Genomic DNA, 66056 nt, shown 5'->3' on the forward strand with positions numbered 1-66056 from the left:
CACACACTTATATGTTTAAAAATGAGTCAGACAAGTGGTTGTTATAGTCATAAGCCAAAAAAAAGAAAGTGTTAGTTAAGTATGTAGTTCCTAATTCCAAATGCGTCATTGTAGTAGGCTTAACTACAAATAATACACCTCACACTATGTCTAGGTCATTATTGCAATTTGTCTCTTTCTTTAGTGATTAGGTAATCACCTCCTCTATACCCTCCGTACTTTTTTCTATACTAGAGCAATAGAAATCTGTCATCACACCATTTAAGAAATCACTTTAATTTTGAAATGTGAAGGATACTCTTGTGTGGCAAATTAAAATTTTCTATATTAAACAAAAGAGAAGACGTGAACTCATTCACTAAAGGCTAGGTTTTACTTATTTTTTACAATTATGAACCAATTAAAGCTTTAAACGTCCAAAGTAAACCTCTTCATGGGCCGGGTTGGGATTTGACTCTTTATTAACAGAAAAATGTTAGGCCCGAGCCCGAGTCTGGCCCGACCAACGGCTTTATAACTTGGGCCTGAGCCCGGCCCTGATAAAAAGCCCGAAGCCCGAGCCCGAGCCCGAGCCTGAAGCCCGATCTAATAAAAGAAATTCAAAATTTTCCCTATTCAAATGGATATTTTTATTTTAATTTAGATGTTTTTTCCTCTATTTAAATGAACAATGAGCCTACAAGTGAATCAATGACCTTCTCAAATAAAAAAAAAAAATTATTCAAATAGACATCACATAGGGTTTTTACTTAGGTTTAACTATAGGACGGGCCGGGTTTACTTAGGTTTAACTATAGGTCAGGTCAGGCTGGGCTCGGGCTGGGCTATTTTGGCAAAGCCCGAGCCCGGCTCAAATTTTATGCGGGCCGGGATTTTTGGCCCGAGGTTAAGCCCACAGGCCAAAAAGCCTATTCAAGCCCGTCCAGGGGTCGGGCCTGGCCGGGCCAGCCCGTCGGGCCACCCGGCCCATGAACAGGTCTAGTCCAAAGCAAGGAAAATCATTTTACTTTACATGGATAGTTTTGTTTACTAAGACTAAAAAATCACAAGCATCAACGATGAAAATCTCATATTTCACATAACTTTCAAGCATAATGCATTCAAAGGTTTTAAAAATTGATTCGGAAATGGAATTGTTCTGGCCACCAGTTTCCGGGTCAGCGGTTTGACCGTTTGGGTCAAATGGTTCAAACGGTTTGAACATCTTATCCATTAGATTGGAATATTATGGTAAGATATATACTATATAAGAGAAAATGAGGGTCGAAAGTTGAAACTTTGAATGAGAGAGATTTGAGAAAACTGTCAGTTGAATTGAAAGAGTTTAGAAGAAGAAGAAGAAGAAGAAGAGGACTTGTAGGTTGCAGGCTTGCAGCGGTGACGACGACGGCGACAATGAACTACAACAGCGGCGATGGTGACAAATCTGAGATTTCTCAGTCTCAAATCTCACTCTCTCTTACCGTCTCGCACAAATCTGTCTCACACATCTCAGATCTCTCTCGTATATGAGATTTTTCAATTTTTAAAACTTTATAGCAAATCATTCTCCGGGTCGAACGGTTTAACGGTCAAACCGTCTGGGTCAATGGTTCATTGACTAATTCAACGGTTTTTGACCAAATGCCAGGTTTAGAGTAAAACGGAACTGATCGCCTGAACGGTTTCTGGTCCAAACAGTCCAACCATTTGGGTCAACGACCGTTTGAAAACATTGATGCATTCTACCCTAATTGAATCGTTAAAAACCCCTACAATTCTCATTCTCATTGACTATTGGCTAAATTTTACTTATTTTTTACAATTATGAACCAATTAAAGCATTAAACGTCCAAAGCAAGGAAAAGCATTTTAGTTTACATGCATAGTTTTCTTTACTAAGACTAAAAAATAACAAGCATCAATCCTAAAAATCTCATATTTCACATAACTTTCAAGCATATTGCATTTTGCCCTAATTGAATCGTTAAAAACCCCTATAACTCTCTCTCTCTCTCTCTCTATCTCATACATTTCACATATTAATTGGTAAAATCCCCTAAAAACCTCTCTCACATTTCACTTATCAATCAGCAAAATCCTCTCTCTCTCTCTCTCTCTCACGTTTAGCATATATCAATAGTAAACTTAAGCTTCTCATTTGGAATCCAACTCGTATCTAAGTCCTAACATAGAAAACTAAACTTGCATTGTCATACTTATCAACCCAAGATTTTAACAATGTTATAAGAAATTTTGCCTTCTATGACCTACGATCTCACATTAAATGGATGGTATATGTAAAAGGCTTCTCAAGTTTCTTTTTCTTACATTTTTTTTATTTTTCCTTCATTTATTACACTACCCAATCAGTATACACCAAGTATTGGATGCTTGATAACATGTAAGAGTAATTGGCTTTTACACAATTAACATTGCAACAAAGGCAAATGAAAAAGGAAAGGGTTAAAGTAAATAGTATGATTGTAAATCATTTACACATGACAACATGCGACTTACAAACACACTAAATGGAATAATGAACTACGCAACTTAGGATAGAATCCTTTTGCTTAAGGGTACAAATATAAAATGAAACATTTTCTTACACCAAAAAATATTGTTAATATTATAAATTTAGATAAGGTTCGTATTTCAATGAAAAGCAAATAGTTTTCTATTCGAAACTTAGAAGAAATGAAAAAAAAAAATATATATATATATATATAATGCTGATTTAAATAATCCAATAATATTGTCACTAGTTCTCATTGTTGGTAGTTAAAAAGTAGGTGCGAAAATTTGGGATAATTTAGGTGTAATTCACACTCATTCTTAGCATTAAATGGGTGAGACAAGTTATATCACAACCACACACAACTAAACGTGTGTGTATGTCAGAGAGAGAGAGATGAACTTGCAATCCAATATAAAACCATTATCTTGCGTTTTATTTTTAAACCAAGCTTCACCAATCGAAATAAACATAATGTGTGACTTGCCAAAACCCATTTCCTAAAGGACTTTGGACCAGGTTAGCCCAAACTTAATTTTAAGGGGGTATTGTTTTTTTCGGATTTTGAGAGGGGCTATAAGAATTCCATGTTCTTTTTTCAAATTTGTGTAGGGATAAGAGAAAGTTTATTTTCTTGAGTATCACTTATTTGGATAAATAACTTTCCCACCTAGGGGGAAAGTTGGTAACACTTGAATAGGACAAAAGTGTCATTTTTAATAATAGATTTTTATGGCTAAAATGGTCATTACCTTATTTACATGAAAAATAAAAGAACATGGGTAAATGCACTTACCCGAGTAACTGTTTCCTAGGAAAAGCTTATCCAAGTAATTAACTGCATTTACCCGGATAAATAATTTACCGAAAAGCAAACGGGGCCAAAAGAAAGATTTCATGTCTTATTACTCTATAAAAATACAACAACCAAAATGATGACATTAGATCATCAATCACCTAGACTATGTTTAATTTAATAGAAAATTTAAGTTCTTTTACCATATTTATGAAATTCCCAAAGAACTTTCCCTCCACTTTTGTTTTTGTTTTTTTTTTTTTTTTATATCAAACCAAACAAAACCTCATTGTTCTCATAATGTATTAAAAATACACACAAACCATGTCTTGCTGATTTTAAGGAATAAATCGAGAACTTGAAAAAAAAAAACCCAGCATTTGTTCACTTAATTGGTAATCTGACTCCACCTACCTTTTCAAAGGTTAGCCATTTCCAGTAATCATTCAGACCTTGCAGTTGAATTTCAAGCTTAATTGAATTCAAGACCGGACCTTGGATCGGGTTTCGGATTCTGTTAGCCACTATCAATGGAACCGACTTTCTTCGACTGACCAATGAAAGGTAGTATTCCTCAACGCGCTATAACCTTTTGATTCCATTGGGAGAGACTGACGGAGAGCAAGCGAAGCTCCTCTCACAGTCTCACTTCTACAGCCACAACCAAGAGTCTCTCTCTCTCTCTCTCTCTCTCTCTCGTTTGAAAGGGTGAGAATGGCTGGAATTAGAGCAGCTGCATCTGGTTTGGTATTATCGCGTCCAGTGACTTTCGTCACAGGAAATGCAAAGAAGCTTGAAGAAGTTCGGGCTATCTTGGGCCAATCCATTCCCTTCCACTCTCTGAAGCTCGACAGTAACTCTCTCCCCTTTCTCTATCTGTGTCTGTGCATACACACTTTTACCAAGTGATTTGCTTCGTTATGTGTTTACAGTTCCTGAATTACAAGGAGAGCCTGAAGAAATCTCCAAAGAAAAAGCTCGATTAGCTGCAAAGGAGGTCGTTCTTTTAGTTTTTTTTTTTATCAATACCGATTTGCTTATTGTTGATTTGAGTTTCTAGTTAAGTTTCTTTCTGATTCTTCTATGCTTTCAAGGTTAATGGGCCTGTTCTAGTTGAGGACACTTGCCTCTGTTTTAATGCCCTAAAGGGTCTCCCAGGTAAATGGGCCTGTGCTCTTTTTGTATTATTAGATATCTTTTAGTCATTTCTTTCTTCCTTTTACTATATTATAACACCATTTGGATCTTTTAATCTATTGCAGGACCTTACATGTAAGTTTCTAACTTTTCAATCATGTTCTTCAATCAAGGTGAACTTCTGTTTTCTCTATATTTATATCCCAGAAACAATTTTGGGGCGACTAGTTCCATGTCTTTTTTTTTTTTTCTTCTATTTTTCATCTTCATCTTTTTTTTTTTTTTTTTTTTTTTGTCATAGATGAATTGACTAAACATATTCAAGAGGCTGCTGATGGCAGAGTATTAAATATTAATTGATTAAATCATTAAAATGATTAAGTGCAAAATTAGGTTTATTGACAACTACATTAGAAAAAAGAGGTTTTAACTTTTAAAATAAGTAGGACTAAAATAGGATATATGTAATGTACATTTAATAGTAATAGGAGTGCATAGTCTTCAAGGCGCCTAGGCGATGGATTTTTTTTTTTTTCTGTAGAAAACATAGATCATAGGGTAGTTCCACAGGTACCATAACCATATTTCCTTAATAATTATTCATAATTTTCATAAGAAAAGTATAGACTTCATGTTAAAGTATAGAAAATCAACATATTCCTGAAAAGAAAAAGAAGGAAAAGAAAATTCAAAAAATATAGGGGCTGAACCCTTATTTTTGTTATAGGAAAAGAAGAAAAGAAAAAGTTAAAACCCTTGATTAGACAAAATTTTAAGTTCTTCCTTATTGGTTCAGGTTTTAAAGTCTTTGGGGGTTCAATACAGCATTTAGCAATGTTTATATTGATTAAACCCTAACAAATAAGAAAAATAATAAAAAGAAATTAGTATGTAAACACACAAAATGAATATTTTAGTTTAATAGTGCCTATTTTATAATTATAGTGTAAAAAAATAAAGAATAAAAAATATTTTATAATACATAGTACAAAACTACTTGGTGATTAGGTGAGGCGAGCCTCAAAGGGTGCCTTGTCACCTAGGCGTCGCCTTGACAACTATGTAGGAGTGTAAATCAGGGTACACTTAGGATTGGCGACCAAGATATAACTAAATGTGATCTCTTCTGTTGCCTTAGTTTAATAATTCATTGCAAAGGAGAATGGTTGTAAAGTGTAAGGAAACAATGCAATAACTATAAAAAAATAAAGGAAATAATATGATGTTTACAGAATATCCAAGAAAAACCAAAATAGGGAATTGAAAAGGACAATAAGTGGATATTAATAAACATAGGGGAAGAAATGGATTACGTAGCGTAGAACTGAACCCTTAGGCCTTATGGTCTCTCCTTGAGCTTGAAATTCAATAGCAAGGTCTGGATGATTACTGGAAATGCCTCACCTTTGAAAAGGTAGGTGGAGTCAGACTACCAATGAAGTCAACAAATGCTGGGTTTTCTTCAAATTCTCAATTTATTCCTTAAAATCAGCAAGACATGGTTTTGTATGGCGAGGTGATACCTACTGATGAAGTAAATTTGTAATTAATAGCTAGTCTAGAAATCAGCTTACTGCCCATGCAATATGTATAAAATTCTTATTTTCCTATATAATCATTTCACTTTCCTACATCATTAACCTCAATTTCATATGCCACCTTTTATTTTGGGAAATAACCTCATAAGCGTGCTCCTCTTACTCTTAAGTCCTAATAGAACAGTTCATATAATTCTGAGATTCCCCATGTCACACTGACCGCCTTCTTTTAATGATAAGTTCCGGGAACATGAACCAACAATTTTTATGGACCAATGTTTTAAAAGGCATGGGAGGTGTGCCTTCAGGTGAGGCACCACCAAAATGCCTTGAGGCATATGTCAGAAGTATTGATGCCTCTGAAGCGTGCACCTCATGTGTTTCATGTACGCCAGAATACAAAAAGACAAAAAAAAAGAAAAAAAGAAAAAGGAAAATAAAGGAAAGAAAGAGAAGAAAGGGAAGGGAAATAAAAAGAAAGAAAGGAAGAGATCATTAAAAAAAAAAAAGAAATTACCCCCAAACAATCAGCGAGAACAGGGAATAGAGAAAGTAAGATAGGAAGATACTGTGAAGGTGAACACAAAGGCAATAGAGAAGGGCATAACGGAAAAGGACAGTGATGCAACCAAAGATGTTGTTTTTCCCAGCCCCATTGTATAGAGGCCTAGTTCAGGGAACAGACCTACTGGTTTGATCTCTGACTTGGATTTCCCTACTTCTTCAGTTCCCGCTCTATCTCCCATGGTTCCAGCCTTCCAGGTACATGTGTCCATTCAGTTTTGGTTACTGATTTGTGTGCTCTGCCTGAAACAGATGCACCAGCTACCCAGCCCGAGGGAATGGGAAAGGAAGTTGAAGGTGGGACTGGAATGTTAGAAGGGAGGCATGTAGAGGAAAGGAAAAGGTTGGAAGAGGAAGTTGAGAGGATATGGGGCTTAATAAGCAACTTTTTTTAGGATATCAAATTAAAGGAAAAATAACTGAGGTGGGAATTCAAGAACCTTGTATGGAAGGAGATGACAAAGAAGATAAAGAAGGAAAAGAAGGCCAACTCATCTTTAAAGGATAACAAATCTCAAGGGAATTAAAAGCCAAAAGTGTATTTTAGGAAGAGTGAAGAGAAAAGAAAAAAAGGAAGAAAGATAGAAGTAGAAAGGCTAATTTCTGATGTAGAGGATGATATCGAGTTTAGTGGGAGGGGAGGCCGAAGGAGACAGTCCAAGTAGGGAAGGAAGAGGAGGGGTTAACATAAAGGTGAAAGAATGAAAATTATCAATTGGAATGTGAGAGGGATGGGGAATGTAAGGAAAGGGAGGGTAATAAAAGATCTAATAAAAAGAGAGAATCATGAAGTCGTGATATTGCAAGAGACTAAATTAGCAGAGCTGGATAGGAAGCTAATCAGAAGTTTGTGGGGATCAAGAGGCATAAGATGGATGAGGCTCCTTCTTGAGGGCTTCGGGGGGTATGGTGATTCTTTGGAAAGATGAGGTGTTGGAACCAATGGAGGAGCTGATTGACAGATACATTGTATCAATAAAGTTTAAGAATGTGGATGATGGGTTTTCCTGGGTATTAATTGATATTTATGGACCAAATAGGCACGGGGAAAGAAATGAGCTTTGGGAGGAACTGTATGCAATATGGGGTTTGTGGAAAGGTGTTTGGTGTCTGGGAGGGGATGTCAATGTCATAAGGTTCTCTAATGATACTTCTAACCTCTATCAGTCAATAACCACTAGTATGAGGAGATTTAATGAGTTTATAGACAGGCGTGTTCTAAAGGAGATCCCTCTTATGCATACCAGATTTACTTGGTCCAACTTTCAGGAAAATCCACTGTGTTCAAAGCTGGATAGATTTTTGTTTAACGTGGTTTGGAGAACCATTGAGAAGATTTGGTGTCTAGAGCGTTACCAGAGTCACTTTGGATCACCATCCCATTAGAATAGGATGAGAAAATTTTCTAAATGGTCTCACTCCCTTTAGATTTGAAAATATGTGGTTGACGTATCTAGATTTTGTTCACAGAGTTTAGTGGTGGAAGGAGGACCAAAGGGGGGTAAGGTGGGAGGGAATCAAATTTCATAAGAAGCTACAAAGGTTGAGGAAAGATAAAGGAGTGGAATAGGGACCATTTTGAAGGACTTGAAGAAAGGAAGCTTACTCTCACTGTCTCACATCTCAGATTGAGGAATTGGACAAGTTGGAGAATGAGAGAGCTCTTAACGAGGAAGAGACGGAATCAATATTGGAAATTGAAGAAAGATTTGGAGGAAGTTCTTAGTAGAGAGGAAATTTGTTGGAGATAAAAGTCAAGACATAAGTGGATAAAAGAGGGGGATGGAAATACAAAATTCTTCCATGCGATGGCCAATGGTAGAAGGCATAAGAACTTCGTGGCTAGATTCAAAATTAATGGGAAGGTGATATCTAATCAGGATGAAATAGCTAGAACCTTTGTGGATCATTTTAAATCCCTTTATAGAAGACCTTTGGAGGAGAGATTGAGTTTAGAAGGACTAGAGTGGCCCCTACTGGAAGAGGAGGTAGCAGGATGGTTGGAAAGAGACTTTGAGGGGGGGGGGAAATAAAAAAAGGCGGTGTTTTCCATGAATAGATCTAAAGCATCGGGTCTGGAGGGCTTCACAATGGATTTCTATCAGGATTGTTGGGAAGTTTTGAAAGATGACCTACTTGAAGTATTGAAGGAATTCTCAAATACACATATTGTTAGCCGTGGAGTCAATGCAACCTTCTTGACTTTGATTCCCAAAAAACCTGAGGCCAGTGAACCTAAGGATTCCCGAGTCCGACCCATTTGTTTGGTGACCAATACCTACAAAATAATTGCCAAAGTCTTGTCTTTGAGGATTAAAGTAATACTCCCCTCTTTCATTGTAAAGATGAAGACAGGGACATCTAGTCGTTTTTTATATGTTGATAGTTGCAGGAATTTGCTCCCCACATTTATTTGTTTTATTTCAAACTGGTGTACTTGTATTTTCTCTGTCACAGTCAACAGGGGTATTTTTGTTTTTGTACTCCTTCTTTTATCAAGTAATATAAAAGGCAATGAGGGGGCAGCAGAACCTGATTCATTCTGCTCTCTCTTCCTCTCATTCTCTTCTTTCTTCTTCTTCTTGAACAGGTTTCGAACTAAACCAAGGACTGCTATATCTGTTTTCTAGTTGGTATCAGAGCAGGTTTAGGTTTAGTTTCTTGGTCTCATGTAGGCATTGCCCATCCGGCTGCATGAGACTTTATTAGGGCTGGAATTTTAAATTTTTTCTTGCCTGATTCTTGGAGGTCAATGGAGTTCGGTGCACTGTCATTGCGCCTCTTTGTTCTCAGTTCTGCCTAGTGACAAGGAAGAATCAGAGAAACCTTTTTTGATTGAGATTTAGGGATTAAAACTTAAGTTGAAGGTGGCACTCAGTGTTTTCTGGGCAGTTTTTTGACTTGTTTAGAGGCCAACTGCAAGTAGAGGACTGTCAGTAGTCTTTGGAGGTTGCGACTGAAACTTCTCTGTTTTCTAGGGTTTTTTTCCTTTGCTGGAACAACCAGGTGTGTTACAGTCAATTTGTTTCAGCCTGACTCTTTTTTTAAATAAGAAAATCATTCCTTCCATCAGAAAATTGCTGGGAAGTGTGACACCTTTCTCAGTTCAGAATGGAGAATATTGGAAATGAGTCTAATCAATTGGGGAAGGGCTTGTAGGGGCTGGTAGTGTGACAGACAACAGCACCTTCCAGATTATGACCATCAAGTTTGATGGAGCAACCTATCTTAAATGGGCTCAATCGGCAATGATGGCCATTGGAGGAAGGGGTAACCTAGGGTATGTAAATGGTGACACTAAGATGCCAGCCAAGGAAGACCCCTCCTATGCGAAGTGGGTTCAAGAAAATTATTTGATAATGACTTGGCTTTGCAACTCAATGCAGCCTCATATCGGTAGAAACTATCTTTGGGCAAAGACTACAAAGGAAATATGGGATAATATGATGGAAAATTATTCTCAGCCTCTTGATGTAGCAAGGGCTTATGAGCTGAAAGTTGAAGTGACAAATCTGAAATGGGGGGAGAAACCCGTGTCAATTTATTTATCAACATTGAAGTCTCTATGGCATGAATTTGATCACTTGGAGACGATTGAATGGGAAAGTCAGAAGCATAGTTTTCAAGGTGACTAGGCAAGGCTGTGCCCAGGCGCCTAGGCGACCATGGGGTGCCCAGGCGCCTAGGCGATGGAATCTATAAATATAAAATCTATAGATTTCTATATACTTCCTAAAGGACCTAAACTATTTTATAACTTATATATTTACTTACTAGCTACACATTACACTAAGCATACTGAATTCAGCATAGCATACAATCAAGTTTCAGAGTTAAGATTTTCAAAATAAAGCACAATGCAAATCAGCAAATTCAATATTGCAATATTCACATATTTCCTAAATCCTAAGTAAGCAAGCAACCATAATGCATTTAAGCAAAGGCAATATTGCAATATACTTGTATACAAATAGAAATAAAAAAAAAAATATCCATACAATCAAAACAAAACTGATAAAAAAATAAAAGAGCACTAGAGTAGTTCAGCCATGTAAAAAAAACATTAATGAAACAAAATAAAAATTAAAACATTTCAAATCTCAGATTTTATTCAGCATGGCATACAATCAAGTTTCAGTTCAGATTTTCAAAATAAAACATTTCAAACATTTCAAATCTCAAATTTTCAAAAAAAAAAAAAGAATGGACTCAGCTCAAGGAGTCAAGGGGATGACTGTTGGACTCATTGCTTCATGGGGTGGGATGAATTGAAGAAGTGACTATAGAAGGGAGGACTAGCGACTGGCGCCTGGCTTGGTGGACTGTTTATTTTTTTTAAAAAAAGGAAAAAAATGTTGAAGAAGAAAAACTTACTTGCTGCTGCTGGAGCTGAGGTGCGACAACAACCAATAAATTAAAAAATAATAATAATTTTATATATGTATATAGGCGCTCGCCTAGTATGTAAAACCTGGGGCATTTGGGCGAGGCAGCCATAAAAAAACACCTAGTCGCCTTGACAACTATGGTCAAAAGGATGCAACAACATATAACAAATTGTTGGAAAGGAACGGGGTTTTTGAGTTCCTTGTAGGGCTGAATTCTGAAATAATATGACATAGTGAGATAACAACTTCTTACTAGGGAAGGTGTTACCATGTCTCAAGCATACTCTTTAGTACATAGTGAGGAGAGTAGAAGGAAAGTTATGCTACAAAACTTCCAGATTGAAACAACTTTAGCAACCCTGACGCTGAAGCATTATGGTGACAAGGAGAGAGAGGTAAGGAAGGAAAAAAAAAAGGAGATCATATGTGACTATTGCAAGAAACCTAGACACACCAAAGAGATCTGTTGGAAGCTTCATCCTTAGTTGGCACCTTCAATAATTAAGAATAAGAAGGGAAATGCAAATGTCGCTACTACTACAGATGTCTCATCCTCCACCGGATCTAGGTCTACCTCCTTGGATGCCTTGGCTGCTATTAGGGCAGTCCTGACACAACTGGAAAATGAGGTCGTCATTACTGGACCATCTCAGTCTACCTCAGGTTCCTTTATCTCCACTTCAGCTTTTGCTCACTTAGGTACAGGGGCTACTACCTATCATGCCTCAACTTCAGGTAACATTGATCTTGTTTGGGTTGTAGATTCGGGTGCCTTTGATCATATGACTAGTTGGCCTCTCTATTTTCTTCTTACCATTTGTCCTCTATTAGAGATAAGGTCTCTATTGCTGATGGCTCCCTTGTCTCCATCTTTGGCAAGGGGGGCATTAGAACGTCTGAAACACTTTCCTTATCATCAACTTTACATGCGCCCAAACTTAGTACTAATCTTCTTTCCGTTGGTAGCATTACTACAAGCCAGAATTGTTCAATGACTTTTTCCCTGATCATTGTGTTTTTTAGGATCTAGTGACAAAGAAGGTGATTGGGACTGGCCATGAGGCGAATGGGATCTACTTGCTTGAGCATCCACTAGGAAGAAATAAAGGAGTTGGAAAGTCTTTTGTGTCTCAGTCTATAAGTCAAATTATGCTCTGGCATAATTGGTTAGGTCACTTATCTTTTAGGTCTTTAAAGAGTCTTTTTCCTACTTTGTTTGAATGAGTCCAAGTGTCCAATTTAAAGTGTGAAAGTTGTGACAAAACATTGTAGATCAATCTATACTTTGAGTAATAAAAGAAGCACGTTCTTTTTGAAATTGTGCATATTAATGTTTGGGGACCATATCATATCACTGCTATGGGGGGATACAATTATTTCCTATTATTTGTTGATGATTATTTTCACTTCTCTTAGGTTTATCTCATGTGTTCTCGTGATGAGGTCCCCATTTTGACCCATGCCTTCCATCAAATAGTTCTCACTTAATTTGGGGCGAGGATCAAAATTTTCAGATTTGTTAATGCCAATGAATGCTTCTCCAAACCATTGAGCTCGTACTTTGAGCATGGAGTTATTCATCAGAGCATTTGTTCTTATACCCCTCAGCAAAATGGGGTAGCTGAGAGGAAGAACAGATACATCCTTGAGGTTGCAAGAAGCATTATGGCCAATTCAAATGTCCCAATACGTTTTTGGGGGGATGCAATTCATATGACTGTATATCATTAACTGAGTTCCTTCTCGTGTCCTAGGCTTGAAGACTCCTTTCACCTTATTGTATCTCGAGAAAGCCTTGTTTTTTGTTCCTCTTAGAGTTTTTGGGTGCATATGTTTTGTTCAGATTTTGGGACCGAATCATTCTAAATTTGATCCAAAAGCTTCCAATTGCATTTTTCTCAGGTATGCACAAAATCAAAAGGGAACATGACCTAGTTTTTGGCTCTCGGTTTGTGTCTATGGATATTACCTTTTTTGAGGATGTTCCATTTTATCCAAGAGTTTCATCTTAGGGGGAGAGAGAAGAGAAGGGTGTGTCTGTTCCCGAAGTTCCTCTTCCTATCCCTATTCTTGAAAAGGAATTGTGTCAGGAGGATCATTGTCAAAAATGTAAGGAGTTGAAGGTTTATCGTAGGATGTGGAGGTGAGTTGATTCTGGTGCTTTTAATAAGCCTAGGTCAGTTCCGGTTTCTTCTACAACACCTAATTTAGATACTATTGCTTCCAATCCTGAGACTACCATCATAGAGCCATTGTTTCCTACTAATGATATTGACCTTCCCATTGTAGTTCGTAAAGGGAAACGGAGATGCACCACATCCACTGCTCATTGCATATCTCAATTTCTCTCATACGATCACCTTTCTGAATCCTATAAATCCTATATGGCATCCATTTCTGTTATATCCATTCCTAAAATTGTACAGGAAGCTCTCTCTGTGCCTGAGTGGAAGGATGCAATGAAAGAGGAAATGAATGCACTCATTAAAAATGGGACATGTGAGCTGGTTGGTCGACCGAATGGAAAGAAACCAGTTGGATGCAGATGGGTGTTCACTGTGAAGCATAATGCAAATGGATCAGTTGAAAGATATAAAGCTTGTCTTGTTGCAAAGGGCTACACACAGACCTATAGCATTGACTACTCAAAGACCTTTGCTATAGTTGCCAAGATGAATACCATTCGAGTTTTATTATCTCTGGTTACAAACTTTTCATGGCCTATGTTCCAAATGGATGTCAAGAACGCTTTCCTCAATGGTGATTTACAGGAGGAAGTGTATATGGAGTTACCACCTGGTTTTTATGATACAGATGCTGGCAAGAAAGTTTGCAGGTTAAGATTTGCTCTGGAAAAATTTGAGGGAATTAATCTCATCAACCTCACTACCTATGACCACAATGTCATCTACATACACAGCAAGAAGTGTCAAAGAGGAAACACCCCTCTTGATGAAAAGTGTGTGGTCTAAATGAGCCTCTCCGATATTTTTTGGACATTGAGGTGGTTAGATCTAAACATGGCATTTTCATTTCTCAAAGAAAATATGCCCTTGACCTTTTGAAAGAAACAGGAAAGTTGGGGGGGTTAAACCTGCAAATACTCCCATTGAATTGAATCATAAGTGTAGAAGATGGTGAACCTCTTGATGACAAGACCATGTATCAACGTCTGGTGGGAAACTCCTATGTCTTTGTCTGAGTATGCTGTTAGTGTCAAAAGTCAGTATATGCATTCCCCGAGAACCACTCATTTGTTGGCTGTTGAGAGGATTCTAGCATACCTCAAGAGGTGTCCCGGTCATGGAATACTCTTCAAGAATAATGGTCGTATGAAGATTGAGGTGTACATTGATGTAGATTGGGCTAGATGTGTATACGACAGGAGGTCTACATCTAGGTATTGTGCCTTTGTTGAGGATATCTGGTTTCATGGCGAAGTAAGAAACAAAATGTAGTTGCTTGTTCAAGTATTGAATTCGAATACAGATCTATGGCTCATGGAGTGGCAGAAGTTCTATGGCTGAGATCTTTACTTGAAGAACTTGGCATTGAGCATGAGAAACCCTTAATGCCGTACTGTGACAATTAGGCTGCTATTAATATTGCCCATAACCCAATACAACATAACATGACAAAACACATTGAGGTGGATCGATATTTCATTATGGAGAGAGTAGCTTCCCAAGAAGTGTGCTTGATTTTATAATGCCTCTGATATGCAGCTTCCTGATCTTTTCACCATGGCAATCACTAAAGTCAAAATGGAAACAGATTTACGCAAGTTGTGAATGCTCAATATGACAATATCTATTCCCAACTTGAGGGGGAGTGTAAAGATGAAGACAATGACATCTTGTCGTTTTTTATATGTTGATAGTTGCACGAAGTTGCTCCCCACATTTATTTGTTTTATTTCAAACTGTTGTACTTGTGTTTTCTCTCTGTCATAGTTGACAGGAGTATTTTTGTCTTTGTACTCCTTTTTTATCAAGTAATATAAAAGCCAATGAGGGGGTGGCAGAACCTGACTCATTCTGCTCTCTCTTCCTCTCATTCTCTTCTTTCTTCTTCTTCTTCTTCTTCTTGAATAGGTTTCAAACTAAACCTAGGACTGCTATATCTGTTTTCAAGTCTCATAAGTCAGTTCCAAAGAGCCTTTGTTCAAGGGAGACAAATTTTTGATCAAATCCTAATTGCCAATGACTGTGTAGAAGAAATGAAGGGATCTAGGAAGGAAGGATTTGTATGCAAATTGGATTTAGAAAAGGCTTATGACTTGGTGAACTTGAACTTCTTACTAGAAGTAATGCAACAATGGGGGTTTGGGGAGAGGTGGTGCATTTGGTTAATGGAGTGGTGAAAGATTTCTTTCCAACCTGTAGAGGTTTAAGGCAAGGAGACCCCCTCTCTCCTTTTCTTTTTACTTTAATGGTGGATGGTTTTAGTAGACTCCTCTCTAAGGCAGATAGGGAAGATGAAGTTAAGGGGTGGAGAATGGGTAGAAACAGGGTCCCAGTTACTCACCTCTAATTTGCAGATGATATCATAATTTTTTGTAAAGCAGAGACCTTAGGAGTGTGAGGAAACTAAAAGAACTGATTCAAAGGTTCGAAAAGGTGTCCAATCTGAAAATCAATTTGGACAAAAGTTATGTAGCATGGATTAATATGGAGGAGAGTGTCCTAAGTTTGGTCACGGAGTGCCTAGAGTGTCAAATTACCCCTTGGCCTCTGACCTACTTAGGACTTCCCTAGGAGCCAACCCTAAGGAAAGCTGATTCTAGAACCCAGTTGTAGAAAGATGTGGGAAGAGACTGGCTGCTTTGAAGAGGAGCTAGAAAAAATTATGAGGGATCTCCTTTGGGAGCCAGGAGAGACAAGAAAAGACCACTTAATCAATTGGGGTATTGTGTGCAAGTAAGGAAGAGGGTGGATTAGGTCTTGGGAATTTGAGAAAGAAAAACACAACTCTTTTAGGATAATGGTTATTTTGGTGGTTACTTGAGTGGGAAAATTTGTGGGCTGAAGTAGTGGATAGTATTCATTGGAGATTGGAGAGTGGCTGGGGTGTTGGTGTATCTCATTGGGGGAAAGAAATCCACAACATGCTTTCTCAGTTCCTCAGTTTTATCAGGCATGATGCTTGTTCAGGGAACCTAATCTGCTTTTGGGAAGACATTTGGCTTGAGGGCTGACCCCTAAAGGACTTGTTTCCTTCCATGTACTCCATTTCCTTGTACAAAAAATAAGGTGATTTCGAGCTTTTTAGACCTTTCTACTTCACCTTTGAATCTTAATTGGGATTAGAGTTCTCAGTAAAATCCTTTTACGGCTTTATAGTGGGAGAAAATTAAGTCCCCTTTTCTAGCCGGGACATTTGGGGGACAGTGGCACCCTCAAAGTTAAGTTTTTTGTATGGGTGGCAACTTTAGAGAAATGCCTCTCCAAAGAATTGTTGCTAAAGAGATGCTTTATTTGCAATGACCTGAGATGCAGCCTTTGTAGTGTGGAGACAGAATCAGTTAATCACCTATTTTTACACTACAAGTTTGTCTCAGAGATTTGGAGCTACTTTATAAAGATCCTGAAGTTAAGTTGGTACATGCCTGCCTCAGTTAAAGCATGCTTGGAGGCATGGCATATACCAGGGATGACAAAGAAAGGAAAAGTCAAAAGAAAATTATAGCCTATTTTGAGCTAGGGAACATTTTCCTTGAAAAGTTACTAAATCCCATTAAATCCCAACTTCCCCCCACCCCCCTTCTCTCCCTCCCCCACTCCCCTCCAACGGTATACACTTGGTAAAATGTCTTAGTGTATGATTTAATTTCACTTAAATGTATTTTTAAGACTTTATTAATTACTTTAAAGTTATTAATTGTAATTGTAAAGTTATTGTTTTAAAATTTGAGTAATTACTGTAATTTAAGTATTTGATTAGTTTAATTAAATTAATAATTAATTAATTTACCATATTTAATCAATTAATTTAAGTTAACTAAATTAACTAATTAAGTTACACTAAATTTGCTTCACTTATCTAATTGAAATATCTAATTTTTTTTTCAAAGTTATAGTTAGGCAAGATCTATAATACATTCTATGAAAATTGATGGAACATGGATTTTGCCTTGTAAATATTACAATTGAAATCACATCACTTCTCTCTCTCTCTCTCAATCTTTGAAACGCCAATGTTTTTTTTATGAATGAATCTTTGAAATGCCAATTGGCCACACATTTACTCCATTTTATTCTTCCTGATCACAAAAAAAAATCTGACCATCAATTGAAATCATGGATTTTTGTTTTATTTTATTTTACTCAAATGTAAGCCAAAAAGGAGAAAATTCAAAAAAAAATTATTTTTTAAAACAAAGGCCCGAGCCTAGGACAATACTAGGCTTGCAAATTTTTAGTCCAAGCTTTGGCCCAATACTTTAGGTCTAACTTGAGACCTAGTTGACCAAAAAATTCCAAGGTTGGGATAGGTATTGTGTTTAGGCCCAGCCCAAGACTGCAAATTTTCAAGTTGAGCTTGGGCCAATACTTTAGGCCCGACCCAATAGAGGGAGTGGTTCAATTCTTGGAGAAAGAAAGAAAGTTAAAGGAGAGAGAATGGTTTAAAATATTAGTTTGTTTTTGTTCTATGGAATTCGATTAAGAGATGTTAGAGAGAGGTAGATGAAAAGGCTCAACTTGGCCCAAAAATTCTAGGCTTGGTCCTAAGTTTTGTGTTTAGACTTGGTTTTGGCCTGGCCCTACATTAGGCTCGCAAATTCTTAGGCCAAGCTTTGGCTCAATACTTTAGCCCAGCTGGAGCTCACATTAGGCTCTCAAATTTCCAAGTCAAGCTTGGGCCCAACCAGCCCAAGCCAGGCCTAACTCAAAAATTCAAGGCTTGGTCCTAGGCTTTTTGTTTAGGCCTGGCCCCAGGCTTGAATGTGCATTAGACCCACAAGTTTACAAGTTGAGTTTGTTCCCAATACTTTAATCCTAACTTGGGGCTTGCCTAGATGAAACGTAATTAGAAGACTTAATTAATTAATTATATTGATTAATTGAAAAAATTATTAAAAACATTTATTATCTTGTAAATAATATTAAAAGGTCATCTGATACTTTAATCCCAAATTGGGGTTTGCCTAGATGATACATGAGTAGAAGACAATTAATTAATTATATTGATTAATTGAAAAAATATATTAAAAACATTTATTATCTTGTAAATAATATTAAAGGTTCATGGAGAAAGTAGTTGAAGATAAATGAAAACTGGAAAATAGAGATAAATGAAAAATTAAAAATAGTGTTATAGTGGAAGTGGTTGAATTCTTTGGGGAGAATTACATGAAACTCGATGTTATATGCATAACTAAGAAGGAGGCAATGATTGATTTTCAATGACACTATTGTAATTAGTAAAATACTCAAAGGTGATAAATAACATAGTTCATGCACAGATTCCGTTTAGTGAGCAAAGAGAGCTTTGAAGATTCCATTTGCCAAACATATAGGGTGGTGACCGTACACCATTTTGTTGTCGGTATATATATATATATATATGATACCTCTGTATAAATATACTTCAGTATCAATAAAAAATATTAATTTACCAATAAAAAATAATTTTTTGGAACACTCATCAAACATAATGGTAATCTCAATATTAGGGATGTCAACAATCACTAATACTGAAATCTGTACCTAGCTTATTGATCCAAAAAAAAGGTTCCAAGCTTCCTTCCCCTTGGTAGGCTTGCAGAAAGTGTAGAAGAGATTGGAAACACCAAGACTACCACTTCCTATGGATCAGAACTCAATTCAGAGGATCAAAATAGACCACCATAACTCCATTCAAGCCATTGGGATCACCACAAGACCCAAAATAGCAGTTTTTTAAAGGAAAGACCCAAAAAAAAAAAATCTGATTTAAGTTGGTGGCAAAAGAGAGAAGTTTGTTGACACTTACTCACTATACCCTTCAAAACTTATTCAAATTGAGTGAGATTAGTTTCATTGGATTCCAAAAGGTTATCTGAATCAAGATCTTCCAACCCCAATTGCAGCAATTGCATATGGTCAATACCTCAATCAGAATACTCTAATATGATTTTTCCTAAATTTTCACTAGAAAATCATGTAGAAACATCGAACTGATTCAATTTCTTTTTAGATTTCTACATCAAAATAACCCACAAATGGAGCTTAATCCAATTCTAGGTTTCTATCTTTTATGTTCTGTTGGCTTACCATATGCCTGCTGATAAAATCATCAGGGCTCATGTTCAAGAGATGAGCAGGTATGAGATGTAGAACCTTCCCTTCTTGCTCTAATGCCAACTAGTTTATTTAATTCAAGAAGATGTAAGCTTCTGTTGTGTTAGAAGGAAAGAGAAAGAAGATAAGGAAGATAAGAAAAGTTGAGTGAATTGACCAGAGTAAGGCAGTTAACCCTCAAACTAATGTTTTATATTAAGGTACAGTTACATTAATACCCCTTTAATGGATCCATTTTATGGTATAGAACAGAGAAATCTTGCCTGAAGTTCTGAAAGGAACTAGTAAAGTTTTATACCATCTACTATACTAGATTCACTGAAATTCTTCTTTATTTTTTTTTTAATTCTAATTATTCATAAGTGCTTCATACTTGTTAAAATTCTGGTTCTAATGGTCCTTGTGTTTTGCTGTCTGTAATGGCCCTAATTCAATTGGAAATACGGAATTGACCAGCAAGTGGTTTCTGCAGAAGATTGGTCATGAAGGTTTTAGTTTGCACGTACTGTTTCTTATATTTTCTTTCTTATAATTCTTTTGTTTTCCAAATAATGTAACCATTTTTTCTTCATTTGATGCTTCTGCCATTCTGCAGGTTTGAACAAGTTATTGCTGGGTTATGAGGATAAATCTGCTTATGCTTTGTGTGTTTTCTCCCTTGCACTTGGGCCAAATGTGGAACCAGTGACTTTTGTTGGAAAAACTATGGTATGGTTTTAGCTTTATTTCTGGCAAAAACAGCGAACATCTGATTCGAACTGTCATAAATCAGAATATGCAAATAATCGGTGATATTTGATACAATGAGCAATATTAAGCTTCTAAAACTTTCAAGACTTGTGAAATGAGATTGACAAGTTTCAACTTTCATGTTAGCTTATTTTGGAAACTTCATATCTATGGGAAACACTCGTCAGTTTTCATTTATGCAAACTTTCTCTTTTCAAGTGTCATTTACTTGTTACTATTAGATAATCTCAAAGAGCAACTGATCCTTTTATATGCACAATTTGCACTAGACCTTAATTCAGTTAATTGTTTTATTGTTGAGGGCACTAGTGTTTATAGATATATGAGATAGTGCCTGCCTAGGCATCGCCTAGGTGACTAGGCCCCTCGCCTGGACACCTTGACTTACAACCACAAGGCACCAGTCTAGGTGACTATGTGCATGCCCGGGTGGCAAAAATAACTAGGCAGGCACATTATTAAAATATCATTAATATTTCCATATCTTATCAATATGTGTTATTACATTCTATTATATACTATATTATATTATTTTTACTTTGTTTTAAAGTTTTACCATTGAAATTTAAAAGATCCAAGGGCTTTGAGAAGAGAAAAAGAAGGATTAGAAGTATAAGGAGTTTTTTTTTTTCTTGTTTTTGGTATGCACTCTCTTATATTAAATAAAACAGTGGCTTTATCCTTCTTTTTGTCTTTTACTTTATCTTAATTTATGCAGCGTTTTGTTTTAGATTTAGATCATATACGGATAGAACTATAATGAAAAAGAGCTCATTTTTATATATGTTTTAAAGAAAAGAGTGGCTTAAATTTAATAAAGTGGTACTTATATGTGGCTTGCTGTGGACAATGTAGGGGAAAATAGTGCCTGCAAGGGGGCCAAACGATTTTGGATGGGATCCCATCTTTCAACCTGATGGCTATGAACAAACGTAAACCTATCCTGCTGCTTTGATGGATTACCTCCCCTTTTGTGTGAATTATACTTTGATGATATCATTCCAGCACTGTTACATGAGGTTGTTGTCTCTTGCAGTTACGCAGAAATGCCAAAGGCAGAGAAGAACAAGATCTCTCATCGATCCAAGGCTCTAGCCTTGGTAAAAGCTCACTTTGCTGAAGCAGGATATATTTTCCAGATAGAGCCATCCACCCAAGGAGACTAGGCGATACCTTCCTATATAAAAGGGTAAAATTTTAGCCATCTATTTTGCAATGGATAATTCAGATTGTCAATTAAAAAGGAGACAGATTGCATGCAATATTGTTAAATAAGTCATTTGTTTTGACAATAGTTGTTTTTTGTATTTTTCTTTTTGGGTTCTACATGCTAAGAGTAAAATGAGAATTAGAATAAGAGCATCTGTGTGTAGTTGATAATGGAGTTTAAGGATCAATTGCATGCGGGTAAAAAAAATTAATTAGAATAATTAGTAGAAGGTGATGCAGGATTTAGCTCTGATACCAAATTGGTAACGAACGGGTAGGAAACTCTTTCCAAGCTTAGAATAAGTTACGGCCTTATGGGGTTGATTGTAGGATTGGGAATTTGGTTATGGAGGCTGTAGGTATAAAAGCAAATTCTGAGATCTGCCACAGATCAGCAAGAGGTTGTCATGTTCTCATGTCAAAACAGAGAAAACGAAAAGGGGAAATTTTGCATAATTAGTAGCACAATGTGAAAAGTGTTTATGCTTAAGGGACTACTTATGAAGAGGGCTGTAATGAAGAACGGAGCCGTAAATGGATCAGATTTAATCTAATTTGAATTCGAGTCTACTTTAAGTCAAATTCAGAGATCCGTTTAATCATATTATTAGACTGAACCATATTTGAAATCTGAACCATTTAAGGGGTGGTCGATAACATAGTTGATTTTGTTTTTTAAAATAAAAATAAGTGCCACGTCAGCAAAATTATATTGTTTTAGCTGACATGAAACTTGTTTTTGTTTTCGAAAACAAAACCAACCATATTGTCAAACACCTCCTTATTCATTGGGTAGAATTTGGCTATTGCTGGAAGGATACAACTTGGACCTCGAGCTTTGGCCTGTCTCAACCCAAGGTTAAGCCTAAGTTTATCAACCTAAGCCCAACCTGAGATTAAGTCAAGTCAGTGCAACTTGGGTTGGGTTCAGGCTTGGGTGGGCTTTTTGGGTTTGAAAGGTTTCTCAAATGTATTTTCGTCCACCTTTTATTGGGCTTTATAGTCCAATTTAGTAGAATAGATTGAAAACATGCACAAATGCTATTTTTTTTTTTCCTGAAGCTTGATTGAGGCCATTTCATTGAGTATATGCTCTGAGTACAGTCGTCAATAGTCAATACATGAGTGAAGAAATGAAGGACAAAGAGTCAGGTCTGAGTTTGAGAGACAGATAAAACATACTTTGCTATACAATGAGCTGCAGAATTATGGGAGCAAAATGTATTGAGCAAAGAGGGGTTTTATCTAAGTAAGCTTTGCAATCGGCAATCAAGTTTTGTAACCACCACGGAGGAGAAATTATCAGCCTCCACAGCTTTAATAATCACTAATCAGTAGCGAATCTCCCACAATCTGAACCACATTTATCCCATTCTCTAAGACGAAGTTTAGAGATTGGTTTGGGTCAGGTTGGGCTTTTAGCTACCTGAGGCGTCAACCCAACTCCAACCCTAGTATAGGTTAGGCCTAAATTTGAATCTATGTTTCATATATTCATGGGATATTAATTCGAATTCAGATCTCTATGAGTCCTATCAGATTGAATTTGGATTAATGGATACTAGCGGACGGGCCCTACTTCGCAAGGGCTGGAATGGAATCATCAATTTGTTGACCCGTTGACTCAGTCCCCAGTAAAAAATTATTGAATCGGTCAATGATCTATTGACTTGAGCGGTCGAACTATTGACCCATTGACCCATAAAATGGTTTTTGGCCGTTTTTATTTTTTAATTGGGAATCATCCAGACAACCAGTTTCGTTTTGTCTTAATCTTGGTCCTTGGCCAAAAATCATTGAATCGGTCAATGATCCATTGACCCGAGTGGTTGAATTATTGACCCGTTCAATGGTTTTTTATCGTTTTTTCATTTTTTTTTAATTTTATTGTCAGAATGGGTCATCCATTTGAATTGAACAATCAAATCGTCGACCCAAAAATCGGTGGCCAAAACGATTCCGTTTTTAGGTCATATGAGTCACACACTCAAATGACATAACACGCATGGTGCTACTTAATGGACCTCATGCACTCAATTTTTTGCTTATAATTTTTATTGTTAAAACAGGTTGTCCGGTTTTTTTTTTATTTTTTAATTGGGAACCATTTAGGCAACCAATTTCGTTTTACCCCAATCCTGGTCCCTAGCCAAAAACCATTGAATCGGTCAACGACCCATTGACTCGAGTGGTTGAACCATCAACCCGTTGACCCGTTCAATGGTTTTTGTTTTTTTTTTTAATTTTTGTTGTCAAAATAGGTTATCCATTCGAATCGGACGGTCGAACCATTGACCCAAAAACCGATGGCCAGAATTGTTCCATTTTCGGGCCATATGAGTCACACGCTTGAATGACATAACATCATGGTTTTTAAAATCGACCCAGAGACCAAATTGGTCAGGGGCCCAGTTATCGAGTCAAATGGTCTTTCAAACAGTTGGCCCGTTCTAACAAAAAAAAAGTCAAAACTGTTAACCAACCTAGAGATCAAACCAGTCAAGGGTTTGGTTATCGGGTTGAACGATCAACCCGTTCCGACAAAAAATTAAAAAATATAAAAAATAAAAAATAGTCAAAACCGTTCGAACGGTTCAATATCTAGTTATTAACAATTTTTATAATAACTATTATATATCTAATTATATTAATAGAAAATGGGTTGCTCTCACGTGGGAATCTACTCGCACGATTAGATTCCATTCTCTACATGAAGAGAGCACATGTTTTCTATATATATATATATATATATTGTGTGTGTGTGTGTGTGTGTGTGTGTGTGTGTGTGTGTGTGTAAGATATCTCTATTTGAATCAAGGTTTTAAAATGTTAAAGGATAAACTGAGACATAAGCTTCAAAGTATTTGTCTATCTATCTATATATTCCACTCTATTTTTATTCAATTTACTTATATTCTACTCTATGTTTTAATATAAAGTATAAACTATTTTAGATATTAGTGAACTACATGGCTTGTGAGACTGAGAATCCGTAGAAGTGATTTGAAAACCTAAGGTCCTAGTCATTCTTTTGAGTTTTGACATTTCTTGTTAACCAGTGGTTTTCTTCAACTTCTCAACTCAAAATCAGAAGCTTTTGTTGTCCTCATTATTATTTATTTGTATTGTTATTACGTAACTATTCCTATTTCAAAAACTAGCTAATTAATTGATAATGTTTATATTAGAGACGACGATGAGATGTCTTAGAAATTGCCTGAAAAACCCACAAGGTTTTAAGGGAAAACAAATGCATAAACCGTTTGATTAATTTTTGAATAAGTATACATTTTTGTCTTAGAATTTTCCTGAAACCTCGTTACTACTTTAGCCTTGTTTGTTTTTTAGAAACACATTTATTTTTTAGATAAATACATTTAGATAGTGTATGCCCTTAGCTCCAATCAACATGATGTACATTATGACATTTATTGTAAATGAATAAAGTAATATTTGATTCATGTTATTATGGTGTGTTTCTGTGTAATAACCTTAAACTGGACACATATGATACTCATGTTAGTTTAGAATCTTCACAACCGTTGGATAGATTTGGGGAGATTTATCTTGCCAAGGCTAACATTGGTGTATTGCCAAGTAGTATGGGTTTTCTTGAAACCCTGAAGATTGGCAAAACTAAAATGTTACACCTGACCCCTACAATCGATTATAATACTGCACTAGGTGTTGGATTTGGCTGTCTTTGATTTGCCAATTAGTGAGATCCTTAGAGGGGGTCAAAACCTGGGTATGTTTGGACAATTTGAAAATTCATCTAAATAGGTGATCATAGTGACAGAATCAGCCCCTTTATTGGACAAAGTGAATGATCGGTCATGCACTCTCTCTTATAGAAACCTAAACTGTCGGTAGTTGATTTTAACCGTTAAAATTTATTTTGGAAAATATATATATATATATATATATATATATATATATATATATATATATATATTATGGTTTTAAAATGTTTGCAAAAAGTTTTAATTCCCAGAATCCATGTGAGTAGAGACTGCAGCACTGCACCTTGCAGCCGAGGGAGAGGTCATCTCTTGTCGGACAATGTTTGATCATTATGGGCTAAGAGGTTAAGTTTAAGACCATTGAGGATTATACCTAATGGGCTAATCTAGCATCTGCCTATAGTCCTTGGGCGTTCATAAGATGGCTGGACCCAATGACCATTTAGTGTAAATGTTGGGCCCATTAAGAGCCCTTAGTGATGGACTCGGGGGTTCACTGTGTTTAGTAGTGAATTTGATTAGGCCTTGTAACAGAGGCTAGGCTGAACCCATGTGACTGATGTGTAGATCAATGATAGGGTCCCACGTCATACAAAGAGAGCTAAACTAGACAACATTAAAGTGTAAGTGAGTTTGAAAGCTTAATGGGCCTAAAAGCCCATTTCGAACTGGGTTAATTAGATTAATTAAATATGGGTGAATCTGGGATTTGGATTAGCAGATAAGATAATGGATTATCTTTATCCACTTAAAGAGTCCAAATCCAAATAAAGATTTGGATCAAATGAACTCCTAGTTTGATTAGAAAGGCTGATCTTTATCTGTAGAAAAGATAAGGGATTATCCTTATCACTTAAAGAGTCAAGATCCAAATAAAAAATTTGGATTAGGAAACTCCTAATGAGATTATGAAAATTTTTCTTTAAAGCTATAAATAAGGGGGCAAGGTGAACCTCCAATGACACATTCGCTGAATACAGAGAGAAGACAACACAATTAGACTGCTTTTGTCTTCTGTTCTTTTTCTTTATACTCTTGCCGCACCATCCTGTTTGATTTCCAGTTCTTGGATTGGATCAAGATTTGATCTTGATATTGTTTCTTGCCAGAAGAAACAATTTAGAAGTTGTGCTCACTGTCCCATTCGATTCTTGCTAAAGAATCACTAGTTCTTGGTGAAGAACTACCTGTCGATCTTGCCTCATCCTAAACTGTGTCATCTTTAGTGGATGGAGGATTTGGTATTCTCTTTGGGCATGAACACCTACGTTGGGAGGATCATTTTTGTGTGGGTTCCGTATCAGGTATATCCCTCCCTTATTTTGGTTTCAGATTTGGCTTGGTTTGGTTACAAGAACGAACCTTGGAAATGTAGTTTTCTAAATTGGGAATAGGATTCCCAGATAGGAGTAAAAATTTTTTGAAATTTCGCCCAACTTTCTTGCAAGGTTCAGCCATCCATATGATGAATCTCCCATACCTTTAATTTATCCATGTTCATTTTATTTTTCAGATAAATACTACAGTGATCATTTAAGCAATAAAAAAGTCATTATTATAAGGGGCAATTTTGTCCCATAGTATTGACAAATTTCCCATGGGTGGAAAAGCTATTTACCCACTAATATCCAAGAAAAATGAATTTTCCATAGACCCCGCATAAATATGAGAAAAGAACATAAGTATCTCAGTCAGTAAAACTAAAATCCCATTGGACCTTCCCCCTTCCAAAATAAAAAAAAATGAATGGGCCTTTTGTTTGGGCTTTTGAACTAGTCTCCAATCTGTACATAAATCCATGATTTCATAGGGTCTACAAGGACAAGATTTCAAGGTGAAAGATGACAATAGTGTCATGGAGTAACCGTTTCACATCTAAACAAGGGGCAAAATTGTATTTTTTGTTCAACTGTTAAAAAAAAAAAAAAACTATCCTATTAGAAAGGCATGATATTGGAAGGGTTTTGTCCAATCAAACCCTATGAATTTTGATAAATCCAACCTGTTTGGTTGTCGCTTTTATGATACCAGTTGATTGGTCACAAGTTTTTGTGGTGTCATGTCTTTTAATGTTATATAGTCAAACTCCAAAACTAATGGTGAGAAGGTATATTTAAGTTTAACTACAAAACTCATACATGTTTGTCTTTTTACCCTAATAATGATAATTAGGGGCAAAGTGTTGGAATTCAATAGTATAGGGGTAGGGGATTGGAGTTCTTGATCACTCCAAATCTCCTACTCACAAACTCTTCACAGTTCCCACTCCCCATCAATGACAATGGAGATATTCCTAATGAGTGCTTGTAGTGTTGGTACATAGGGATGTGGGAAAAGTTTGTGGGTAGGAGATTTGAGTTCAAACTGAAACAACCCTTCCTCCATTGTCACCTAGGGCTGCATAGGGTATCTAATTAAAATTCGATATCAATCCTATTAAGGCTTATCCAAATTCTATCCATTTATAAATGGATGGATCTTCCCCTATCTAATCCCATATAGTTAGATTCCATTCGATTTAAATATATACTAGCGGAGGGGCCCTGCTTTGTGGGGGTTGGAATGGAATTGTCAACCCATTGACATGGTCCCTGGCTAAAATAGTTGAATCAGTCAATGACCCATTGACTCGAACAGTTGTACCATGACCCGTTTAATGGTTTTTTGGCCTTTTTTTTTTTTTAAATTGGGAACCATCCAAGCAATCGGTTCCGTTTTATCCTAATCTCGGTCCCTAGCCAAAAATCAGTCAATGACCCATTGACCTGTTCAATGGGTTTTGTTTGTTTTTTTAATTTTTAATTTTTGTTGTCAAAATTAGCCATCTGTTCGAACTGAACAATCAAATTGTCGACTCGAAAACTAGTGGCTAGAACGGTTCCGTTTTCAGGTTGTATGAGTCACACGCTTGAATGACATATCACGTATGGTACTGCTTAATGGACCTCATGCACTCAATTTTTTGCTTGTAATTTTTGTTGTCAGAATGGGTCATCCATTTTTTTTTTATTTTTTTAGTTGAGAACCGTTCAAGCAACCAGTTCCGTTTTACCCCAATCCCGATCCCTGGCCAAAAATTGTTGAATCGATCAACGACCCATTGACCTGAGTGGTCGAACCATCAACCTGTTAACTAGTTCAGTGGTTTTTGGCCGTTTATTATTATTATTATTATTATTTTAATTTTGTTGTTAAAACGGGCCATTCATTCGAACTGGACGGTTGAATCGATGACCCAAAAACCAATGGCTAGAACGGTTCCATTTTCAGGTCATATTAGTCACACGCTCGAATGACATAACATCATGGTTTTTAAAACGGACCTGGAGACCAAACCAACCAGGGGTCTCATTACCGGATCGAATGGTCTGACTGTTCGAACCAAAAGGTTGGCCCATTCCGATAAAAAAAAGCTGTCAAAATCGTTCAAACGGTTCAATATCTAGTTATTAACAAGATTTATAATAACTATTATATATTTATATAGTTAGATAATTATATATATCTAATTATCTAACAATATTTATATAATTATATATCTAATAGTATTTATATAATTAGATAACTATATATATAATAGGAAATGAGTTGCTTTCACATGAGAATGTACTCGCACGAATAGATTCCATTTCGTGTACACAAAGAGCGCCCCTATCCCATATATCTATATATATAAAATGTTTATATATGCTTAAAATTTACATTTTATGTATTATTAAAGTTTGGCCTAAAGTTGTAATTTCAATAATATTCAATATTTTGGTCATATTTAGTATTATATATTTATACTATTTAATATCCAATATTCCAATATTCCAATTATAATCCGAGTTCGATTTAAACCCGCTAGATATTCGATGGACATGATCCGATTCGAACCCAATATAAACGAAATCAAATTTGAATAAAACCCATATGCGATTCGATTGGATCCGTTTGCAGCCCCACCTACACCCATTTAGCACAACCACTAGTTACTCTCTTCTTCTCACTATTCCAGCGTTTGTTAGGAGCCTCAAACTGCTGCTTTCAATGCTAAGCAAAACATGTGAATGATACAGAGTTCAGAGTTCTGACAATTCTATATTGTAAATGATCTTCTAATCCAAAGGCCCACATGAATATAATGGTGGGCCATATCATACTGCACAGTGAGACTGCATTGGTTTTAATATCTCTGTGATGCACTATATCGTTGGACGAATATCTGACTCTTCCTTCGGCCTGGTCTGACAATTCAGAATCCAGATTCCATCTTCTTAACAACGAGATCAAATCAGCCCCACAAGATTATCGCCAACAACGTCTTACAGCATATCTCCGCGTGTATTGAGAATATCTCTTGATGATATTTCAAAAATGATGATGATCGGGAGATGTTTTCAATGAGAATGTGCCATGGGACGTTGTGGGGGCTGATTTGAATTTCTTTCCAACCTTTCAAGTTCTGTTTTTTTAAGAAGTGGGATCTGCTGCTCACTAGTGGGCGCCTCACATACACGTCCACCGTGCATTGAAAAACATCTCCCGTGAATAATAAACTAATAAATTCGGGAGATGCTCCAGTATGTGCGTGTGAGGCGCGAGCAGATTCGGTCTCGTTTTTTAGCGCCACTGGCCCAAGGTTGCCCACAGTTTGAGCGCTTTATCATCTTGAATTCCACTCACCGTCTCATTCTCCCTCGACTTCTTAATGTTCATGGATCCATTTCCGCTGCAACTCAACTCATCTTTGACGAAAACAAATCGTTCCTGAAACTCTTCTCTGTTAGTCTTCTTCACTGAAGCCTTCATGGCTGCCAACCTTTCGCTACTGCAAGTTGCATCTGTCTCGACAAAATCTTTTCAAACCAAATTGCACGCAAAAAGATTGAGACCCACCACAACCACCTCAACTTATCCTACCAGACTGAATGGTATCATGAACTTTCCTTCTTGCTCTGTTACTTGGATCTTAGAATTTAATACGTCTTTCCTCGTTTTTATATGGATAGTGCCTGTTGCAGGGACCTCTTGCTACTCTACCATTACTTGCTCCTCTTCAAATGGGCGGAAACCTAATTCAGGTGGCGATGGAGTCAAGAGCGTTGAGCGGCTTCTCGAGGAGAAGAAGCGGGCAGATTTGTATGCCCGAATTGCTTCCGGTGAATTCACAGTACAGAAATCTGGGTATGCTTGATTAAGAACAGAACCTGCATATAGTAGCACACCCATGACTTTTCTTTCTGTAATTTCGATTTAATAAGTATAACACCATTTGGGTATTCTTATTTATGCTGTTTTGTAGTTTAGCATTCACTTTCTCGCGCTTTTTTTTTTTTTTAAAATATCGATGAAACTTTGTTTTCCCTCTTTGTTTATTCCATTTCTATTTGATTTTGGGCAAAGTTTTCTGTCCCTGTTGAGGAATGGTCTGTCGAAATTGGGCGTTCCGCGAGAATTTCTTGGTTTCTTATCGAAGTGGACCGATGACCCTGAAGAGAATCCGAAGATTCCAGAGGCCAAAGGAGCTATCAAGGCCATACGGGGTCAGGCCTTTTTCATCCCCTTGTATGAGCTTTACCTCACTTATGGTGGAATATTCAGGTTGACATTTGGTCCTAAGGTTTGGCTTTTTCATACTTTCGTTCCCGCTTTTGTTCAAAGAGAAGTCAAATCATGAAGTCTTGTATGCTAAAGTCTCCATGCGTCATTGATCGATCGGTGATCATTTTTTTTTCAGTCCTTTTTGATAGTTTCTGATCCTTCTATAGCAAAGCATATACTGAGGGACAACTCTAAGGCTTACTCAAAGGTAGACAATTACTGAATTTGCTACCGTTTTCTTTTATTGATAGAGTGAATTGCTTTTACGTTGTGGCATAATTTCATCAAACGTCTTGATATGTAGGGTATCTTGGCAGAAATTTTAGATTTTGTCATGGGGAAGGGACTGATTCCAGTCGATGGGGAGATTTGGCGTGTTAGACGGCGGGCTATTGTCCCTGCATTACATCAGAAGGTAATTCAATGGCCTTGAGGATTCTATCCTCTTCTGCAAAGTAGAATTTAGCTTGGATTGGAGTCACTTTTTGTTGACCTGTTCTAATGATTATGTGCTTTTAGTTTATATACTTTGATTTTTGATTTGTAGTATGTAGCAGCTATGATCAGCCTCTTTGGACAAGCTGCAGATAGGCTTTGCAAGAAGCTAGATGCTGCTGCATCTGATGGGGAGGATGTAGAGATGGAGTCACTTTTTTCACGGCTGACATTGGACATAATTGGCAAGGCTGTCTTTAATTATGATTTTGATTCTTTAACAAATGATACTGGAATAGTTGAGGTACTTTGTTGACTCATTTTTCAATTTTCCTGTTTAGTGGGTGATGCCCTTTTATAACATTTACATTTTCCTTCTTTCTTTTCTTTCAGTTTGAACTTAGAACTTTCTATTTGCTCCAATTATTTTTCATTTTCTTCCCTTGATTGCTATACTGAACTTCATACATGCAATTGGCATGTCCAGGCTGTCTATACGGTCTTGCGAGAAGCAGAAGACCGCAGTGTTTCACCTATTCCATTCTGGGATATCCCTATATGGAAGGATTTGTCACCACGTCAAAAGAAAGTTCGAGTGGCTCTCAAGTTGATAAATAATACACTTGACGATCTGATTGCGATATGCAAGGTAAAGCTAGAAACTTTGCATGAAGAGGGGAAGGAAATTGTTGATAACTTTAAGCTGGAAATTGATCAAAATAAGTAAGTCGAGGCCATGATTTGAAAAACCAGACTGGTCATGGCTCCGGGTCCAGTTTTGGACCCCAAAACCTACTGACTGGGGTTTGGATTGGACAATTGGACCATTTGACCTAGGAACCGGTGGTCAAAGCAGTTCTGTTTCTGGGTTGGTTTTTAAAACCATGGTTGAGGCTAGAAGTCTATACCTAATTTTTTTTTTTAACTTTTTTTGTGGAGAAAATGAGTATGAAATAACATTTTTTTAAATAATTATGGTAGGATATTTTTTTTTAATGAGGCCTTTGGGAATGGTGATACAATATGACTATGTGTGTTTGGATTTTGGAGTTCTCTACCATGGAGCTTTGGTCTCAAATTAGTGCTTCACATGCAGTGGGGCAAGTGAGGTTGCAACCTCTCTAAAGGCTGCTAGATCTTTCATAGTTTCAAGTAGTGGCCTCTGATGGATCGTGATAATACAGATCAGAAAAGAGCAGTGGCCTCTGATGGATGTTTCATAATTTCGTACGCAATGGGGCAATTCTAGTTGTAAGCTGTTGTAGGAATGGTGTATCATTCATATTCTAAGTCCAGTTCCAAGCTCATGAAAAGATTATCATTCCAAGGTGTATTCTCTTTCAGTTTCTAGGGCTTTAGAATATAGTGGTTCTTCAAAGTTTCAGGATCCTGGGAAGTGAAAAAGCTAAAGGATATTATTTGTTGTACACAGGTGAGGAGGGCACATGCATTGCACATGGTATTAATAGTAGATAAGAAACAATAGGATGTCTGCTAGTAATAGATCTTCTGTATGTGATAAGTGGGGTATCTTCTTAATATATAGATGAAAGTGTGAAGCTAAATAGCAAAACTGTGTTTCCCATCCCTCAAAAGGAGGTATAGGTGTGGTTTTATTGTTGTTAACATTGGATGTTATTGATATTGACTATATTACATCCATCTTTAATCAGCCATCCTACCATCACCTCTGAGTCCCCTCAATTATTATTGAGATTATTTAATGAATTGTGTTATTGATAAAAAAACCATCTTTAAAAAAAGTGTCTACCACAGAACCAGTTCAGTGGAAGAAATTCATAACAGACAATTGGCCAGATAAGGCAAGGGGATGGCCGGATGGCATAGACTATGTCTCCAACACAGAAATGGAACCTATTTGCAACTTGTGGTAACATAATGTCAGATATTAGAAGGTTATTGATCTCAAGAACCATAGATTCCTTGCATATTGATGAGAAACTAAGAATGCTTTAATCTGGACCACATTGTTTATGGAAGTATTAGATACAGCTTTTTCCTCAATAGTTTCTCATTGAGAATAACTCTGCTATTCTGGTGTATTTGGCCTATGGTCCCTGACACTTCTGAATTTGATCTAGCCATTTTCCATATTCTATTTTGTGTAATAAGAACACAATGAATAGGATAAAGTATAAACAGATATCCAGACATCAGTAAATCAATACCATCTAATCCATATTTTGCATGAAATAGCATAAAGTACCTCTTTTTTCCCTTCCGTTCTCATGGTCCCCTTTCATCAACCTTATTTTAGGGTTATCTTTTCATTCCACGAATTATAGGTATCATGAACCCTATACATACAATACCTTGGAAAACCTTGGTACTTGCAGGTTTCAACAACCAAATAGAGATATTATATCTAGATTGTAGCAATACAATTTTCAATACTAAATTCTTAAATAAATTCCTTCCAAAATTACATCTGAATTTTCAAATTGACAAAATAAACTGATAATGAAGTATTTCTTGGAAACTGATAATACACTTCATGTGCAGCATTTATCATCTGTTGGAAGCAACAAAATATTTTGTCTTTTTTTATTGTTAAAATATTTTGTTATTTATTATATTTTATTTTTGAGTTAAAATATTTCTTTTGATTGCAAAAGTATTTTATTGTGTTCATCCTTGATGTTGAATCTTCAGAAATCAATTATATCATCATGATTTCTTCAGCTTTAGGTGGAAAATTTTCTAAAATAAAAAATAAGCTGGCACTCCCTGTTTACTTTTAATTAATATGGATGAAATCATATGCACTTTGACCTTCTGAGCCATTAGACATCGTCATAATGCCGTCATGTTTCCTTTCATGATTTTCTTCTTTGGATTCAGCTTTTGCATGTTTGCTTTGTTGATCAGCTTTTTATATTGATTAGAGGCTTTTCAGTAGCAGCAATGTGGGTGCAGACTGGACGCTTTTTGTCTAAGGTCTTTTTAATGGTCGATTCCAGATCAATTTAATTTTACATCTGCTTTATGTATTTGCAGAGAATGGTAGAAAAAGAAGACCTGCAGTTTCATGAAGAATATATGAATGAGCAAGATCCCAGTATTCTTCATTTTCTTTTAGCATCAGGGGATGACGTATGGCTTGTCTCGTATTTACACAATATGTCTGCTTCTATGTCTCTCATATGAAATATTTCCTCAATCAAAGGGGACATCTGTCTGTTTGTAGGTTTCTAGCAAGCAACTTCGTGATGACCTAATGACAATGCTTATAGCTGGGCATGAAACATCTGCTGCAGTTTTAACATGGACCTTCTATCTTCTTTCTAAGGTATATAGGATTTAAAGTTTGGTAAGCATAAATGGGGTATTTATTTTTCTTCCTGATCCTTAGGATTACTTTTACTTGTTAAAATGGGAATGTCTTTGAGTTTGGAGCCACAGTAATCAGTTGCAGTCTTGGGCTCTTATAGCTTGCCACATGTTATATTAAGCAGACTAGGGCCCACAATTGGATGGGTCCTCCTTAAGAAAGGGCCTACACAAACCTTTAACCATCTAATTTATGCATTACTATTTTTTTGAAGGTAAAACAAAATTTTATTAAATGAAATAGAGATACAAGAAATACAAGTGAGGTGATGAGAAATCACTCAACGGCCAAAAACCCCCTCAGAACAGACCAAAACAGAGCAAACCCCAAACATACCGCCTCAACAAAAGACACCCAACCAAAACATACAACAAACAACAAAATTATAAATCAACATAAAGAACAAAAAATAAAAGAAAACTCAACCACCACCTACTCTGAAACCCCTTCCAATAATGCAATCCTTCACCCCACCTAACAACATCCAGACCCCAACACAGCCCTTTTCCAGCAAGCTCAACACCTTCTACTAAAGCAAGACATCCAATCTAAGACCAGCAGGCCAATTCCTCCCCCTTTGCCCATTAAAACCTTTAACCTTTCTTTCTGCCTTTCCTTACTTCCTTCAATTTCTTATTTATAACAATCCAAACAAACCTTTCTATCTGTTAAACACATTCAAAACCTGGGTGTCTTTAACTGTAGAATGATTAGAGTCTGCTACCTTTCCTAACAGAAATTACCTTTCTTACATTGTCCCTTGCACTGTCCTCATCATAACAATTCTTAAAAAAGATTTACGTCTGCTACATGTCCTTCAGCCAAATCACCACTGCCAACTTCCTCTTGAATGCTATCCAAAGAACCACCCACAACTACCTGAGAATTCTGCAACCATGCTGATTCCAAATTATTCTTATCATCTTTGTTTCCATTCCTCCCTTCAACTCTCTAAGCAGCTATTTTCAACTTTCTAAAAGATGTACTAGAACTTTTCTCCGTTGTACAAAGGACTGCAACAAGAACACACACACACACACAGACATCTTGATTACATTTTCAGCTCAGCTTTGGTTCAGTGCATCTTCATGGCCATATGGTGGGACCCAGGTGTTACTGGTCCGGTTCCTCTGAATGTGAGATGTGGAAAGTTAGCTCATTGGGAGCTCATGTTGTCAAAAAACCAAACTTTTTCATATTAAAATTAAAGCACCCCAAATAGGATTTTTGAGAAAAAAATTTACTACTGAAGCTGAGGTCATTAACTTGGCAATAGAGATTTTGAGAAGTTGGATGTCTATACATACTGTTTTAGAGATACTATATCTGATAATACTTTTTTGAGGATGGCCTTTTTTGAGGTCCTTCATTTTGTACAGATTCTCATTGTACACAGGACCTTATATTAATACAAGCATACTTTACCTTTTTCAAAAAATAAATAAATAAATAAATAAATAAAGCACCACAAGGAATTCACATTTTAGGATGGATTATTTGAGGCACTCCATCAACACTCCAAAGTATGGATTTCTCAATTAGTTCTCCAACAAATTGAACCTGCTCTGTGCTCCTTTTTCATTTCATGATCAGGTGGCTTTGGTTATGTCTAGTATTTCTCATCCTCTCCATGCTTGGTTACAAAGTAAATTACCATACAGAAATAAATGTTTTATGCAAATAAGTGCTGCTACATAAAGTGTTTTTTTTTTTTTTCCATTTTTGAGTGTTGGGGATGACTGCATTTGAATTATGGGGACACCTCTTGATCATTTTAAGAACTAAAAATAAACATATAGACATCATCAGTTGGGAAATGAAATACATGCCAAACTTGAGTCTATCATGTACAAGTAATACATGAGAGAATTCGTTGGAAAAAAACATCCTTCTGTGACAGGAAATCAGATTAGCAAATTTGTCATTTGTGCCCTGCCCTGGCATACCATTAGAATACCATTTTAAAAGGAATGCAAGGCTGAAGAAAAATGCATTGAGGTGAGGCTAAAGGAAAATACCTTGATGTTCGTGCCTCAGACACATTCCTCATGCCTCAAATCTTGAGGTGCCTTTTGTTAATGATATTATTTCATGCATCAATATGAATAGGGTCTGCTAACAAGACTGAATTAAAGATTAACTCTTTAATATTTACAATTATTTTCTTAATATAATACCTCATTTATTGCGTTTAACAAATTCAAGGTTTTTAAGACCCTTTTGAATGTTTATTTTGAAATTTTTTATATAGGAGTGAAGGTTTTAAATGTAGGTTCTATTTTTCTCATAATTTTTTTTTTTTAATTTGCAAATGAACAAAAAGAAGAATCATTGTTAAATAAGTTATGTTTTTCCTAAATAAAATATAGTCCTTACTTTTTTCAGCATCTCTATATTCTCTTCTATGTTAATTCATATTTATGTAAAAATGAGGTCTTATGAGTTATGAGGTCTCGGTTCAAGGCTTACATCCTTATGCATTTATAGGTCCTAAGTCCTAACATAGTAACACCTCTACTCCTGCCTTCACCTCTAAGACGTTGATAAATAAAAGTACATTTAGTCTGAGTAATTCTCTTATGTCTGCCATTGGTTTTATTTTTACAGATTTTCATGGTTATATGCCCCCACTGTCTATATCTAGTTAAACATGCTACCCAAAATCTTATAAAATTTGTATTTTACAATATGGAGCATGCTATTATTTTCCACAGCAGAGATATATCATATGTTTAAACTCTAAAGAAGCTGTTACTTTTCTATCCCTGCAGAATCCTAGTGTCATGTCCAAGCTTCAAAATGAGGTTAGTTTCTTTTATGAAAGAAAAGCGGTTATTTCTTTTATGCCTTTTACATTTTCCTAAATGATATTAGGCAGAGTATTCTGTAAATCAGAGGATAGTAGCTAGAGTATTACATAATTTTACTTGCACTGTATGCTTCAGATGATTTGATTTTTTTTTTTGGTTCCGTTCTGGTTGTTAGGTTGATTCTGTCCTAGGAGATCGGGTTCCAACTATTGATGACATGAAGAAATTAAAGTATGCAACCCGAGTCATCAATGAAGTAAGAAATTGGAATCTAACACTGGATGTATCCTCCCTTATATGCATTACTCGGGAGTGTTTCTGTTTGTGACTTCTCCTCTCCTTTTCCTTTGCAGTCCTTGAGGCTCTATCCACAGCCTCCTGTCCTGATTCGACGATCTCTTGAGGATGGCATGCTTGGAAAGTACCTAATAAAAAGGTATCATTTCAGCATAAGCTTTGGATAGCTTTGTTGTTTGCTAAAGCTTTTACTTTGTTTCATTTGTGTTGCACTTATCTATGATAACAAATTTTGCTTGATGCTACTGTTTTCCTGAGGTATTAAATATTAGGAAACTATATATACCCTGTAGTTTCAAAACCTACTCACATATACCTTGTAAGTTGGCCCCACCTATCACAAATCGGCCATCCATTAATACCACATGTAGGTATTCATTAATTTTTTCTATAATCCCATTTTTACCCTTCTCCGCTTCCTCCCTAGGAATGGCAACGGGGCGGGTTCGAGGTGGGGATTACATTCCCCATCCTCGACCCCGACCCCCAAATCACCCCCCATCCCCGTCTCTAATCCCCAGTGGGGAAAGAAATCCCCCTCCATCCCCGACTCCGACGAGGAAGGAGACCCGAATCCCTGAGCATTTAGCCATTAACAAAGCAAAAATGGCATTGCGAGTTTGAGAGACTAAGATCTGAGATTGAGAGAAAGAGACACAAAGAGAAAGAGAGAAAGAGAGACAAAGAGAAAGAGAGAAAGAGAGACTGAGATTGAAAGAGAGGACTGTTGCGAGTTGAGGCCGGCGATGAAAGAGAGAGTCCGACAAGCGATGGCGACGGTGGCCGGCGACGATAGATTGGTAGTCTGAGAGACTGAGATTGAGTTTCAGTTCTTTCTTCTTTGAGTATCTCATTCCTCTATTGAGACTTGAGTGGTAGACTGGTAGTCAGGAACGATAGACGTCCAGTGACGTCCGATGTCCGATGGGCAGGTGGAGACAACGATGGCTATCGATGAATCGGTGACAAAGATGAAGGAAGAAGACTAACTAGGGTTCACGGTTCAGAGTTCTCTGTTTGTGTCTGTTGAAGACTCTAACCTCTAAGTGTCAAGTGTTTGTTTTTTAAGTTTTAATCTTTAAATAAATGAATAATAATATAATAATATAATATAAATATTATATTAATAATACTAATATTATATATTATATATTATTATTATGTATATAATTATATATTTATTAATTAGGGACGGGTCGGGGTGGGGATTGCATTCCCCATCCCCATCCTCGAACCCGATCGAGAATTCAGGGGTAGCCCCATCCCCGACCCTGACCCTACCAAGGTACCCCCTATCCCCGACTCCATCAGGTTGGGGAGCCCGGGTACCCATCGGGAACGGGGAAAATTGCCACCCCTATTCCTCCCCGGATTGAAAAAACCAGAGTAACACATCTTCCATTCTCCTCCCACCATCTCTCTCTCTCTCTCTCTCTCTCCCTCTTTTTCTTCTTCTTTTTCTCCTCCTATGCATTTTTTACTGTAACAATAGTTAACTAGATGATTTGAAAGCAATAACATAGTTTGAACCTGGCCTTACGGTTTTGAAGACTTCTGTTTTTAAAAATTTACAGAAGAGTTGTTGTATTCAGTCTCTTTTTTTCCTATTTTTTTCTTCTGTTTTCACCCTCTTTATTTTTGAAAATTTAATAAACAGTTAGGGGTGCTTTTATCCTTTAATTTTTTTTTTGAGAAAATTTAACCAGAATTCATTAAGATAACGAGAGGGAACATGGGAAGATATACAAAGCAGGGGAAGAACCCCCACAAGTTACAAAGGAGGAAGCTTGTCGCTATACAAATGCTCCAAATACATACCAAATTTAGCTAGGCCATCTGCAGTATGATTGTGTTCCCTAGGAATCCAAACTAAATTAACATTTTAACAGTCCAAAGAATCCCAAACCTCTTTGTCTCTTAAACCATTTTATCATATTTGCTGAATCACCTGCAATAGTCAAATTCTGAATTCCCAAATTTTTTATTATCCTGATTCCGGTGAGAGCCGCCATCACTTCAGCCTTTGTGGAGTCAGCCAAGCCAATTGGACCACTAAAAGTCCAGCATATATTGCCCCTTTCGTCCCTTACTGTACTTCCAATACCAGCAAAACTAGGGTTACCTAAGGCACTACTGTCGAAGCTAAGGGTCATCACTCCTTTACTGATGGGGATGGGGTGCCTCATGGATGTTTGCTGGGGATGAGGGAGAAACAGAAAGGGGTAAACATCTCTATTAAGATCATTGACCGAAAGTCCTTTGAACAGATCTGAATTCACCGTCCAGAGGTTGCAAAGGTAAGTAATATCTGAGATTAATTCCTTCAGGGTTCTGCTTTTATTGTCAAAGAGGCGATTATTTCTTTCATTCCAAACACCCCACAACACTGCATGTAGCACTGATTGCCAAAAGACTTTACCCCTTTTACTTAACCCTGTTCCTTGCCATTAATGCAATGTGTCCATAATGTGTTTTGGAAAAGCCCAGCTATAACCTGCCCTTTTCAAGAAGTGGGACCATATCTTTTGGGTGAACCTGCAGTGAAGAAGGATGTGATCTGCAGATTCGCCTTTGCTGAAGCATAGAATACAAACCTGAGGAGATATGGAGCGTCTTTCCAAAAGCTTTTTCTGCAGGAGATCACAAGTATTTACTTTCTGGAGACAAGCTTCCCAAACAAAGAAGCGAATTTTTGAAGGGATGTGGCTACACCAGATTTTCTTATAAGGAAAGGAGGAATGTTGTTCATCAACGATTAAAGCCCTGAACATAGACTTAGAAGAGAATTCACCATTTGGGTGTAGGGTCCATATTCAGGTGTCAGAATAAAAGGGGGAGATGTAGGCTTCTTTGAGGGTCTGAATTAGGGCTATTAAATCAGAAATCTCCGAGTCCCTTAGGGGTCTTCTGAGGTGGAGGTTTAAAGAGTTCTTGGCAATTTGGTTTGAAAGGCAGGAAGAAATAATGGCTTCTTGGTCGAGGATAAGGTTAAAAAGCCTAGGGAAAGAGGCTTCCAGGGTGGATTCCCCCCACCAAAGATCTTTCCAGAATTTAATTTTAAAACCATTTCCCACTTTATACCTTATAAAAGGAAAGAAAGAAGTATGAATGGAACATATACCTTTTCAAGGATTTGTGGACTTTATCCTGTTCAAATGGAGATTGCAATCCCACCCGTTTGCATTTAGTCCGTATTTGCTTGAGATGACAGTTGTCCAAAGAGCATTGGAATCTTTCGGAAATCTCTAGAGCCATTTGCCTAAGAGAAAAGTTAAGCTGTCCAATTCCCAAACCACCTTCCTCTTTAGGCTTGCATACTTGTTTCCAGTTGACTAAATGGCTTTTGTTTTCCCCACCACCTTCCCAAAGAAAGTTCCTTTGAAGCTTCTCAATCTAATTTCTGAATTTGGTTGGAATCTGGAAGATCGAAAGAAAGTAGACTGGTAAATTTGTTAAGGAAGCCTTTAAGAGAGTTAGCCTGCCTCCTTTTGAGAGAGAACACTTTCTCCAAGTTTCTTCTCACATTTCTTCACCACTGGTCTTCAGAAGTTGAGGGATTTTGGATTCCCTCCAAGAGGCATCCCAAGGTAGGAAATAGGGAGGTTTCTCCTCTTTGCACCCCAATACAGATTTGAAATTTTCTAGAAGTTCCACTTCCACTCAATTAAGAGCTACAATACTACTTTTGGCAAAATTAACCCTCAAACCAGTGATAAGATTGAAGCATTTGATTACCATTTTAGTGTTTGTGATTTTGGTTGTGGAGGCATCCAAGAATAGGATTATGTCATTGGCGAACTGTAAGTGTGAGATGTGAATCTTATCCCTACCCACTTCAAATCCTTTCACCAAGTTAAGAAGAATGGACTTATAAAAGAGAGAGTTAAATACATCCATCACCAAAGTGAATAGTAAGGGGGAAAGAGGGCAACCTTGTCTTAGACCCTACTAGCCTTGAAGCAGTGTTTTAAAAGGCGTGGGAGGCGTACGCGCCTCCAGGCGAGGCGCTCCCAAAACGCCCTGAGGCATATGCCAGAGGCGAGGCATACGCCTCTTGTGCTTTTTTCATGAGGCGTGCTAGAGGCGTACGCCTCTTGTGCTTTTTTCATGAGGCATTCTAGAGGCATGCGCCTCTTGTGCTTTTTTCATGAGGCATGCTAGAGGCGTATGCTTCTTGTGCCTCATGCACATCTGATATGAAAATACAGAAAAAAAAAAGAAAAAAGTAAAAAAGGAAAGGAAAGGAAAGGAAAAGAAAAGAAAGGGAAAGAAAAGGAAAGGAAAGGAAAAGAAAAGAAAAGAAAGGGAAAGAAAAGGAAAGGAAAGAGAAGAAAAAAAGAGAAAATGAAAGAAAAGAAAAGGAAAGGGAAGGGAAGAAAAGATAAGGGGAAAGAAAATGGTTTGCCCCCTGCCCCTTTGACAAGACACCACCCCCCTCCCCCCCCTTTGAACTACTGTTATGCATCTTTGTTCTTCTTAATATAATTTTTTTTTATTAAAAATAAAGAAAAAATGAGATCCCCCCTACCTCTTCATCCTCCTCCTAACCCCCCTCCTCTTAAGGAGGCTTACGCCTCTTGCGTTCTGAATTACGCCTCATGCCTCTAGGTAGTGGAAAGCCTCGCATCATGCCTCCGTGTTTTAAAACATTGCCTTGAAGTAACCTTTCGCTTCACCATTTATCAATATTGAAAACCAAGGAGAACCAATACAACCTTTAATCCACCTAATACATTTTCTACCAAAACCTCTTAGCCTAAAGCAATCAAGAAAACAGTTCCAATCCACTTTACTGTACGCCTTTTCCAGATCAAGTTTCACAAGGACCCCCAGGATCCCAGAAGATTTTCTGTGTTCCTCAAACTCATTTGCAATAAGAATGCTGTCCACATTTTGTCTTCCTTTTACAAAAGCAAATTGTTTTGGTGAAATTAGATCTTCAAGGACTTATTTAAGTCTATTGGCCATTACCGTCACCAAAATTTCATAGATGCTCCCTATCAGACTTATAGGTCTAAAGTCTTTAACTTAAAATACTCCCCCTTTCTTTGGGATGAAGCAAAGAAAGGTAGAGTTTAGACCTTTGTTAACAATGGCAGAAGAGTGGAAATCCCTAAAAGAATCCATAAGATCTGACTTTACAATTTCCCAACACTTTTGGAAGAAAAGAATAGGGAAGCCATCTAGCCCTGGAGCCCTATCTCCATCCATGCTGAAGATAGTCTTTTTAACTTCTTCCTCATCGAAGCTTCTTTCGAACCAATCCCTCTTTTCTGCTGATATATGTTAGAGGTAATATTTGAAAAGTCAACAAGGTATATACAAGTAGGAACTATGGGGTATATATAAGTAGTTTCCTCAAACCTCAGGGTATATATAAGTAATTATACCTAAATATTATTGTTGAGATCACTGCTATCCTTAGTGAACCTTCATATTGCCATAAATTTAGGTTGACATATTTCAGCTTTTTGTAGAAGTTTTGTAACTGGAAATGTAAGAAACTGAAAATACCAACCTTAGTCTGCTGTCAAAACTATTGTACCAAATTTAGTGTCCAGAACTATGATACTCAGAAATGTATCATGTTGGGTACTTCAATTTTCTGTGTAAAATTTGTATTTGATGCCATATCCAGCCATGTCCTTACTATATCTGTGTAACACAGGTACGGAACTGCCTCATGTGGGCCTATTCCAGTGTTTGTAATGCCCTCGGAGTGTACATGCATACATAATAACCTCCTAAATAATATTTCACACATAGTTGTTAAGGCGACGCCTAGGTGGGCGCCTAGGCGACAAGGCGCCCTTGGAGGCTCACCTCGCCTAATCGCCAAGCAGTTTTCTATAGCGTGTTATAAAAAACTTTTATATTCTTAAATTTTTTAGGTTATAATTATAAAATAGACATTTTTAAACTAAAATATTCATTTTATGTGTTTATATACTAATTTCTTTTTATTATTTTCTTATTTGTTAGGGTTTAATCAACACAAACATTGCTAAATTCTGTATTGAACCCTCAAAGACTTCAAAACCTGAACCAATAAGTAAGGAAGAACATAAAATGTTGTCCAATCAACACATTTTCTTCTTTTTCTTTACTAATTTTGTGTGTTTATATACTAATTTCTTCTTCTTCCACCTTTTCTTTTCTTCTTTTCCTATAACAGAAATAGGGGTTCAGCCCCTATATTTTTTAAATTTTCTTTTCTTTCTTCTTTTTCTTCTCATGAATATGTTGGAATATGTTGATTTTCTATACTTTAACATGAATTTTATATTTTTCTTATGAAAATTATGGATATTTATTAAGGAAATATGATTATGGAACCTAGGGAACTACCCTAGGATACATGTTTTTACTTAAAAAAATCCATCGCTTAGATGACAAGGCGCCCCCTGTCGCCTAGTCTCGCCTTGACACCTTGAAAACTATGATTTCACATAATGCCTTTTATGAAAAACACATAAATATGTAACATATATTTATCTGTGAATATACACATATACATGCTCTAGCACCAATCCATATGTTAGTAGCTTTTCAAATTGATGTTCCAATGGTTTGGCTCTTACACTAGTTCCCATTCCATTTCTGGGCACTAAGGCACCACCCATCCTGGCAAAGGCAAGACTAACAGGAAACAAGTTAGCTGATTTGTAAGTCCATTTGAATGACATGCTCCCTCTTGATGACAAATCTCTAGCCTCCTAGCTCTAAATAATGTTGAAGTATCTCAAACTCCAGGGGCCATCTGATTCATCTCTCATCCATCAAATGATCACTTGAAACACCTTCACCTCAGTAAGCTAAACCCTGAGTATATATCGGCAATGAGGCCCTGTAACAGGGGGGCAAGATCTACTGCTATAACATGTCCAGGTTTTCTTCTCTTATGTAGTCATTATCTCCGATAACTCCAGAGTAAGCAAGGATGACCTCTCCTTCTTGGTAGGGGTGCTCATCAAAAACCGAAAAACCGAACCGAAATTCTAGTTAACCAAACCGACCGGTTCGGTATTTTTGAAAAACAGAAGTGTTCAGTTTGGTTTCAATTAACCAATACGAAAAACCGGCAGTTAACTAAACTGACCGGTATATATATGTGTGTGTGTGTGTGTGTGTGTGTGTGTTATTATGTTATATTATCTATACCATTCAAAGGTGCACCTCTGTACACCTTTTCTTTTTCTTTTTTTAATTCTGGGTGAACTTTTGGAGGTGGGTGTGTGGGGTAGCTTGAATCAGCACATGGATCCAATAGCTAAAAGAAGTGGTAAATTAAACTATAGAAAAATGTGAAAGAATGGTACTTGGTCTTATTGACATGATTTTGCCTTTCTTGAAAGTTGAAAGTGCTTTACTACCTTTATTGAAATCTAGGCATGAAACAAAGAAAGAAAGAAAAGAAAGCAACATTTACAGAATACCTAACTTGAAAATTACAAGTTTCTTTTCCAGTCTTCCTTGCACTGATTGCTGATGAAACTGCAAAAAATGAGAATATGTAGAACGTTTCTATGGTATTAATACAAAATATTATGAAAATATCACTGGAAAGAAGATGTCTTTGCTTAATTTAGTTTGTACTCTGACATATTATTCTGATAGATTAAATGCAGTTGTTCTTTCATCAGATCATTTTGCTATGATTTTTTTTTCGGAGAAGTACAGAAACACCCGATGAAGAATTCTGAATTCCAGCCCCCCTACTTCTAGCCCTCTACCCCCCTATAAATCACATCCTGCCCGTGAATTTGGCATCAATTCACGGTCAGGATGCATTCCCCCTGTACTATGGGGCTATAAAATTCTGATCTGGGCTGATTGGTCATTCTCCTTTTTTTTTTTGTGTAATGTCCTATTTTTTTTTTTTACTATAGTAGTGCAACAGTTAATTCAAATTATTTATTGTATTTTACAATAATCATATTCTTGCTTATCATATGCATCTTAACAACTAAATCACTTGATTCTGTTGACCTTACAAAAAGTTTCCTACATAGTAATATTCTATCCATGAATATTACCATGTGAGCATTGTGTTAATGTTGAAGTTGTATTATGTTCATTGACACTTGACAGGGGTGAAGATATTTTCATTTCTGTTTGGAACTTGCATAGATGCCCTAATCATTGGACTGATGCAGACAAGTTCAATCCTGAAAGGTGGCCCCTAGATGGACCAAATCCAAATGAGATCAACCAAAATTTCAGGTTCCTTAAAATTTATTTCTCATTTCTTGATCTGTTGGGAATGTAATATTGACTTTCCTTCTTCTTTTCTGTTGGATGGATTCTCTTGATGAATTGATTTGCACTTCCATTCTTGTTATGATACTTCATTCGTGTTTATCTTTTTATATTTCCATCTGGTTATTGATGTTAGTTGGACAAATAAGATAGTGGATATTTGAACTTTCCTGAATACTCTAGGTAATTATGATTTTTATGCTTGTTTAAAGCTACAGGTCAGTATTAAAAATTTGACACCTTGGAAAAATGAGTTATTCACCCATTTACAAGAAAATTTCCTATGGACATATATAGTTGTCTTTTGGTAGTCTAGGCCGGCCCACTGAAACATGTGGTCAATAATATCTGTGTGCCCTAAAAAATGTCATGGAGGATAATTGTGTGCTGAATGCTGTGTTCAAAGTAGAAAAGTGAAGAAGAAAACCACTGGTATGCTGGAAATATCGAACTGTACTGTTCAATCGACCAGCAATGATTTATATTTGAATGAAGTACAATGGTACAAGAATTTACTGGAATGCCCCTGATTAGTGATGAGACACCCAGTTAACTTAAAACATTAAACAGGCTTAGGCCCATTAACCCAGGCCCAGTTACAGGATGATTTAACTTAAGTATGGGCTAATAAGACTCTTATCAGCCGAACACTCATACAAAGAACTTCATTCTAACATTCTAACACTCCCCCTCAAGCTAAGCATGGATATCAATCATGTTTAGCTTGCCAAGTAGGTCTCTGAACTTTGTTGCTGTCAGTCCTTTAGTCAATACATCTGCAATTTGCATCTCAGATGGTGTATAGGGTACACAGAGTTCTCCTGAAACAATTATCTCTCTGACAAAGTGTCGGTCAATTTCAATATGTTTTGTCCGGTCATGCTGCACGTGATTGTTGGCTATGTTGATAGCTGCTTTCTTATCACAATATAGCCTGAGAGGGCCCTCAGCCTTAATACCAAGCGCGTTAAGAAGAGTTTAGAGCCATAAGAGTTCAGCAACCTCGTGTGTCATAGCTCGGTATTCTGCTTCTGCACTTGATCTAGCCACCACATTCTGCTTCTTACTATGCCATGTGACCAGGTTCCCTCCTAAGAATGTACAGTAACCTGAGTTTGATTTCCTGTCTCCAATAGAACCTGCCCAATCTGCATCAGTGTATGCTTCAATTTCAAGTTTGTTGCTTTTCCTGAATAGGATTCTTTTCCCTGGGCAAGTCTTTAAGTACCTGAGAATTCTTTCCATTGCTCTCGTATGAGGGGTCTTTGGCGAGTGCATGAATTGACTGACAACATGCACTGCATAAGCAATGTTTGGCCGAGTAAGGGATAAGTATATCAACTTTCCTACCAATTTTTGGTACCTCTCTTTATCATAGTATTCCTCACCCATTGGTTCTTGTAGTCCGTGGTTTCGTTCTATTGGAGTGTCTGCTAGCCTACATCCCATCATGCCTGTTTCCTGTAGGAGATCTAACACATATTTCCGCTGGCATATGTAGATTCCTTCTCTTGATCTAGCAACTTCAATCCCAAGAAAATATCTCAGATTCCCTAGGTCTTTGATCTCAAATTCTGAAGCTAAGAACTCTTTTAGCCTCTTCATCTCTTCTAAGTCATTTCTGGTGATCACCATGTCATCCACATAAACAATGAGTGCTGTAAGTTTCTCATCCTGTCTCCTTGTAAACAATGTGTGATTTGCACTACTTTGAGTGTACCCCACTTTCTTCATAGCCTTACAAAGTCTCTCGAACCATGCCTGGGGAGACTGCTTCAAACCATATAATACTTTCCTTGGTTTACATACCTTCTTTCCAACATCATAGCCTGGTGGGGGTTCTATGAATACCTCTTCACGAAGATCACTATTTAGGAAGGCATTCTTCACATCTAGCTGATGAAGTTCCCAAGATAAATTTGCTACTAGTGATAGTAGGACCCGGATTGTGTTGAGCTTTGCTACTGGGGCAAAGGTTTCTTTGTAGTCAATTCCTTCTTTTTGTGTAAATCCCTTTGCCACAAGTCTAGCCTTATACCTTTCGATTGACCCATCTTCCCTGTGCTTTACTGTGAATACCCACTTGCACCCAACAGTGCCTTTCCCCTCTGGCAGGTCAACCAATTCCCACGTTCTTGCTTTCATTAGGGCTTTCATCTCTTCATGCATGGCTTCTTTCCACCTTGGATCAGATGCTGCCTCTGAGTACCTGGAAGGGATACGAACAAAGGAAAGAGCAGACACAAAGGAGTGATAGGCAAGAGATAAGTGTGAGTAAGAAACAAAATCAGCTATGGGATGCCGGGTAGTACAAGAACGAACAGGCTTACGGAGAGCAATAGGAAGATCCAAATCTGAAGTGTGAGGGTCAGAATTACCTTGGATTGCAAAGACAGATTGATCTGAGTTCAGTTGGTTGTAATCATGAGATTGAGGGCCCTTCTTTCTTCTGCTGTATGTAAATATCTCTTTCTCTTGCTTGTTGGAGCCTTCAGGAGCATCTGCTGTATCAAGGGATGTAACTGGCACAGTGGGTGCCTCACTAGATTGACCCGAAATGTCACAACTAGGAATAGTAGAAGGTGATGAAAGGGGAACAAAAAGAAAGGAGGATGAGAATCCTCTTCCACCCCATTTGTCTCCCCCTGAAGAGGATTCTGAGAAGACTGGAAATAGGGTTGAGATTAAAAAAATCTACATCTCTAGTGACATACTTTCTCTTGGAGACAAGATCATAACACTTGTACCCCTTTTGTGTAGGAGAGTACCTCATAAATATTCCCTTTGTAGCCTTGGGATCCTGCTTGGTTTTCTTTGGATCCTTCACATGTATGAAGCATGTATAGCCAAAAACCTGTGGGGGGAGAGGAAATTCGGGAAGAGTGGGACACAAAACAGAGAAAGGGGTCTTCATACCCAATACCTTAGATGGCGTCCGATTTATCAGGTATGATGCAGTGAGTATAGCTTGAGACCAATATTGCTTGGGCACTTTGTGCTGGAAGAGTAGAGCTCGAGCTGTCTCCAAGAGGTGCCTGCAATTGCGCTCAACAACCCCATTTTGCTGAGGGGTGTTAGCACAAGAAGATTGGTGTAATATGCCTGCATCTTCCATGAATGAGTTCAAAGATCTTTCAAAGTATTCAGCCGCATTTGTCTGACCGGAATTGCTTAATCTTCTTATCAAATTGTGTTTCAATCATCTTGCAAAAGGCCATAGTTATCCGTGGCACTTCATCTTGTCCTTTTAACAGATAAATCCATGTACACCGAGAATAATGATCAATAAAACTGATAAAGTAATGGAAGCCATCAATGGAGACAATGGGTGAAGGACCCCAAACATCAGAATGCACTAAATCAAAAGGAGCTCGAATTTCATTACTAGAAGTTGGATACACACTTCTACATTGTTTTGACATCTGACACATCACAAATTAGACTGACTTGGAATTCCCTTAAACAATTCAGGTAACAACATTGCTAAAGAAGAAAAAGACACATGACTTAGCCTAGCATGCCACAGGTGCAACCTAGCTATTGACTCCACACTTTCTAGACTAGTAGTAGCAGAAGCTTGTAAGGTTGAGCTGATGTTTACATCAAAATAGTAGAGTCCCCCATACTCACGACCACTCCCAATCGTTCTTCTCGTCAATCCGTCCTGAAAGACACAATGAGAAGGAAAAAAGGTTATACTACAGTTCAAATTTTTTGTAAGTTTTGAAACAAACAAAAGATTTGAGGTAAGAGTAGGAACATGTAGGACAGATTTAAGAGAGAGGCCCTTGCTTAGGTCAACCACCCTCTTTCTAGAGATGGTGGAGAGAGACCCATCAGCCACTCTCAACTTATCCTGCCCAGACAACAAATGGTATGAAGAGAATAAGGAGGACATATGTGTCATATGGTCAGTCGCTCTGGAATCAATCACCCATGAGGAGGAATCAATGGAACTAGTTGCACTAAAGGCAGAGACTGTACCTGATTTGGCAAGAGAGGTGGAAGCTAAAGGGTTATTCTTTAGACGGGCTAATGCCCGGTTGAGAATCTCTACCTCACTAGCCGAGAAGCCCAAGGTACTTGGTCTAGAGGAGTCGGTGACCTGCCCTGTGATGGAAGAGGACACAATTGGAGTATTCTGTGACTTGTCACTGCTGTTGTTGGTGGCAAGATTCCCACTTGCTATATGCCCCCTATGTTGTCTTTTGTCCTTTTTCAAAGCAGCTGGCTTCAAATGAGGATACAAGGCCCAACATTTTTCCTTTGTGTGTTTCTCACCACCACAATGAGTACACTTGATGGACTTCTTGTCTGGAAGTCTATTTCCCTTAGTGGAGACTAGGGTTGAATATTCTCCAGATAGTTCTGTTGACTGTGTCTGGGAGTCAACTTGCATCTCCTTTCTCCTTACTTCTTCATTCCTCACCAGGTAGTAGACATGGTGGATCTCGGGTAATTCATCTCTCCCTAGAATCTGTGATCTTATACCTTCATATACTGAGTCTAGTCCAGCCAGAAACTTGAAGGCCTTGCTCTTTTCAATCTGCTTGTCATGCCTCTCCTTATCCCTGGCATTTTCCTAGTCCAAAACCAAGTGATGGTCAAGCTCTTCCCAGAGGCCTTCCAGTATTGCAAAGTATGTTTGCTAGGGACACGTCTCCTTGCCTTAGGGCTGCAATGTCCTGGTTCAGCCTGTAGATTCTAGCATTGTTCTTTTTTTGGCTGTATGTCTTGGATACTTTCTCCCAAATCTTAGCAGCTGTAGGGAAATGATGAACAGTTCTAGCCACCCGAGGAGTCATGGAGGCCAGCAACCAAGACATGACTGTGGCATTTTCCTTGTGCCACACGGTGTATTCAGGATTGCCAACATCTGTTTCTTTCTTGTCTCCATCCAAATAGCCTGTGAGTTCATGAGAGGTAATGAACATCCTTGCTGAGACGGACCACTCTCTGAAGTTATATTCATCCAACAATACGTTAGTGATTTGCAAATTGTGCAGATTAGGGTTTTCCAGGTTGGGTGACCTTGCGGCAGGTCTGATATCCCTGGAGGAAACTTCTCTGGATAGTGAGGACATGCTGACTTCAGTCTTAACTGGTCAAAGAGTTCAGTGCTGGGCAAACTAGAGCTGACAGCCCCCTAGGTAACTTCACTTAGGCTGAAGGAGCTCGGGTACAGCAGTGGTGAGGGGTTTCGGACTGATAACCAACCTGAACTTGGAGCTGTTTACCACTTTGCTGTGCTGGTTTTGCTGGGCTTCGAAGCTGCTGTTGTAGGGAAGCTCTCCCCCTTTCGGCTAGGGTTAGGACTGCAGAAGTCAGTCCTCGACTAGGTCTGTCCTATACAGACCTCACTTAGTAGCCAAATAGCTACTATCTTGCTGAAGAAGAAGTTAGTAGGACATCCACTTCTGGGCCTTACCTCCCTTGAGCCCTACAACCAAGGGAAACCCTAGGTTGTTCTCTTACAACCCTGTTTTTTTCAGCAACCCAAAGAAGAAGAAGAAATGAGAAAAAGAGCAGCAAAAGAAGAGAGAGTAGAAGCTGGTGTGCTGGCTGAAACCCTAGGTTCGAATCAGCTCTGATACCATGTGTGCTGAATGCTGTATTCAAAGTAGAGAAGTGAAGAAGAAAACCACTGGTATGCTGGAAATGTCGAACTGTACTGTTCAGTCGACCAGCAATGATATATATTTGAATGAAGTACAATGGTACAAGAATTTACTGGAATGCCCCTGATTAGTGATGGGACACCCAGTTAACTTAAAACATTAAACAGGCTTAGGCCCATTTACCCAGGCCCAGTTACAGGATGATTTAACTTAAGTATGGGCTAATAAGACTTATCAGCTGAACACTCATACAAAGAGACTTCATTCTAACATTCTAACAGGTTGATATATTTATCAAAAACAAAAGATAATAGGTTGATATAGGGATATATGGTAATCCTGGATGTCTGTGCCCCAGGAATAATATATATTGGGAAGTACAAGAGACAGAGGCTATTGCTTAGAGAAGCTAGATTCATCCATACTAACTGAACGTGAATTTCTTTGAAAAATATGGATTATTTGGTACAACTCTCCTTTTTTTTTTGTTAAATATATAATTATATCCTTCGTTTGTGTGTGGCCTTTTTTTTTTGTGTGTGTGTGGGGGGGGCGATCTGTTTATTCGACCTCCAATGGCTGTAAATCTGCTTTCTTAGGAGGTTGTGGTGATATAGCTTCCTTTGCAGGGGAATGAGATGGTAATGATTTTACTGAGATTCCAAAACTTTAGCAGGTAGTATTCCCAGGATAGAAAGGACCTAAATGTTATAAATTAGTACCTCATCACAACAGAAATGTCCTCAAAAAGAAGGCAGATCTTTTGAAAAGAGTTTCAAAAGTTCATCCAAGATCTGACAAATGGTGGCACAAGTCAAGATCTCAAAATCTGAGTGTGATCTTCACAGATTGGGGCCTCAGTCATCCATCTAATCTTTTGATATCACTTGATTAGTTCCCTTCTCTTAAAACATTGTCCAGATCAAACCACTTTCCACTTGATTCTGTATTTCTATGACAATGATGCATATGTCTTGAGGTAGCCAATATTCACCAGTTAATTATACACCAGGTATCTACCCCAGTGACAATGATGCATATGTTTGATCAAACAACACCCATTCCAATGGTTGGTGAACTCACCATTTGAGGCTAAGGTCCAGACCATTTCATCATCTTAGCTCTTCAAGTACAATGGCCTGTATTGATTTCCCTCCAGCACATGACATGTGAAAAGATTGTGGTATGGAAATTTAATTCATGAAATGATCTGCATCATAGCTTGTGTGATCACCAAAAAGGCTAACAGGAAACCTCAGAAAATGCAACTAGTCTTCATTACAAGCTAAATTTTCAACAATTTCAAACAAAGTGATAAATGACACATTACAAATCTCTCACTTTGAAGAATTTCTCCATTGGCAAGAAGCACTGCCCCAATATCTCTCTTCCAAATTGTAGCTGCTTTGAAATGTTTGGTGCCATCCTTTCAATTCATAGGTTGTACCCCAAGTTGCACCCCTACTACTTATCAGGTTATGTTCGAGCCTAGCACTAATGGCTAAATTTGGGCCTTGGCCCAGCCCAAGGCTGAAGTCACCCCCTCTCCCCTTGTTTGTGGGTGGGTGAATGGGTGTGCTCAGTACCAGCTCATCCAGGGTCCTCCCAATTTTTAACCCTAGTTTCCCACCAAACCATCCATCCCAAGACATCACAATGGCCTTGCGATGCACAACATGATGCTAATATTCTTCTCATGGGTGAACTAGATCACCAATTCACACCTTTGTTTATTTGCAGCACTATTCTGCAACAGCATATAAGAGAAACAGTAAGTACCTAAGAGTAAAATACTGTACACTGTAGAAAGAAAGTAAATATTTCTTGCTTCTTGGTGAACTCTAAACTTAAATAGTGTTTGGGATTTTTGGTCTCGTTTTGAGATCTATGCTTCTAGTAGCAAAGCAAGAGGATCACTATACACATTGTCCATGCTATTTTGCTTTGGTTGAGTATTTATGGATGTGAAATAAATCATTTTGGTATACTGCCAAGCCTTTTGAGTCATCATCATCATTACTATTCTTTTTATGTCTATACTGTTAAAATCTTGACATAAACTTTCACCTTCCTCAGTTATTTGCCATTTGGTGGGGGACCGCGCAAGTGCGCGGGGGATATGTTTGCTTCTTTTGAGGTAATCCTATTAATCACCATATAAATTTATACAGCCATAATTAGTTTACAGGCACTGGTGCAATACCATCACTTTTACTGGAAAGAAATACGTGAAAGACATGGAAAGAAAGATATATATCCCAGGAAACAGAATGGGGCATGCTTTTGTATGTACTTGTGCCTTGTGGAAGAATAGAAAGATCCAATCAATGTACCACCAATAGTAGCTCTGTGCACCATCTTATAACTTTCTTTTCTTGGTAGAATATTTTTTGCCATGACTTTCACATTGAAAAAAAAGGTTCATTAATGCATCTTGAAAGACTACGTTTGAACTTATGACCTGTTTAGGCATCAAAAAATACTTATGACTTGCTTACTCAAGACTTCATTTAACTTGCTTTGCAGACTGTAGTGGTGCTCGCAATGCTTGCTCGCCATTTCAATTTTCAAATAGCTCCTGGTTCACCTCCAGTAAGTCCTGCATTTCATCTCCATCTATACTTATTTTGACCATACCCATCCAAATATTTTCTGTATAGAACTTCCAAAGGTACACTCACAAATAGAATGAACAAATAATAAAAAGAAAAAAATGTACAGGTTGAGATGACAACAGGAGCAACCATTCACACAACTGAGGGGTTGAGAATGACAGTTACCCGAAGAATAAAGCCTCCTATTATTCCCACCTTGGAAAGATCAGTTGTAGAAGTAGATGACAATAATCCTCTTAAGGAGCCATCTCAAACAATGGTTTCATCTTTGAGCATCTCGGGAATGGACCAGTAACTTGATCAGCCAAATCAGGTCTCTCCTGCTCACTCCTAATAAACATGGCTTGCCAGGTTCAACCCATACAGTATCAGATTTATCTCAGTGGAAGATTAACAGTTGAAGTTCGAGATTTCCCTGCCTTCTCTCTCCATCTGAAGCTTCAGAATTGTAAATTGTATTATAAATGGTTTGTTGCAAAATAAAATAAAAAAAAAAGGTATTGTGTTGTGCAAAGCAATTAATTCCTCGTTGGGAGAGGTTTATTGTTATACCTCGGCATTTTTTCCTTCTTCCTGGTGATGATTGATAACTAATGAGATCTGCTTAGAAAATTCATCATAGGAGGAGGTGTCGTAAGGCCTTCCATGTTCAGTTTGTTAGCTTCGGTTCTGTAGTTGCATCAAGCTCAGAGAGATGGGACAAAAACTTGCATTCTCTAACTCTGCTATCAATCTCGATAGCTACAAAGATAAATAGCATTTCTATTGTCAGATAACCTTTTTCATCAGGAAACGACTGAAAAGACTGAGCCACATGAGGTAGTCCATGTTCAGTTGACAAAGGATCAGCACATTTTTTCATCAGAAATATATTTGCAATTACTGATTCGATCAAGAATGTTAAGCATCAAGCTCCACAAATCCTTTGTCCATCTTTTTGTCCCTGTTTCTTTTCCTATAGTTGGTTTACAAAGGAAAATCTCATAAAAGAATCTGAACCTAGGGATTGGGAAGACAATTTGCTCTCCATCCATTTAATATTATTAAAAGAGATATTTCAATTTTGAAGTCTTTATTTTCTAACCAGAAATCCACTCACATGTTACTTAATTCTAGCTAAGTTGTGTACGGTGAAAAATATTGATTTGAAAAGTTTATAAATTTTTCTATATTGAAAAGTATATTAGAATACATGTAAATTAGGTAAAATAGATGATTTATTTAGGCAAAAAAGTGCAAAACAAATTTCAATATAGAGGATTCTTTTATGTAATAAATAACCAAATATATAAAATAGCCATAAAGTAAATAATTTTTTGATCAATATCATAAAAGAAATAAATTGTATCCTCAAATGTCTAAAAATTAGAAATAAATGTAATTAGTTTATGTGAATACAATCATATATAAGTATATGCTTATATATGTTTCCATTTTTTTTAGTTTTTTATTTATATATAAATATAATATACAATATATTCTGAGGTTCACAATTCACACCTCACTCTCACGGTCTCACTCAACTGCCTCGCCTCTACCTTTAACCGATTAAGAATATAAATAAAGTTCAAACATAAAATAGTGCATTATAGTTGTTGAAATGATACCTAATAATCGATATTGAAGATATATAGACATTGCATAACTTTTTATGGATGTAAACATTACATAATTACTTCACAAATAATGCAATGATCAATGTGCCAATTCTCAATCTTACACCCAAAGGCCTTGTTTGCTTTTTGGGAAGTTAATTGTGTTTTGTAGGAAATACTTATCCAGATAAATGCATTTATTCATTTTTTTTATTTCCCAAGTAAATAAGATATTGACCCTCTTAGCCATAAAAAAAATTATTATTTAAAGTGATAATTTTGTCCCATCCAAGTTTTGACAACTTCCCCCCTCGGGTGGGAAAGTTACTTACCCACCTAGGAGATGGATATTATTAATCTGCCAGGGAAAATAAAATTTCCATGGATCTCACATAAATTTGGAAAAAAAGAGAATATGGGTATTTCCCCATTGACCAACTTTTTCCTCTTAAAATGCAAAAAACAAATGGACCCTAAATATAATGATTCACTATTATCAATTAGGAAAAATCTATGCGTCTGAAAAGACATGATACCGGAAGGGCTTTGGCACCCTTAGCCTAGTCAATTTGATAAATAACCACATGATTGGTTATAAGTATTTCCAATATAATATTTGAATCCTATAAATTATACACTCAAAATCATCAAGCAAGTACAAACTCATATGTATAAAAAAAATAATACATTATTAAAAATGAGTTATTAATTATTACATTTCACATTTAGTGTACAATTGGAACAAAACATTCAAGTCAATCTAATATTAATATGCTAATTAATGGGTATATAACTATTTTGTGAATTATTACATGTACCGAATCATCTATATTTGATTGTTTATGTAAAATTTTTTATGGCAATAAAAAGGCCATTCATTCATTAAAATTGTTTAGTGAACAATCATGGAGAACCAAACAATGCAAAAAATCAGGCACAAATGACTAGGTACAAAAAGAGATAGTAAGGGCTTCCCTAGCCAAAATATGCATCACTTGGTTTCTGATGAGGGGTAATTTGGTCCTCCAAATTACATCACAACACATGGCTTCTAAGTGACACCTCGGCAGGTCAACTAGTAGCCTTACCAGGGCTGACCTAATTAAGGTACCTTGGCCTGTCCGACCTAAAGGACCTCCAAGCAAGGAACGACCTACCTCAGGGACCGAACGAGCCAAGAAAGATACTATCGGCGACCTCTAAGGCATGCTCACTGACTTATCACATAGATCCATTACCAGACCGAGTTCTCTAGAATATTAATGAGTTGATCGTTAGGCCGACCTACCCGCATCATGCGCATCAGAGTGAATCAGATGGACCTTAGCCCTCTGTGCAGATTACATAACCAACGTCATTACTCTCTCCCAACTTAATGGAAACGGCTCTACGAGAGTTTGGGACCTATTATAGGTCTCTAATCACTCACTAATGGAAACGGCTCTACGTGTGATTAAACTCTCACACTCTCTAATCTTCTAAGCATCTCAAAGAACTCTTCACTGACTTAAGTATTAGGGTGCCCACCCTAGGTAAAAGCAGCCTGGGCGCCCTAACTCTCTCTCTTGCAGAACTACATAGCTTGGTCAGACCTGGCTCGGCCAAACTTAGCTTGGCCACCGACAAACGAAACTTCCAGCTCAACGTCCAAATCACTTTCCAAGTGAGAGCCACCAAATCGCACACCATCAGTTTCCAAATCTTTTGGTAAACCACATTTAACAATGAGGGATACTATTCAAAAGATCCCTACAATCAGCAAGTATGCTATGGATAGTATATCAAAAGGTTTTTTGTTGAGGATCAAACCACAATGAGCTTTCCAAATTTACCAAAAGACTAGTGAGCAGTTATCAAACACTAAAACATTATTCCTCCTAGGATCCTCCATCTCACTTCATAAAGTTAGTAGAGCATTGAATAGTTAGAATGATAATCCGCTCTCAAGCTTAATGGAGAAAGGAAACAGAGTCTTTGCGCCGGTGGGCAATGGAAAAACAAATGATCCATGGACTCTTGTTGCAAATGATAAATATTGCAAACAAGTGCAATATTTCCAAGGCTGAAGGTGCTTGAATTTCCAAAATTGGTTCCAAGACCACTAAAAGTAGTGTCAGCTCGAGATGACTAGGAGAGTGTTGATGAAGAGCTCAGAGTGCGGAAGCAAAGGCAAAAAAAAACCCATTAGAAGAAGTTATCCAGATCAAGTATCCTCCATAGAGGTATCCATAGAGGTGTCATGTGACAGTAATGGAGTAAGATGATGGCATTAGAGGTCGAGGAAATATGGCAGAAATCAAAGAATGATTCCAGTTTCTAGTATTGCATCAATTAGATTAGCTAGCTTACCATTGTAAGTAAGAAAGTCCCAACTCTCTAACAGCATTTTGATTCCACCCATCAATCCATGGATCATCTTGGATACTCACCTGCCATCCATTGCCAATAACTGGGTCTTGATTAAAGATCTACCAAGTAAAATAGAAGCCCAAACCCCAAAAGAATTGGTAGATCTATTAATCGACCAAAAGGAGGAACATATTGCTTAAGATATTTAGCTGATAAGATATTTGTCTTTCTCTAATGAACCCCACCAAAAGTCACGACAAAGTAAATTAATTTTGGAAGAGTAATCCTTTCAGATGAGAGAGAGGTAGAGAGATAATAGTTGAGAATTGCCTACAAGTCGCTTTTTATTGGCACCCATACCTGCTTATGACAACAATTTAGCCTTCCAATTCTGCAATTTATTCAATTTTTTTTCCACACTGAGCTTCCAATTTTGTTTGGAGTATCGTTTGTCATCTAGATATGCGCCCAAGTATTTTACAAGGATGTTTGATAGAGGCAAGGATCCTCTTATTACTCTTGTGAACATTGGGATTAAAGAAAATTGAAGATTTTTGGACATTTACAAGTTGATATAATCAGCTGCTGAAAGAGTCCAAGCAGTCCTTAAACTCATCGACAAAAGTCCATCCATCCAAATATAAATATATTAGTGATTAAGAGAACATGTTCCCCTATCAAACCTTAACCCTTTGAGAAGCCAATTGACGTTTTCTTGAGTAGGAGATGAAAGAGAACATCCGGACAAAAATTAAAAAGGGAAAATTCCTTACTAGTATTCTGTACTTTGGCTCGAGTGACAATATGGTCCCCGAACTTTAAAATGCAACAATTCAGTACCTAAACTTTAAAATGCGACAATTTAATACCTGAACTTTCAAAATGTGATAATCTAGTACCTGCTATTAATCAGTCCATTAATCAGCTTTTAAGTAACATTTGAAAGGTCAAAAATGCTCTAAGAATGCCATCTAATTCTCTTTATCAACCATCCAAACATTGACAATAAAATGAATAGTCCCAAATTCTAGATTCTTCTAAGCAGTCACCAACTTTTTTGAATAGAAGAGGCTAGGATTTGGGGATGTTTAGTTTTTTGTCAAGGTTTGGATGGTTGATAAAGAGAATTAGATGGCATTTGAAGGGAATTTTTGACTTTTCAAATGTCACTTAACGGCTGATTAACGGACTGGTTAACGATAGGTACTGGATTGTCACATTTTGAACGGTCAGATACTGAATTGTTGCATTTTAAAAGTTTAGGGACCAAATTGTCACTCAACACAAAGTACAGGGTACTGATCGAGAATTTTCCCAATTAAAAAGGTAGGGGAGAGGGGACACCCTTATCTCAGCCCCCTTTGTGGATATGTAGGGCAACACAGGATTTCATTCAGCAACATTCACATAGAGGAACATGCTATTGCTATGTTCCCCTAGCAAGTGTTTTTGCTCTTCATTTTCGATTATATGCAGTCTTTTGCCTTTCATCTCAAGATGTGTCAACAATAATATATGCCAAAATCGTACTCAATATCATCTTTATCACAATTGCAAAGTTTTATTATCTCTTTCACTCTTTTAAGTTATGAGAATGCAATAGGAATTTTGGTTTCATATCATGCTTTAGTTTAAAACTGAGTTTCTTTGATAATTATTTCTTTTAATTAAATTTAAGCAATTAGGGTTTTGGTTTAATAAGTTTTGATTTATAAGTTTCAAGCACTTTTCATCTTTGGGTTTAATTCAATGTTTAATCTTGTGTCTTAAGTAGGCTTACATTTTCCCAAATCAAGTTTATATTTGTAATTTCTAAGCATTTTTTTGGTGTTTTGTAATTTGTAAATTCTCACACACCTAATTCTCTTAACCATCAGTGAAAGACATCATAAAAATACAAAAACTTAGTGCTTGTTTTACTTAAAGATCCAAGTTGTTTGCTTTCAATATCCTACACTTGCAAGCTAAGAGCAAAACCGTCGTTCTAGTTTGCTTTTGGCATCTTCAAGGTTTGGTTTCAACATCTTGCACTGGAAAAGTTGAGAGCAAACCCCCCTGCTACTAGGCTCTATAAGTGAACTGAATCTATTCCACACCAATCCAAATAGGATTAGTCCTTGGATTTTAATTTATGGCTGGCATGAATCATTATGGTTGGTTTCATAGCCCTCTAAGTCATTGTGCTAATGTTGCAATATGGAGCTTTTTGTGTACTTATATACACACACATTACATTGTATGATAAATGGAATCCTTGATCATGTCTTAAGTCAGTTTTATTTTCTTTAACATTACCACTCACACTCAAGTAGGATGAAGTAATTGAAGTATGATTTTATTTTAGGACAATAAGTTGGCACTAACACAAGTGAAGAATCAAACAAGTGACTACACCCCACTTGGTTAAGATCTATATCTGGTTGTGGTATCATTCATTGGTACAAATATCCCGTCCATCGCACGGGCCATTTACGTAATTCACAAAAGTGTGGGGAGAATCCTCTAAGCTACAAACATTTAATAACAAAATCTCATTCCATATGATCATAGGCCTAGGATAGATCAATCTTGAGTAAAAAAAATCTTTGAATCTCCCTTTTTTCCTTTTTAAGGGAGCTTATCACCTCAGTTGCCACAATCCTATCGTCAGTGATAAGCCTACCCGGAGTTAAGACATTCTACAATGGAGTAAGAAGCCGAGAAATGATCGACTTCAATCTTTGAGTAACCACCTTGTTAACTACTTTGTAGATGACATTCGTGAGTTCAATGGGACCAAAACAATTGTTGTAGATGACATCCGTAGCATTGATAAAAATAATTGTTTAAGGAATTAAAAACAAATCTTGAATAAATAGGACCAGATCTTCTCAAACAAGGTCCCAACATTTTTGGTAAAACATAGAAGAGATACCATAGAGGCCTGTAGCCTTCCAAAGCCCAATATCAAATAGAGCCCTTATAATCTCCTCCCCAAACGAGACAGACATTAACATGTTATTTTCTTCCTCAGAGATCAGATTTAAAATGATATCATTCGAGAGAGATGAGAGCTCTATAAGGTTTAAAGTATTGACATGTATCGGCCCGTATCAGTTGATATGTCTCATGTCGATGACTTCCTGGTACACCCCTATTGGGGTTGTATAGGATCAGACCATGATTCAGAGGGTAACCAGGACTTAAACCGATTCCTCTGAACAGGTTTTGAAAATAAAATAAATAAAATATAAAAAAAAGCACTAATATAGGCTGGTACACCCTACCGGCATATCGGCCTATGTAGATACTTTGAACCTTGGTTCTGGATGGGAAGTGGAAAATATATATAATCTTAAGGTCAAAAACATATTAGATACAACATCAAAGAGATTGGTAGAAGATCCAGAAATATAAAATCTAAGACACAAAATCATGTACAAGTGTGACTCTAGCTTTGACTGTGATGGTGAAGTTGTTGTCCTTATCAAACGAAAACCTAGGAAATTTTGATTGGGAGCCCTCCATGCAAGAGGGTGCTCAAGGGTCTTCTTAATCAAGTATTTTTTTTTGTATTTTTATTTTTTCCAATTTAAAAAAAAAATCGATAGACTTAATTTAAAAAAAAAAACATCATAGTTTTGGTAGAGATCGGTATTTATCTATGCATTTCAAAAATCTAAACATGTAAATCTGTTATACTTGAAAGATTTAATTAAAAAATTGAAAAATAATTAGTGGAGATTTAGCACCTAAACCCATTTCTACTAAAGAAGTTCAATTCCAAGGGATTTTCTCTAAAATATAACTAGGTAGTTTTATGTTAAAAACTTTCCCCACCAAATTGTAGGCCAAAATGGGTGGGATTTTGGTGGATTTATGATTGAGTTTTAAGGGTTTAGATCGAATAACAAAGTTTGAATGTATTGTCCTAAACCCTCACCTACGCTACAGTTTCCCTCCCGTTGTATTGTGATAGATTTCTCCACTTGTCACTGCTCCTAACTAAACGAAACCTATAAAAATTTACGATGTAATAGAATCTATAAAAACTGGCATTTTCCCACATAGACATGCATTTTTCTTTTTCTGATCAAACATGCTAACATGTTTCAATGAGCACAATGATGCATATTAATGTATATTAGTATCGGCCCATATACATCAATTTTGACAGATATTGCTTGATGCTGAAGATTTTTTAAGAAAAATGTAACCAAAAGTCATGGTTCAAATCATCAATAAGCTCAATACTTAAAAATGTGAGTCAATAATTATATACTCCTTTTTTTTTAATTTTTATTACCATTTATGGATATATTACATGTTTATTAATGTTTAAATCTACCAAAATGTGTCTTCAAAAAAATATATATATGTTCCAAATCTCTATTATTAAGCGTATGGTGTCCTTGAAAACCGATATGTTTATATATATATATATATATATATATATATATATTGCTTCAAAAACTTTGATATGGGTTCTTGTTTTTTGTTAGTAGGATTACCAAAGAACAAAAGTGGCCAGTAGTAATGAGAATGAATGACCTCAAAAATAAGAGCTAAAGGAGAGGTGAGAAGAACAAGTGAAACCAGTTACATTTGAGACTTGAGACAACTGTTATTTGTAACAAATCTTGATGAGGTTAAATATTATAGAAACTCAAAACTTGGGCTGTTCACAAACAATGCTAAACCGATCAAACCAGTCCCCCAATTCGATTTGGTCAATTTTTCTTCACTACCAGATGGTTTCAGGTTGTAAAGAGGGATAAACTGATAATTTAGTTTGGGTTTCAGTTTTCATATGTTAAAACTGATGTAGCGCGATCTGGGCACTTCTAGCTGACTGCTGACTGGCTCCTTGTTGGCAATAAACGGCACCTGAGAAGATGAAATGAAAGATTCCTGGGGATTTGCCCGTTGGGAATACTCCAATGCTTAAGTTAGTACTGTGTATAGAAAGTAAAGGGAAAAACAAAGGCTAAGAGTGGAGGTCGCGCATTTTTCCTATACTCAAGAGATCGGGGGTCTCAAGAAGAAGTTTCTCCTCTGCCCTGAGGGCTTTTATAGGGGAAAGGGCAGGTGGCCGTTGTGACGTACTCCTTGCCCGGGCGAGTGACACATTCCCAAAGTGACAAGCACACCTTCGCCTATTGAGAAACGTGAGCACAGACTGACGAAAGGACAAGGACTGCACCGTTAGTAAGGGATATGGCGTAGCCTGATTGGTATGGGCTGTTAGATAGAAGCTTCCTGCGAAATGCTCGTGCGGCTCACTCGCGAGCTACTTTGCAGCGAGCTCAGAATACTTCAGGAGTACCCTTAACAGAATTAGTCCTTGGGATGACTTGTTTGCTTGGGAGCTCGGGCGAGCTGGTTTTTTTAGCTTGTGAACTGAAGTTGCCTCGGAATATTCCTTTGGGGGTAGCTCGGGGAACCCGGGGCTTGCGTCGTGGCGAGCTCCTCCTTTTGCACGATATAATGTGGCGAGCTGCTTTATGGGCCCGTTACTTAGCTGTACTGGGTCGCAATGCTGAGCTGTCGCTTATGTCGGGTCAGTGTCCATGTGTCACCGTTTCAAAGATCGGGTCAAATCATCCTTCATCAATTGCCCCCCATTCCTCAGGCTAAGAGTATCGCCTTAGCGCGGGGAGTTTATGAAGTGCGATGGACTGATTTGACCGAAATTCAAACTTGATTGACTACCCCCATTAAATGCATTAGCGGGAATCAAGAGATCTTCTGACTTCTCTGACTTTTCGGATTCCAAAAACGTGCTAAGGTGGCCTTTAATTCTGAACATCGTGCACCTGTGACTACCTTAATCATGGAAGATGTGCCGCCAATCGCCTTCGGCTTTAGGCATGCGGTCAGGATATCTGTGGACCGTTGGATCTGCTTTGATCCGGGCCCTCAGTTTGAAAGGACGGGGGCTATAAATAGCCCCCCCCCCCCTCAGGCCTATCTTCTTCCATGCCATCTTTTGGATTCTGAGGTCGCGTTCTTCACCTAGCCTACTCGAGTTCCTTAGTCTGCTCCATTCTGTCTTACTCTGGTAAGTCCCAATCGCTGTCAGCCATGTCTGGGTACCCACGCCATACCTATCACATGGGCGATAGCCAGGATGATGATGCTCCCTCGAGCTCGGGAGGAGCCTGGGAGCATATCACGGAGGCTCGGGAAGCCTCTGGCGACACGACGTCTACTTCTAGGGGGAAGGAGCCTGATACCTTTGGCCCTTCCTTAATGACAGCGGAGAGACTCAGGTCTCTGATCCGCTACTTTCACCTCCCTGGGGACCTGGTTTACAACCTCCCTACTGACAACTTCCCCTGGGAGCATGGTCCCAATGATATAGTGATCTTTCAAGAACAGCTTGAGGCTGACTTGCGTCTCCCCTGCCCCCCTTGATAGTGGAGGTGCTGAATCATTTCAATGTCACTATTGACCTACTTCATCCCAATGCTACTCCTGGGGCTCCTCTGAAGAGGCACTTTTATTACCTCTCCCCCCGTCGCGGCTATAAGCTCTTATACGAACTGTCGAATAAGATTCTCGCCTGGAAGCAGGATTACTTTGTGGTCTATAATCACGAGGGGTGGCCCTTTCCCACTACTTGGAGGGGCACTATCCAGAACCCCGGGGCCGAGCTGGACCCTGAGACTCGAAAAATGATGTTGTCCTAGGCGTCAATAGGCTTCCATTGCTCGGACTACTTAGTCGAGGGGAAGCTCGTGTAGGCAAGCTTGAGCCCAGGTAGGTCGGTCTTTTAGGTCGCATAGTGCCTTGTGACTATTGTATACACATGCATTTTGTTTATTGTTGGACTAATGCCTTGTGGTCTTGTGGCAGCCATCATGTATAGTGCCGATTCGCGTCGCCTTCTCTTGGGGCAGCTAGAGACGCCAGGTGAAGAGGACGCGCCCCGATCGAACCCCGCCTTCGGGAAGCACTGAGTTCAGGTCTGCCAAGTCGGTCCTGCCCTCTCCTTCGCCCGAGGTTCCGATGCCCCCTCCTGAGGGGACTAGTGGGACTAACCCTAGGGGAAGCGAGCTCCCTCAGCCGGGGGAGGTACCCTTTAACCCCCTTCAGCCCCGTCCTTACCCCCGATTCCCAATGGGAAACTGGAAAGGGGTAAATGATTATCTGGTAGCTCGCTAGAGGAGTCGAAAGGCAATCACCAATGATGAAATCTCTCAGTGGGGAAACATGGAGCCCGGGGATCTCTCCGCGTTCGCCTCTGCTCACTGCATGGTGGTAAGTGACTTTTTTCCCTCTTCCTCTCTTGTTTTTCCCTTTTCCATTGTCTTCTAATCTTTCTTTTTCGTTGATAGGTAAATTCTGCCATCTATGCCATGGCTCTCCAGACGCGCATCCATCGCATTGACGCCCTCAACCAGTGTGCTGCCAACCAGAAGCTCCAGGTCGAGCTCGACCGGATCTGAGGCGAGCTCCATCACACCCGCAAGGGGAGCGAGTCTCAGGAGCTGCTCGTCCACGACCAGGAGGCTCAAATCGCTCGGTTTACTGAAGAGAGTGCACGCTATAGGGAGGAGTCGTCGAGGATGGCAGGGGAGAGGGAGCTTCTCATGCAGCAGGTGCGGGACTTGGAGTCCACTCTTCTGAATCGGATCCAAAACTTTGATCAGATGGTGGAGGCAAAGCGAGAGAAAGCGGTCTTGGATTTTAAAGACTCCCATGAATTTCATGGCCTCCAAGCGGAGTATGGTTCGAGTTCGTACCGCTTAGGGTTTAAGCTTTTCCGGTGGCTGGTTCGAAAGAAGTTTTCTGGGCTCAACCTCGAAGGCATTACTATGAAGGGTCTGTTTCCTGAGACAGCAGACCAAGCAGATGAAGAGGAGCCTAATTCTCCAGAGGATGAGGAGGCAGATTCTTGAGGTGGCGTTCCTCTGGGCTTCTATGGCTTCTGAGTGCCGTAAACTCGGTCTTTCACAAGTTCTCAGTTGGGCGGTTGTGCCCTATGATGATCAAACCTTTCCCAAGCTGTTTAGCTCGGTTACTGCACTTGTTTTTTTTTGTTTTGCTTTTTTTTTCGACAATGAAAGTTTCTTCCTTCTTCTGAGTATGATGAACTCCCTTTATTTCTACTAAAGCAATCTCATCATTTGAGCTGTTAAAGTTACATACTTGAAGTAGGGCTCTTCGGTAGGCGTTATCCCGATTTGTCACGTTTAAGGCCCTTGTGGTATACCGCGAAGTGATTACAACGTATGTCCGAGGTTGGTTATTCCTC

At 37.8% G+C, this 66056-nt stretch overlaps 2 protein-coding genes across 2 annotated transcripts; both read left to right on the forward strand.

Annotated features, from left to right (window-relative positions):
• The first annotated feature begins 3605 nt into the window (after positions 1–3605).
• Positions 3606–21306, forward strand: LOC148865187 (Inosine triphosphate pyrophosphatase family protein). The gene is made up of 8 exons (XM_088978568.1): positions 3606–4143; positions 4223–4287; positions 4385–4448; positions 4553–4562; positions 19656–19687; positions 19795–19907; positions 20805–20881; positions 20986–21306. The coding sequence occupies exons 1-8, from the start codon at positions 4005–4007 to the stop codon at positions 21113–21115; spliced, it is 630 nt and encodes a 209-aa protein (XP_088834694.1). The 5' UTR covers positions 3606–4004; the 3' UTR covers positions 21116–21306.
• An 8138-nt stretch (positions 21307–29444) lies between these two features.
• On the forward strand, positions 29445–54492 carry LOC148865188 (protein LUTEIN DEFICIENT 5, chloroplastic-like). The gene is made up of 16 exons (XM_088978569.1): positions 29445–29817; positions 29908–30070; positions 30290–30506; positions 30624–30695; positions 30792–30902; positions 31035–31226; positions 31410–31571; positions 33941–34036; positions 34131–34232; positions 37046–37078; positions 37260–37340; positions 37438–37520; positions 45473–45604; positions 53335–53395; positions 53785–53850; positions 53980–54492. The coding sequence occupies exons 1-16, from the start codon at positions 29694–29696 to the stop codon at positions 54166–54168; spliced, it is 1884 nt and encodes a 627-aa protein (XP_088834695.1). The 5' UTR covers positions 29445–29693; the 3' UTR covers positions 54169–54492.
• The last annotated feature ends 11564 nt before the right edge of the window (positions 54493–66056 follow it).

This window comes from Nelumbo lutea, chromosome 3 (genome assembly GCF_056320005.1).
Source record: "Nelumbo lutea isolate HS-2025 chromosome 3, American lotus-T2T, whole genome shotgun sequence".
In the NCBI taxonomy this organism is placed as follows: domain Eukaryota; kingdom Viridiplantae; phylum Streptophyta; class Magnoliopsida; order Proteales; family Nelumbonaceae; genus Nelumbo; species Nelumbo lutea.

What these genes read in the sequence shown, in the direction of transcription:
- LOC148865187 (XM_088978568.1), top strand. Translation starts at nt 4,005, where the DNA reads ATGGCTGGAATTAGAGCAGCTGCATCTGGTTTGGTATTATCGCGTCCA. An exon ending in CCACTCTCTGAAGCTCGACA is followed by an intron (nt 4,144 to 4,222) that starts GTAACTCTCTCC and finishes ATGTGTTTACAG; the next exon opens with TTCCTGAATTACAAGGAGAG. An exon ending in CTTTTGTTGGAAAAACTATG is followed by an intron (nt 19,908 to 20,804) that starts GTATGGTTTTAG and finishes TGGACAATGTAG; the next exon opens with GGGAAAATAGTGCCTGCAAG.
- LOC148865188 (XM_088978569.1), top strand. Translation starts at nt 29,694, where the DNA reads ATGGCTGCCAACCTTTCGCTACTGCAAGTTGCATCTGTCTCGACAAAA. An exon ending in TCCCTGCATTACATCAGAAG is followed by an intron (nt 30,903 to 31,034) that starts GTAATTCAATGG and finishes TTTGATTTGTAG; the next exon opens with TATGTAGCAGCTATGATCAG. An exon ending in GGAAAGTACCTAATAAAAAG is followed by an intron (nt 37,521 to 45,472) that starts GTATCATTTCAG and finishes GACACTTGACAG; the next exon opens with GGGTGAAGATATTTTCATTT.